This window comes from Cupressus sempervirens, chromosome 9 (genome assembly GCF_028749045.1).
Source record: "Cupressus sempervirens isolate cs-2001-9-10 chromosome 9, ASM2874904v1, whole genome shotgun sequence".
In the NCBI taxonomy this organism is placed as follows: Eukaryota; Viridiplantae; Streptophyta; class Pinopsida; order Cupressales; family Cupressaceae; genus Cupressus; species Cupressus sempervirens.
This window is the reverse complement of record NC_143126.1, coordinates 273,399,121-273,471,209: the sequence shown is the minus strand read 5'-3', so window position 1 is coordinate 273,471,209 and position 72,089 is coordinate 273,399,121. Positions and strand designations below refer to the sequence as shown.

Sequence of the window (72,089 nt, the reverse complement as noted above, 5' to 3'; positions counted from 1 at the left end):
TCAAGGTTCCCTTTAGGTATACAAATCTTCATAAAGAATTGGTACCCAAGGAATTACCTTTTATTAACATTGATTTTTGTGTTAACAAGAGGATATATCACATAGCTCCATCATCATTACATAGTTTGCACATATTTTCCATGGATGGCATAAAGGTCAGTTATAAAAAAGTTGTTGAATTGATGGAGTATGTAGGACCTTGTTACAATTACAATAACTAGATGCAGAAAGTTCAATAAAAAAAAAGTATACATAAGTATGTATTGTCAGCAAATTATCTAAAATGGAAAGAAAATTATCAAAGTAAAAGACTTTTGTGTACATTGATGGAAGGCCAAAAGCAATAGGGAACATTGTAGGTTTTATAAATAGTACGTGTCCTAGGTCAACTAATAAGTGACCCAATTGCATTTTTGAGGCGCATGAGGGAAATCATGTTTTTGTATGTGTGATAAAATCAATAAGTTTAGGGGAAGAGATTCCAATAGATTACAATTTGAATCACATAGATACAAAGAAAGATACTATCATGGGACTTGTAAGTACTATATATGTAATATTTAAACTAATTACTTCCAATTATAACTCCAATATACAATATACCATTTTATTAATAATAATATTTGCTAAGTTGACTATTTCTTTTATTACGTTGATGATTTTATATATATTCTTTGTCACAAGGTGACATGGCCAATCCATCAGATGAAAAAGGCAGGGATGTTGCTCCTACCCCTTCTTCAATGCAAGAAAACCTTTTGTATAAAAAATTGTGTAATTTTAATTCTACAAAATGTCATATTATTATGTTATTATCATTAAGGTTTTGGACTTGTTTTGATTGTTTTACTAATGTTTTTGTCATAATTTGATGCGTACGGAAAGGGAAAAGAACATATTACACAAGAGCAATTAGTTGTTAATATGGTAGCGACAATATTATGCAATGTTGATATTGCATATAGTAGTGACCCTATAAGCATGCATAAAAAGAGCGTCAAAAGCATCAATCTAAAAATTATTGCACTTGTCATGGATCCAAATCCAACCAAAGAGAAAGAGGTGACAAGAAATGAATTGTGTCAGAGAGCACATTGTTTGGAAGTAAGCAACAATGAATCTTTTGCTAGGACAATAGTTCAATAAATCTTTATGTTTTACACTAATTTATGGACCATGAACCAAAATATGTATGTTTTGTCACAAATTTTTTTGATATCTTACTGATTTGTTCCACCTGACAAAGGTACCAATGTAGCTCCTAAAAGTATGTTATTTAAATTATCAATCATTAGAAGGGTCAATATTTTTTTCATGATGATTATTGACAGTTTTATATTATTGTTGTCATGGTTTTGCAATCTAAATTTTAAGAAGACAATACATTGCATATATTTATGATTATTTTTTAGGTCCTAATGATGTGCATACACCTCCTTCCATGATGCCAACCAATGCTTCGAGATTTTCGACTATAGGATTGACAATAAGGAGCATGCAAACATCCACACCTACTGCAACTGGAGCTAGTAAATCCTTGTTTTGCTACATTTTGTTATGTGTTAAATATGATTTGATTTGTTCATTTGATCATAGTATAATATTAATTAACTTTAAGCATTGATAGGTATAGTTTCTCATGATGATAACATAGATACTAGTACTAGTGATGATTTACCAACTTTTCCTAGAGAAACCCATGCTACTTCTAGTAGATCATTGGAGGCATCATTATTGATGGCAAGAAATATACGATTCTTTTAAAATTTCCTAAGCTTTCAAGTACTTTAAAATTATAATTATTTAGAGTGTAATAGTAGTTTACTTATTCATAACTCATTTTTGACTAATGGTCCTGTGATGATTTTGCAAGAAACAATATTTTTTTATGAAGGTTTTTATTAGTTAACATTGAAGATATTTGGGCCCACATTATGTAAAAGGTATGTAGCTTCATATAATTAGTTGCTACATTTGTCTGTTCATCTATTTGTTGTAATATATTCAAGGTACATAGCTTGAACTAATTTTTTTATCTAACAATTTTATTTTTTTTATAAGGTGGAATGACAAAGGCTTTGAATTAAAAGATCAGCTCATAAAATATCTAGAGGATCTCTTTGGTCAAAATATTTTGAACAGAGTCCAAATTCTTAAAAAAGCTTCCAAACATCTAAAGACTGTAAGAGACCAATATATAAGGGCTCTAAATCTCAACCCAAAGTTTGAGCATCTTCCTATGGTTCCAAAGTTGGAGTAGAATGAAATCATTGAAGGTGAAAAAGAGATAAGACTAAGAGATAAAGGAATTAACCCACCACCTGGAAAAAATAGGTATGTGGTAGTATTAATGTGGTTATACACAAATTAGTGAGCTTTATATTTATATAATCTAAAATATTTCTAACATATTTCAAAGTTTACATATATAGACTATAGGACACATCAAAGGCTACATAAGCTAGGAAAGATAAGATTGATCAACACCATCTAGGCTCTAGTGGATATATGAAAATTCATTCATGACTTGTATGTAGCAATAAATGAAATTTCATATCAAATTTTTTATATAAAATTACAAATAAGAAATACATTCAATATTGATGATATTATGTAAAAAATGCAAGGCATTGAATTTAATCTAGCACCCACAGAAGAGGACAAACAAATTGGCTTTAAGCAAGGCTATAAATTAGTGGTTTCCCACCAGCACACAAATTCCAATGGCCAAAGAGATGTAGAAGATTCTGGTGCATCGATACACACATAGGTAAATAGGCACAATGAATAATAACAGAAATTGAGAAATTCATGAGAAATAATACATTTGATGTTAATTTCTAACAATTATAATAATGCACATGATATTTCACTATAGCTTTCTACTCCCAACATAGATCCTACTCATGATGGCAAAGGCATATATCCTACACATGATGAAGGCCTTGATGTGCATTACAATGATAGAGGTACATATTTAATTTCTATTAAAAATTAATTATGTAACTATTAATAAAATTTAACATTTAAATTGCAATTGATATAACCTTTATGTGATAATTCTTGAGTATGCAGAATGACATAGTGACAGAGTCAAGAGCAATGTTAGTGTTGAGCATGTTGAGGTTGGAGTTAAAAAAATGTGATAGTAGATGATGTGGTACTATCAAGTAAAGAAAAACCCCTGTTATATTCTTTAGATTAATGAAATACTTATAAAATTTAAAAAAATATTTACAATTAAACCCATTTATTTCTTATTAAGGGGTGCATCAGACTTGTCCTCAAAAGAAGAAGAGGAAGCCTCATGTCATAATATTAGAACTACAAGAGCCACATGAGAATTCCAAAGATAGTCACAATGTGCCTATTAGCCTTTATCTTTGACAAAAGAAAAAAAAAGAATGAATTTTAAAAACCTTGTTTGGTTATAAATGTGTTGACGATTTTTTTAATGAATTTCTTATTAATGAATTTTATGTCATGTTTTTGAATATTGAATTGTGATAACAATGATTGACTGTTTCTTATTAATGAATTTTATGTCATGTTATTGAATATTGAAATCTGATAACAATGATTGACATGTTCATGAATTATAGATGAATATTTATACATATTATTGAATTATATGTCATGTTAATGAATATTATGTGAATATAATGATTGATGTATTGACAAATTATTGATGAATGTTTATACATATTAATTAATTGTCATGTCGTGTTAATGAATGTTATGCGATTATAATGATTTAGTGATATAGTTCTTATGTGAATGAATGAAATATTTAATTAGTTGTTAATGGGGAAGTTAGAGTGATTATAAGGGGAAGAAGGAAAATGAGCTTCCACCTTCATGAGGTTGGCCTTGTTAAGTAGAGAATATGAAAGGATTCTTAAAACCAAGTGAAGCTCAAACTAAACCTATCAAAACTAAACACCAATAAATGGTCCCATCATAGAGTTGATGGAGAACTTTACCATAGCCACTAAAAAATTTCATTTCTTCCATGATGATGTAGACACATCTAATTGACTCCTTTGGTCATCACCAAACTCCACCTAACACACTTTTCTCAACTTTATAATGAGGCCCTTTATAACACCCAAAAATTGCCTTCTTTTCCCAACATGGTTTCTCTATCCTAAATTGCTTAAACTTTCTCCTTTCTCTACAAGGTCTTAGAGGAAGTTCAATAAGGTCTAAAAAAATTGGTTTTGATCTATAATGAACAATTAAAATTGCCCCAAACTCCCTTTCTCTACCCATTTCTAAACTAGTTGGTTACTTCCTAGTAACCCTTTGCAATTAGCCCTCTAAACAAGGTTTTTGGGCTTTAATTTGAAAAGTTTCTTAAAAACCTACCAACCTATTCACCATTCAGAATACCAATTTTGGCATTGCATAGGATTTTAGAGGTTTGAGTTCCCAACTCTGTCCGTATAGCACAAATCCCAAAATGGAGGGTTTCTAAGGGTTTTGAAGCCTTTCTTGGTTGTATGCATCAAACAAATTTATAACACCCTTCAATGGACTGATGGAACATTCCCCTTTATATACAAGGGCCTTATTTCAATTTTCTTTCATTTTCAAAAGAAACCATGCAATTATCTTTCTTCCTATACATTTGGCAGGCACATTTCTTCATTCATCTCTAGTCAGATTGATCATCATCCTGCCTAGGGATTGCTAGAAAAATTCACAAACTAAATATCACTAAAAATAACCTTTTTCATCTTAAAGTAAACTTATTATACCTCATTTCTCCAAATTTTTATGATTTTTGAACCATGGTCATAAGAGTTAGACTGCATTTTCTAAAATTGTCCAATTATGAGGAAAAATTGGCAGGACCTAGCAAATTGAATGGAATATATACAAAACTTAATGGAGGGAAAAAAAATACCTATAGAAGAAAAATGATAAAAATAATATCCAACTCCTATTTACAATAAAATTTCCCATTCAATTACAAAAACACATGAAAAATAAGCGAATACAATATTTTTACTGTCAAAAACTTGGTTTGGTATTTAGTTTGACTCCATCCCATACAACTACCTTTGAAAAGGCTTATATGTGATTTCAAGATGATTAAAAACTTAAGGAAAGTGAAAAATAACTATTATTTCAAACATCCTACCTATTTTCCATAGTCACACAAAGTTGCAACATTACAACTTCTTAATTTTTGCAATTTTTGCGAAGTTGACAATTGCATGACAACTTCTGGCTTCCTTGCCACCAATGGAGGAAAAATGCATGCCTTATGGTGTTTCAAAACTTATTAAACCTCACTCCAAATTTCTTTATTCTTGTGACCATATTTTAGTTTTTTGACCACCTTTAACAACCTTTGACCACTTAGAAATAACCAAGCAACCAAGACAGTGAAAAAATTTTAATCGAGGGTTTTTACTTGCCATATGGGATATGATGATTTTAGTGGAAGTATCCTCTTGTAATATCCTACTCTCTAATAAGCTTGACATAAAATGAAATTTGAAATCTTAATAATGTTCATGAGGCTTGTTGCCCAATTATTAAAATTGTCTCAATTCCTATCTTATCAGTGCTACGGCTATTCTCAGAATATGCCTTGTTTTAACCATTAAAATGGTCATTTCCTCTCTAAGTTTTTGAGAAAGTATGCCCTTCAATATCCCTAGCTCATTCTCAGCTCTACCCAGCACTTTGAATTTTCAAAATCTAGCTTCTGAGCCCCAAGTTATCATAGGTTAATGGAGAGACCCAAACAAATGTGTTTTCAAGTTTATCATTAACCATTAACCTCTCAAAAGGTTAATGATAAGTTTCAAATTATGTATTTTGGAGGAGGTTAATTAACCTCTACAAAATCATGTATTCTCTCTCTCACCATTAATCTCTCAAAAGGTTAATGATAAATTTCAAATTACATATTTTGGAGGAGGTTAATTAATCTCTCCAAAATCATGTATTCTCTCTCTCACCATTAACCTCTTAAAAAGAGGTTGATGTTTGAGTCCTAAATACACTATTTGGCATAATCACTAATCGTTTGGTTATTAAAAGAAGCCAAACACACCCGGAGAGAGAAAAGCTATAATGGTAAAAGGAAAGAAGAAGAGTATGCTACTAGGGCCATATTATGGACTAAAGCTTTGTCTCAAAGATTGCTCATGTTTTGAAGAGAAGGTAGTCATTTTCAAACCTTTGAATGCTCTTTGCCATTAAAACACATGCCACGAACAAAGGCAACAAACAAATAAGAAATGATGATTCTCAAAGCTTTCTCGAGTTTTTGAAGAAGGAGAAAGTTTGTGGATATAATAGCTCTAGTTTTATGGAAATATGAAACTTCATGGATCAAAGAAACAACAACTGTTCAACGAAGTGCTTTGAAAATGTTGACTGCTAAAATAGTTTTCATTCACCTTGGCACATGATATGATGATTATAATTGCTACGACATCAAAGAAAAGAAGTCTTTAATTTGCCACCCTTTCATGACTCATGGCAATAGCAATAAAGACAATCCAGAGATTCCTGACTCCAGCAAAGAAAAAGACAAGGTATAAAACAACGAGAGCTCTTTGGCTAGTCACAATAATCCATCGATGTGTAGTATGACATGTGTATGATAAATATGGGGCTATGACATACATACAAGTCAACCTAGGTGCACTATTTTCTCCACGTGAGTAGGGTGAGGATACTTTGAACAAGAATGAACTTGTAGTTTATTACACAGCCTCACAACACCTTGACCACCCCATTGCCAACCCACCATACTACCTAAGATTTGAAAAAATACTCTCAACCCATAGTGTTCCTATATTTTCAGGCTTGCAATACTTAACACAAATGCATCAGGAATGATATCTTCAGCTCTGTGCACAGAAAGGAGGTTCATTTTCAAATCTATGACATGTAATAGAGAATGTAAGCAATACTTGAGACTACACTTGACTTGTTTGATGTAATGCCTCAACAAGGGAGATTATATGAATGCCAAGTTATCATTCAATATCTAAAAATGTGTGAGTGAGATATGTGATAATTTATCATCATAGAGATATGTCAAAGAGGTAGTCATTATAATTGGTATTACAGTGAACAATATCAATTGGTATCATAAAGAGAGAAGTGTAAACTGCAAAGAGAGCGAATACATTAGATTGCATAGATAAGAATCAAAATGAAACTAAGGATATTAATGAAGAACTAATATATACCTCAAAGGGAGCTGACAATGAAAATCCAAAGAAAGATTTTTCCATTGTATCATAACTAAAGGTGTTTTTATCAATGTCAAAGTGTGAGATTGTTGAAAACTACAATTAGAATAATAGTTATATTATCATTGATGTCAAACCTTACTGGTAATACATTCACTAACAATGTAGAGTGCTATGTCTTATGATTGATGAAGATAATTTGAAAGGGGGATAACAAGGTGGACTAGTAAAGTTATTGAGTAAAAATGAGTAAGTATGGTGGAATTACAATGGGCACTTGATCAGTTAGTATTTGATAAGGTAATGTGTTGTTTGATCATTATATGAAGTGTGGGAGACATGATTAAAACTGAAGCTTGATCAAGTAGCAGATTACTAGCTCAATGAAGAAGTTGAAGTAGAGGATTAATGAACTTAAGTTATACTTGAGCATAATAGTATTAGTCAAGTGATGGTAGTCATTGAGAAAGATAAAGGTAAAGTGAAGTAGTGATTGAGAAAAGAGAAGGTTGAGTAAGAAAGTGTAAGCCAAGTTAGATCAATAGGGATCGAGCTACCTAGTGATGATTAAGCATCAACAAAATAACAATTTGTGAAAGAATCAAGATTCGAGGCTAACATAGTTTAATTTATGGATTGGTCAAAAGGCATAAAAGATAAGGATTGATGAAATAGCATATTTAATGCATGAATTGAGCTTTTAAAGGGATCTAAGTTAGGGATTCAATGAGAAGTTTCTAGAAGTTTCAAGAAAGAAGTAGAAGCACAAAGTGATGGATAGATTCAATAAATTTGATTAATCCCAAAGATTGACAATTATGTTTTCCATCTATTTAGGGAGGAATATGAGATGTTTTATGTTGGTTGTTGGAATAATAAATTTATGAAGAATAGAGTTGTAGAGAAGAGTTATAAGTTGGAATAGTGAGATTGCTTGAAGAGTTTCCAGGTAGATCAGAGATGGAGAATGTGATGAAGTCCAGTTAGGAATGAGCCAAAAGGAGATCTAAACTTGTAAATTGTGTTGTATTTTATGAGATCAACCTAGCTGTTACTGTCTAATGATTGTGGTAGTAAAATCCTTTAATCAAGGTTGACCTAACAGTCACATTGTAAACCCTATAATCAAGGTGACATTTTCATGGAATGTTCTAAAGTCCTCTGACCAGGCCACTCCTAATAGGGTGATTAAATTCTTTAACAAAGTCACACCTAACAATGTGTTTTGTAACCTTTAACAAGTTTGACTCTTAATCGAGCTCACTTTAGAAGAGTGAAAAGTGGTAGCATGTTACTTGGTGGTTTATCCCAAATTGGGTTTCCACATTGAATCCTTGTGTCATATTTATGTGAATGTTTTTGATTAAGTAAAATATGTTTTTTATAGCGGTTCTTGAAACCCACCAATTAACAATAAAATTCTACTAAAATATTAGGTCTAGCAACCAAGCAATAGAAAAAAAAATAGACCAAAACCAACCATTAGACAAAAACCAAAAACACATGGCCAAAAGCTAGGGAGTAAACAAAAAACCAAGAGCAATGATCAAGACACTAATTCTTTACCTTGCTTCACTTTCTTGAGCTCTAGTTCTTCCATGGCCTCAACCTCATTGATCTTTGAATGGCTATCATCCAGGGAGACCTTCTCTTCCTCTTTTCTACTCTCCTTCTTTTTCTTGGGCTCTCTCCCTGCAAAGAAACATCCTCATTAGTTTCCCTAGTTTCCTCTTTGTCCTTTTCCTCCTTCTCCTTTTTACTTTCCTCCATCATTGCATGCAACTAAATCATGTTATCATTAAGACATTTTATTATGGTAAGCTCTGGTTAGCCAAGATATGGAGAGAGCTCTCCATCCCTTCCACTCTTTTTTCAATCTCAGAAACCCTTTCATCCAACTTGCTAATTCTGAGATTCTCATTCCCCCTTCTGACCTTTCTTGCCCTTGTATCCTAAACTTAATCTCTTCAATTTCATGGAAGGTCCATTTAATGGACCATAAATTGTCTACCAAACTATTTCTGGCATTGTTAAGGAGGTTCATCCCCATCTCCCATGTGTTGTTTCTAAGAATCACCAAAGCTAGATCAATGAGCTCTTCCAATTGTATTTTTCCATCCCTTCCCTCCAGAACCTATGGGTGGATATGTTCTCTAACTAGACCCATTTTTGTAGTGCTGGTATGAAAGTCCCTCCATGTAGTTTTCCTACCCTTTTCATTAAGAGTAACAATGATATTAGCCAAACCCTCTTCTTCTTTTCTCTCTTCCCAAGATTCAATAATGCTCTCCTTACCCTTATGGAGAGCCTTCTTAGCATCCTTATCACCTCCTCTTTTCCTTTTGACTGATTTGTGATCCTTCCTACTTACCTGAACCTTATTGGTTCCCTCCTCTCTCACATTGCCCTCCTTATTCGAGTCCATCCCCACTTCCTCATCATTATAATCCTCCTTCAAGTTTCCCTCCTTTCATACTTGTGTGAATGTTGTTTTCATGTTTCATGCTATTTATTATTATATGTTTCTATTATTTCTCATAAAATAAACAAAGATATATGTAATGATATGAATAAGCTAAATTTCTAAAGAATTTCTATATATGCCAAGTGGATTAATGAGTTTGATGAAGTTGTTAAAAGTTGAATTGGTACATTTGGACTCGAGGATAACATATTCACCACCCCCTCTTAGTTATTCTAATCATTCTAACATCTTGACTAACCTCCTTTCTCTTTATCTTTCTCCACATTTGAGTCTAAGTTCTCTTCCTTAATATCTTCCTTTTCCACCTCTTCCTCCTTACCAACATAGTTATTCCTAATCCCCTTCTCCTTTCTTCCTAACCTCATCTTCTCACTGGCTCCCAACCCCAAATCTTCCTCATCATTATCCAACTTTCTATGAGCTATTTTTTTCTTCCTATCTTGATTCTTAGTTAGTCTACCCAACCTCCTACAACCCCCCTCATTGTCCCCTTTAGAGTCAACCAGGTCAATCTCTATAGATTTTTCCACTTAGGCTTTTTAGCACTAATCATGGCATCATTCAAATTACTCTTGTATATTTTAGAATTTCCAAAGGGTATTGAAGATGGGGATGACTAAGGAGTGGGGGCCATAGAACAATCCCCACCCATAATCCTATGAGGATTTTTCAAGTCGTGGATGTCCACTAAAGTAATACGCTGGGGAAGGTAGAGGGAAAGATGAAAATTATATAGGTGAAGGATAATCCCTAGATGGAGGATAGTGAGAATTTTAACCTTCTTTTTTCTATCCTTAGCATTCATAATAGTGGCCTCCAAATCATGAAGAAGGAAAAAGGGAGTATAAACCTATTCATCATGTCTACAATGATTTAGCAAAGGAAAATGATAAAAATAGCACACCCAAAATCTACCCTATAAAGTATGATATTTCATTATCACCAGACATACCTCGTCCCAAGGTTCTAAAAGGTCCTCACAGCTATACCTACCTCTATGTTTCACTATCTCTTTATTTATCTTGAAAAATATTTTTAGGCTCGTCTCATATGAAACCTTAGTAATTTTTTTCCAGTTCCAACCCTCTATGGATAAACTTGTAGCCATGACAATAATTTCTTCACTCACTTAGAAATAGAATCCATTAATGGTGAGTCTCTTATTAGTTTAAGAGTTCACAAATTGCAAGGAATAGTTATCAATGTGTCCCATCATGGCTTCCATGAACGAAATCATACCCCCCTCCTTTAAATACATCCAAGTGCAAGGTTTCCTCACATAATATTTGATGTTTGATGGTTCAATCCTTACCATGTCTCCACCCATTTCAAACCCTTATCTAGAATCCTTTGAAAATGATCCAAATTGAAAATATTGATTAAAAACTTACTGCAATAGCTCAATCTGAGAAATAAATCACACACAAAATGCCTATAGAGCCCAAATTTATAATTCAAGAAACAATATAAGTTGTCATAATTATATCTCAAAGTAGAGGAGAATTTTCCATCCCATTTCGATTAAGGCAACATGTGTGTACTATCTTTCATACAATCAATCATGCATTCAACTTGCCTCTGAAGAAATGCTTTCTAATCCTAGCCAAAATTTTAGTATAGAAGTAATAAATATTTTTTTCTCAAACTTTTTTTGACAAAATATTTAGTGATATTTTTTGTAACCTCTCTAGTAATTATCATAATGGATTTATAACACAAGTCCCAAGTCACATTTGAATCATTTCTCCATTTTATCATTTGTTTTAAATTTAAATTCAAAGTGATATCCCACTTGAGAATTCTTATTGCCATAAGCAACCAATAATGAATCCAAATGCAAAAAGTATCCATCATTCCGTATGTTTACTATTTTGTTTGGACATTAACTAATAAAGATGACATTTTCCTCTTGTTGGGACTAAAAATTGCATGGTCAATTTTGAGTACCATTGAGAAATTCAAGCCCCATAAATGCTTTTAAATGTGTATGTACCTTATTGTACCTTTGAGCCTTATAAGGTGTTTCATGCTTCTAACACTTTCCATTCAGCCTATATACTTGTTCCATGAAGTTAAATTGACATTCCAAGCCATTTTGTGAGGTCCTGTTTTAAGCAATTTTCATTTCTGCATTTTACCCTAAGTGTCAAACAATGACAGGAGGTTGTATTTGTCAGTGAATATCTTGCACCTAGTAATGTGTCATGACTCACCAATTTGGGAGTATCTAGTGTCCATACCTAAGTGCCTATGTTTCAGATTTCAAGTCATTACAAATCCATTTGACTAGGTTTTCAATCCCTCAAAGTTGGTAGTTTACTATTTTCATGTTGATGCACATTGTTCATAATTCTGGGAAGCCCTATTTGACCTGTAATAATTTTGACCCAGTTGACCAAAATGTTGAATTTCCTTTTGCATTGTATTGTAGTGGTCAGAGACATGTTATGTTTCAAGTTTGAGCTTATTATGAATCCATTCGATCAGTTTTCAAATGCGATTCCAAATGCAATTTCTAGCTTTTTACTGGTGTCAGCATTTGCAGATTTGTCAGTACCCTTGTTCATGGCATTATAAATCCTAGTCTATGATTGCCTAGATCAAATGGATTGTACCACTGTATTTTCCTCTAAAAATACTTTAAGTGTGCCAATTTTCAAGTCATGACGAATCTATCTACACACTTTTCTAGGTCCATTCCATTTGCAAAAAATATTTTTTGTCAGTGTTTCTAGTTTGCAAAGTTTGAGTAGCCTACTTTGATCAATTGCCTTTTGCGTCCTGTTACTCTTCATGAGCCCAAATCCTAGATTTACACTCTCCTCATGACAGTGAACGAACACCCTAGTTTTCAACGCCAAATCTGAACCTAGTTTATTGCTTTCTAACATGTTTACTTGCAGGTAATTCTAAGAGGTCAAATTTGATAGCGAATATCTTTTGACCAAGAATTTTTCATGAGACAAGATTCGACAGGGTGCAAGTGTGTGGTACAGAGAATCAATGGGTCATATTTTAGAGCCTGGTTAGAGGTTTGGGTCAATTTTTAAGGCTAGTCAACGAACCTCCTGACATGAAATTCATAGTTTGTAGATCTATGTTAAAATGAGTTTCAATTGACATAGCAATGTTCGATTTTGTTTTTGAATCAATATCAAGTAGTCAATGAGCCAGTTTTAAGATTCAGTTGCCTAGAAAAGAAAAATCTTTTTAGTCGGACCCACTTTTGGGTGTGACTAATCTTATCAGAATGATAGGGTGTTAGGGGAAATGGTGATCAAGATGAAGATGGAGATTGCTTTGGTATTTTAACAAATCCATTTGTGTTCATTGTTGAAGAGACAAAACCTATGAAAATGAGAATTCGTTACATGTTCTTGGAGAGAAGCTACCACTTATTGCGAGGGATGATAATGATTCTTTTTTACCAGAAGACAGATGATTATATTTAAAGAATTAGAAAGGTTGTTTTGAAGGTGATTTGTTTCCCTTGAGTTTTCATAAGAAGCCAACCAAGGATCAGATGGAACTAGACATTGGAAGTGGTTGTTGCAAGTAAAGAATCAAAGTTTTGCACAAATCTAGTGGCCAAAATAAAGCATGTGGGAAATAACCATTGAAAAAATTAATACTGCCAAAATGATATATGGCCAAGAAAAATGCCACGTGGGAGTCATCATTATGTGTACCCAATACATTTTATATCCCAAACTAAATTGGCAATCATGGAGCAAAATTTGTGTAACAAAATCATGTATGATGTCCAACTCCATAGACAAGGAGCCCATAGTTTTTAAGAGGGAAGCAATCTACACTAAGACCTAAGTAGGAATTCCACTGAGCATCATTGAGGAATTTCACTGAGTCAACAGAGCACTCCACACATTAAAGGAAAAGAAGTCATGATTAAAGAAAAGATGCATAGGAACAAAGAATGGTTGAGAATAGATAAGAAAAGACTTGCATAAACAAAAAAGAAAAAAATGTGTGAACAAAGCTGACATTGGGAAGAAAGCCTGTGTGAGCACCAATGAAGGAAGCAGGAAAAGAGCCACAGGTGCCAAATGAAATGGCAAGGTTAAAGGAACCCATATGTTAAAAAGCAAGCATGTTACACCATAAAAGGCCAAAGCAAAGACCAAGCCAGAGATTATAAACAAGGGAGTTTAAAAACACAAAGTCAAAGTTTAGTCTCATGTGAAGAACAAAGGGAGCCTCACGCATTTGAAAGGGCATGTTAGCCACAGTCAAACACGTAGCTGGCTAAGAGCACGACATTAGTAAACTAGTCAAAAACCTAAGAGAATGGGACACCAATGTTTAATAATAGAGACCCCAAGCTAATTAAACAACCCACACATATAAAAAGGGGGCCAAAGCCGCCATGAAGAAATGAAAAAGAGCCAGCGAAAAAGTAAAGAGTCTCTATGTATTGAAAGAAAGGGACATCCATGTTAAATAATGAAAAACGTAACTTTGTAGAGGAATTAGCCCACGTAAAGGGTAGAGATCCCATGGTAAAGGGTGACACCAATCAAAAAGGAGCTATCAGTTACATCCAAAGCCCCAGCACCATAGCCATGAGCAAAAAATGAGAGCAGCCAGCTAGTAGTTGAAGTTGCTGGATACCATGCTTAGTAGCATTACCCAAAATCCATGGTAGATCTCAACCTTGTATAGGGGTGGTGCTATGTTGAAAAAAATTACAGACCTTGGGTTCCATTTGAAGATCCCTTTTGACTCTTATGAGCCAATTCAAGTTACGATCTAGACAGATGAGTTTTGTAGTGCACACACATTGCAGCGATGTCTCTGTGCATTAAAGTTGTAGTGGATATGTTTTGATACCAGGAAGGGGAGATTTTGAAAGGCCAATGTAGTTTATATCTATGGATATAATAAGGATCAATTTCATTTGTTTTAAAAAGAAATGGATTGATAATGATATGTGACTTGGAAAGGATATGTGCTCAGAGCCTTTGCTGATGATCCGTCAGAGAAAGTTGTATGATGTTAGGGGGCTTGTGAGTCGGGTAGCTCTAAAGGATTGCTCGATCTGGTGTGCTCATTCTTCACTCCCTTGCAACTACTTCTAATACTCTCTTACAACGACTAGGAGAAGGCTCCTTCAAAAAGTCATATGAGAAATAGGCTTACCTTTTATCCCACATACCCTGTGTGGTTGAGTTTTTAAATCGTTAAATACTATTCTACACATGCTAGAGCTGTCTAAAAGAAAGAGGCCTTTTGAAAGGCTGCGGCATACGCGGGTGGGTGCCAGTTGTGAAAGCTGGCATGAGACATAAACATAATTTTGACCAAAGATGTAGGTGTGATGATGTGGCAGATTCATGCGGAGATGATACCAGATCATACCACGTGTCAAGATCACGTGGATCGCGCAAGACCGCAGGATTAACATGCTCAAAGTTTAAAAATTATGGAATGTAGGATACTGGCATGTGACAATGGGTCCCTGGCATGATGACATGGTAATCAGGAGTATGATCAGAGGTGAAGTACAGGATCGTGACACATGTCACGATCCAACGGTCAGCACACGCCCGCAAAACCAAAGTGCTCACCGATTAAATATTGCAGGAACACGGGAAGCTGACATGTGTCAATGGGTCCCAATGGCACTGACATGGTGAATGATGCAGATCAAATAGCCAATTAGGAAGTGCTACATGGCATCGTTCAAACCAAGTTTGACCCAAATTCAGAGGGGTAGGGAGAAATTTGAAAAATAATAAAATATTATTTTTTATTGTTTCTCAGCAAAATGCATGTTCAGATTTTTTTTAAATTCAAAAGAGTTATTTTTCTAAAGTTCAAACTTTAGATAATTTTAAATTTTTTGAAAATTTAAAATTTAAAAGCTATGCAGTCACAGCGCTATACCAAGGGGTGATTTTCAAATTGAGATTTGAGGAGTTCCTGGTAAGCTAAATATGCGATGTTATATATCACTAGAATCAGAGGAGAATGAAATTTTTGATTCTAAGATTATTTTTTGCATAGGAAGCAGTCTGTTTGAGCTATAAGAGGTTTTCTCTCAGATTCCCCATTTGCAACTATATTCAGGTAATAAAGTTCAAAACTATTTTATAACATAGAAATGACTTGAATGTGAGTAAAAGACAATGAAAATGCAATCTGGGGTGAATTTGACCACCTTCAAGTTAGTTGAATCAAGGTTTTATCAATATTCATGTGGTAGATCAGATATTCTGGCAAAAAATTGGGTTTTCATCATTAAACAGGAGATATTTGCAAGTTTGTTACAAAATGATGATGAAACCAAATCAGATCAAAATGGTAGAAAGATGAAAGAGGAGATGGAATTCCAAGTGGACACATGTCAGGCATAGATCAGATCTAGGAATTCATCTTCTTCCTATATCTTTCTTTCTTTCATCCATTGAAAGGGTTCCAATTTTTTCACTGTGAGACCATTGTGGGTTGGAAATCTTCAGTCCTTTTGTGAGACCACTTTGTTGGATCTAGATCTATGATTCCACCTTCATTCTTCAGCATTTTCTCTTGTATGAATAGTAGTAAGGAGGATAATACAGATAGTTCTGAGATGTTAGGTGTTTTCATGTTTTGATTTCATGCATTTGGTTGTATTGTTTCAAGGAAATGAATAAAATGAACAAGAATTTCATTAGTTTCATTTTGATATTTGTCTCCTGTTTTAGTGAATTTCCAATGTTTTATGGTCTTTGAACAAAGAGCCTAGGTCATAGTTGCAGTCCCTTAAGGCTATATGTTGTTTCATTGTTGCTTGTAATTCAAGGAATATGTAAATGCTTTAGAGAATTAGCAGGGTTGTAAGTTTATTGAGAAGGATATCATGTAAGAATGAGGTTTAGATTGAGCACAGATGTTTATTTACAAGGTGAATAGATAGATCGTATATCTGAATATATAAATAAGTATCAGATATCCATATGTATGCATTTGATTCATGGATTTTTCCAATGAATCAGGCACTGATAAGCTATAAGATCATTAATTCTTACTACTGCATATCTGAGGGTTTTTTGAATTCAACATTATTAATCAAATGCTTTTCCCCTTTCATGTTGAAGAACTTAAATATCTAACCCTCACTCAGCTTGTGAATTTCCTAGATTTGCAAGTAGCTATTGTAGATTTGTGTCATTACATGAGTTATTAAGAGATATAGGGGTTAAATTTGCTTTGTGAGATTCAGGAATATGTTTTTGCACTGGTACCATATTAATTGGATCTGAGGTCTACCCACCTAGGTTTTGCAGAGCTTGAAGTAGAAGAAGGGTCAAGCCTTATAGTTGGCCCGATGTCTGAAATGATGCATTGAAGATGGGAGTTAGTTGTCCCTAGATGTGTCATATTCTCATCGGGGTAATTGGAAATCGGTAACATTTTCAAACACCAACACCTCCAAGACCTTAATCCTTGGACTTGCAACCCCAATCTAGTCAAAGAGTCCACAACTATGTTTCCTTCCCTGTAGATGTTATGTAGGTTGTATCTCACCAAACTAGATAAAAGAGTCCAAATATATCCAATGATACTAGATATAGACCAACATGGTTCCGTAGTTCCTTTAACAGTTTCCACAATAATCTTAGAATCCTCTTCAATTCATAATTGTTTCCACCCTAGAATGACATCAAGTTACAACCCCTAGCAAAGTGCCATAGCCTTAGCCACATTGTTGGAAGTGTTACCAAGGTTTCTCACAATATCATCAATTGGAAACCAATTGAGTCTCTCACCACTCCCCCACCTGCAACACACCCATTTCTCGCAGCCCCAAAAAATTTCAACTTCAACATTCGTTGTTCGGAGGTGTCCATTTAGTGTTCCATCTTGCATAAGCTTTCAAATTTTCATATGCCTTGAAAGCCTCTGGAATATTCCAATATGAAGCCATTTTTTGATCATCAATTGTAGGGGGTTGGGGGTGTCCTCCACTTACTGCAATCAATATTCTCCTTTAAGAGTTCAAAATAATATTGGCAACCACAATGATGGAGCTTTCTTCCTCCCTAAAAAATCTAGTTATTCATTTCCTTCCACAACTACCAGTAGACATTGGTTGGGGGGGGGGGGGGGTGTGTTGGGCAGGTGGGGGGCTAATTATCCAAATTAATCTAATTAGAGGACAACAAAAAGGGCACTCCCAATTGATAATGAATTATTATAAGTCATTAAAAAAGACCCATTCCATAAGGAACTTTTGGAATAGTAAAGACTATATTTCTAAGGAAAAGAGGTATACAAGAAAAATGTGTAGAATTCTTTCCTCCTCCACCTTATAGAGATAACATCTATTAGGGATCTAAAAGCCTCTTTTCCTAAAATTGTCAACTATTACGATCTTTCCATGGATAATAGTCCACCAAAATAAAATAATTTTAGGAATCAACTTTTAATTCCAAATCTTCCTCTAGTACTAGGGTGTTTGATCATTCTTGAAGATGAGGAGGTAAGCTGACTTAACAGTGAATTTCCCAGTTGTCATTCTATTCAAAACAATTTTATCATCCTTTAGGAACTATTTTATTTTGTAATTTTCCAGCATGTCCGTAAGTTGAACAACTAGAGGTTCAAGGTTACATGGTATTCCATCATGTGAGATTTTTTTTCCATTTTCTATTTTTGGTTATATAATCACTTTCTCCCCATAGTTTAACTTAAGTAAATCCTTGAGATAACCAAACTTACTCATAGCCAAAGGTTTCCCTCCAAGCAAGTTGTCTTCCCAAAATCTCACCTCGTTTCCTCTCCCAATCACCTATCTAAGCCCCTTTCGGCAGAGATTTTTAATTTTTAATTAGGTTATTCCAAATTTTAGAACCTGTGGCCAGTCATTATCCACTAAGAAATACATAAAGGCGGTATTCTTCAGATATTTTCCATTCATGATATCTCCCCATCCTACTTGATACATAGCAAGTCGCCAACCAATTTTGGTAATTAAAACTTTATTTAGGTCATAAATATTTTTAACCTGTAACCCCCCTTTCTCCTTTGGCTTACATATCATATCCCAACTCACTAGGCTTATTTTGTTCCTTTCTTCATTACCTGTCCAAAGAAAATTTCTTTGGAAATTTTCAAGGTTATTAGCTATACTACAGATGATCTTAAATAAGGAGAGAAAGTACATAGGTATTCCTTGAAAAGAAGCAACCAACAATTGGAGTTCACTTGCATTGCATAATACCTTTTTCTTTTATCCTAAAGCTTTTCTTGCATTCTTTCCAAAATGGCATTCCAATATTGATTAGACACTTCCTTCATTGTAAGGGGAAAACCAAGGTAAGTGTCTAGAAGATCAGTAGATTAACATCCCATAATACCAATGATATGCCTTTGTAGATCTAGTTTTGTATTGAAAAAGTACATCTTTCTCTTGCTATAGTTTATATAATGCTTAGTGGTGGAAGCATAGTCATCCAATAGCCTTTCCCAAGCCCTAGTTTCAATAAATGACAAACAACCAAAGAGGAAATTGCAATCCATAAACTCAATGGATAACCTCTAGAGGTAAGGATGTAGTTGCTTTAACCCCTGTAACAGTTTCTCTACTAGCTTGATTGGAAAATGATCTTCCTAGAACCTCTGCCACCATAATGAGTAAGTATGGGGAAATGGGGTTACCCTATCTAAGTCCCCACCCAACACCAAACGATCCTCATGGTACCACTCACAAGGATCCCCATGGGCTACCATGAGGACCTATGATGATAGTTATATTGATGGCATTTATTTTCTTAATGTAAGAATAGATGTAGTATGGACATAACCTCAATGTCATGGAAAGCAATCAAACATGACTACAATCAAGGAAATATCTACATGTAAGTGCATATAGTGGTACAATATGTGGTGATATACTGGTCGATCTTGTGTCTCTAATGAACATTTCAGCATGAACAAGATCACCTAAAGAAAATCAAACTATGATAAATGTTACAAAAGATGTATCATAATAGTGATCAAAATAACGAAACAGAAAAAAAAAAAAGTATTATAAAACTATAAAAGTAAATGCAAGTAACTACATATGGGAAAATTTATCATTGGATATTGTCATCTTTATACTATATTATTTACAGAGGCACATTTTATGATCATATATCATCACCATCATCAAAACATCATGATATTATAGAGAATAGTCTTGACCAAAGTTCAAAACTATGTCACGTCTTTATCTAATGAATTGCTTAAGTGAAATAGTTTTACCTAAAACCACTTGGCACCTATTTGGTACAAAGAGTTTCAAGTGAAACTATTTCATCTAAGACTCCTAGACAAATAAAGTTTAATTTTAAAATTTAAACAAATTAAATTTATATGCCTTATTCTAATTCCAACATTTTTTAGAAGAAGAAGTTCCAATCAAATCTATTTTGCTTGAAATTTTTAAATCAACTTGGAGGCTTAACTATCATCAATTTAGTGTCATACTCCTTTTAAACATTATACACTACCTACAATTCTCTAAGCACAATACTTCCTTATTCATAACAACACTATTATCTCAATTGTAGGCACGCTCAACAATGAACAAGATATAATCTCAAATTTAGAGATACTCAACAACAAAGAAGATGCTATGTCCAACAATTATTTTGGGTAAAATCATTTGTATTGGACGTGATTGTGTCAATTTGGTTAGACTACTAACATGAACTAATCTTAAGCCCCACAAAACATGAAATTCATTCTATTTATCTTATCTTTGATCCTGAATTTAGTTCAAGATTTTAATTTACATAATCTTGTTACAACCTCTTAAGAATTAGCGTCTATATGGAATCAATATCTAGAGCTTAATTGTATCAATTAATTCAATCTCAAATGACTCAATTTCTCCATTTTCTATTATTTAACTTCAACTCCTACTAATTAGAATCTAACTTATATTTTGTTGATAGACTTCCATTAGAAAAAAGTGCACAATTAGAAGAATTGTCTCACACCAAACTCATTTGTAATTGGCTAAAAACATTTAAATACAAGACATTAGATTTTTGTTTTTGTTTTGGTAAAATAGAGTTCTGCTATAATTCTTATTAAAATAACTCGTTCAAAGAACACATGAGAGAAAGAAACAAAAAGAAAACCTTTATTCATTACTTAAAAAACATATAAAATGAAAATTTAAGCATCCCTAAATCACAGAAAGAAAATGATCATACAAAGCTCCCATCTTAGTATAGACCACATTATACCTCAATTTTACTATGGTCAATTCTTTGCAATTTTCCTATGGTGAATTCCTTGCAGCTATCCACAATGCGAAATCTACTAGTTACAAATTGTCCCTTTCAACTCAATTTCTATGTGGGGTTCACGATATGGTTAATGGCATTCAATGACTTAGGTTATGGATACACAAAGACATTAAAAATGTTCGTAATTATTAAAAAGACAAATTTAATGCCTACTGACTGTACTTCCAAACTTCAAACATTATTACTCCAAAGTCTTTATTATGGAGAAGTTCTACAATAGAAATTGGGGAAGCGAGATCGGAAGGAAGAAATTATATTATATCAATGAGTTCAACCCCACTTGTGATCAACTTCAAAAAGCATACATAGGAGCCAACATTTATTGGAGGGCTAAAATTCTTATTGCTCAGCTGAGAACCAACTCTCACCAACTTCGTTGTGAGACTGGGCGTTGGAAGAGGCCAAAAGAAGCTTGGGAAGAGAGAATTTGCAGATTCTACAGTTCTGGGAAAGTGGAAACTGAACAACACTTTATTTTAGAATGTGAGGCCTACAGAGTAGCAGAGATAAATTTGCGTACACTATATGTGATAGTGCTTGGCATAACCTATTCAAAAAAGTGTACATTGAGCAATTGGGTGGACTCATCATCATCCTACACAAGAAGCGAACAGTGCTACTAAAGTCTGCTTGAGTTGTCTTGCTGTTCCATAGGCTATTTTTAGCCTTGTGAATGTTAAATTTTTATCTATCTATCTATCTATCTATCTCGAGCTTCACTGCATAACATTTCAAACTTTTTATCCATGCCCACGTGTTACGAGGGATTGCAGAAGCTTGTAAGAACACTTCACTGCTAAACAATCAATCTCCTCTACATATTATACAATGCCATTTTTTATTCATAGATTGTTATAATCCATCTGTTAATCCTGCACAAGATTCAAATGTTGTCGCAGAGTGCAGGCGAGAAGGAGAGCATATTTTTCCCCAAATCATAAAGAATCTAGTAATTTTGCTGCTGCACATTCCCAAATATGGAGACTCCATCATCAGAGGGCATCATTGCAAGGCACAACAATTTACCAGTCGTATCGGCCAAAACCATGTAATTCTTCGGAGGCAGAACAAAATCCGCCCCTTTGAAATGGAAACTCAATTCGAGAAATTGGGCAAGAGGATGCTCAATCGAACGAATCTTATAGCAAAGATCAAGCCCAAATTGTGATCCGTCAGCGGTGGCGAGCTTGATCATGGAATCCAGCTCCATTTTCAGAGCAGTATAAGTGAGGTCGGGCAGAAATGTGATGGTTGTGTAATGCCCCGCCAAGGGATCCAAAAGAATTAACCTAGAGTTTCACTATGTTTGCTAAACATTTAAAAAAAAAAGTAAGAATGTATATCATACACATCAAACACATAGTAGCGGAAGCAATAACATGTAATCATCAACAAACATACATCACAAGTTACATTCCTTAAGGATCCCAAGATGTTGAGTCACATTTAAATTTAATTAATTCTAAGTCTAACAACTACCACATCCACATGAAAGAATAATAAGAAAGTCCAATGTCCATAATATACATTTGTTCTGAATGCCTCTTGGAAATTTAATTTGGAATGCTCAATCATCCACTGTACATGTCACAGGGTATGAAAGGCTTAAAAGAATATACATATGTAAAGATAAAGATACATCATCCTCAAATCCATGATACAAAGTATAGTAGAATAAATGAAACTAATAACATACCTGATACATCCATACATCCATAATGATAAAACATCTATCATAAAATCTAGCCATCCATCCTAATAATCCAAGAACATAGTGAAGGTAAATGCCAATCACGACAACTCTAGCCACGGTGACCACGGAACGGATCTCAATGGTAAGAGTAAAAGCACTACCACCCGACCGCATGGAACCTAAATGGTCCACTCCCACCGCGCTGAGGAGATAGTCTCAAGTCCCAAACAAGGTATCAAAACACAAAACACAAGTACTCTCTAAGTTTGAGAAATCCTAAAAGTACACTAATGCAAAGGTTCCAACATAGATAGACATCTAGACCTAGAGGCACCACAAAGACACGTAGGAAACTTGCTATGCAATCGGGAAAGTGTCATCGCAAAAGTCACGTAGAAGTTACCCGAGCAATCCCTTAGGAATCTCGGGTCCCTAGTGATCCCTGCGGCCACTAGTATCCTCTCGTACTGATGAGGCATACTGCGAAATGCAAGGTCGTAACCAAGCGTTCTCTCTACCCCATCCTAGCCTGTACTAGCACTCAAGGCATGGGAGAGAACATACAATTATCTTATTAGGTTCATTTAAGTCAGTATTTAGGTGAGATGTTTTCACTTGTTAAAACAACTTACAATGGGTTACTCCAGGCAGCCTCTTAGGGCCCTGATCCCCATTGCAAGCCACTTCCCGACACTACACATAGATAACCTACCCTAGGCTCATGAAATCACAAATCAAAGAATCATAATAAAATCACCTCAGTCCTATACAAGCAACTGAAAAACATCATAAAAGATAAGCCACACAAATTACATTACTTCTTCATGAGCAACAGATAAGCATCAAATAATAATCATATGGTCACAACAGTTCTCTATAAGCAACTGAAGGCATCAATGATAAATCACAAAATCCAATGGTTCTCCAATGAGCAACCAGAAAGTATCCCAATAATAAATCACAATATTGATCAAAGACTCCAAAATGGTCAAGTCAACACATGACATCATCAAGAACATAACAAACACTTCAATCCTCTCAAGCGACCGAAAAGCAATCCAAGTATAACTGATCGATGACTCAAAAATGGTTATCAAATATAACTGATCGAGACTCAAAAATGGTTATCCAATATAACTGATCGATGACTCAAAAATGGTTATCCAATATAACTGATCGATGACTCAAAAATGGTTAAGTCAGGTATCTTATATACATACACTTCAGCTTCATACCAGGAAACTAGAAAGCAATAACAAACAGTAAATACAATCATGTCATAGAGCACTCCTTCACATTACCAGGTCAGATTAAAAAAGATCGAGACCAAATCATCATAACATCACATTCACAACCCTGAGCCTCTGGTAACAACCTAAACTGGTCAACATTAGAACAATCCCCAAAACTCCAAAAGCACAGATAGAACAATAAAACAATACAGTTCATATCTTGGATTTGATTTCAAATATACACTAGGGTTAAAAGTAAAGTTTCAGTTTGCGTTTCAAAGTATGTTTCAAGTAAGAAGATTCTCTTATTAACCTATAGTTAACCCATATATTTGTTGAATGAAAATAAGGATTTATTCCCATAATTCTCGAAATCAATTTTCTAAAAGATAAATATACTTAACATTATTAAATGTTATTTATCAATTATTAATTAATTAATCAACAATCATTAACAATTTTCTTTAAAACAATATATATATATATATATATATATATATATATATATATATATATATATATATATATTGTTAATTAACTTAATTAATTAACAACTAAAATTTATAGTTTAATCCTCTTAAAAATTATTATAAAACTTATTATTAAAATAATAAAAAAAGTTATTATAATAAAAATTATTAATAAAATTATAATTAATATTTAAAATTTATATAAAGTAATTTCAAAGTTTATATTATTAAAACTTATAACAAAATCGAATTATATATAACAAAGGCATATAATAAAGTTTTATAAAACCAAAAATTACTAGCAATTTAATAAATCACTATCTGTGCAGGGTACTACAGCGTAGGGTACTGCTACATCAACAGTACCTGCTGTCGCAGCAGTACTGTTGCCGCAACAGTACATATTGCGATACGCAAGTGGCAGGGGGTGTGGGTCAACGACCCCCCCCATATAACACATATTTTATTTTTGTTTTAATTTAATTTAATTTTATTATTATTATTATTTTTTTTAAAAACAAACTTTTAACTTATATTAAATTCACTCATTTAAAATATAATTTTGTTTATTAATCAATTTCTTTCCATTAAATGTTAATATTATTATTAATATATATATGTATATATATATTTTAATTTAATTAATTAATTAATTAATTTTTAGAAACATTTACAATTATAATCTGATAGAGAAAATAATTCCAACCCTATGAATTTTCTTTTTAATCTCAAAACTCTCCCCAATTAATTCTATCTCTACTCCATTTTAATTCAATTCTAAATCCCGATTTAATTTTGTTGAAGGATGTTCCTAAACAATTTTTTTCAATCTAGATTTACAAATGAAAACGAATAGCAAAAGATCCAGAACGAAGAAATGATACACTCAAGAAGACAAGATTCTTACAATCACGAAGTAGACAGAACATATTAAATTTCTTAAATCATTTAGGGGTCAAAACACCAGACCCTACCTGAACCTGATGCTAATACGCAATCCCCAAAATCTATAAGAGAACTCGCTCCTCTTCAATAACTTTCTTCTGAAAATCTTTCCTAGAATTCTCCTTTTGAAATTTGCTTCCAAAAACTCTCTCCAAAATTCCTGTCTCCAAAATTCACGGTCCAAATTCGTGTCCCCCAAAAATGAACCCCAAAGTTGTGATAAGGACTTTTCTCCTCAAATCTGGGCACTAATTGTGCGTTCACCCGAGAGGACTCTTTGCTCAACTGAGTTAACTCCAAAATTAACTTTTATTAATCTTTTATTTTATTTTGCATTCATCTTTTCATGCACATTAAGTTGAATTATTAAACAACTTTATTTAATATTCCACTTGACTTCTATTTTTAATCTTTATTACTTTTAAACCCATGCGCACTTTATGAAATTAAAATAACATTATAATTTCCTCTTATTTTATCTTTTTAATTAATTTTTTTATTTTCAACACATGCTCGCATCATGCAATCTTACAACTTTTAATAATTAATATATTTTCACTTTTTACTTTATTTTAGAAACTTTAATTGATAAAATATTTAATTAACTTAAATAACAATAATATTTAGCATTTATGAACTCTAAATATATTATTATTAAATTAAATAAATATTATAATGTTCTAAATTATCCTTAAACTTTTATCTCCAAATTTAATTCTTTTTATTTAATTAATTTCTCAATTAATTAAATATAATCAAATATTAAAATATCATAATAATCTTCTATTAAATTAAATCATTAATTAATCATTTTAATTAATTTCTTTTATATTTAAACTCATGCTTAGATCATGCGATCTAGAAACCTTTAATAATTTAATATCTTTTCCACTTTTAATTTATTTAAGAAACTTTAATTGATAAAATATTTATTAATTCAATTAATAATAATATTTAGCATTTATTTAAAAATGAACTCTAAATATATATTATTATTAAATTAAATAAATATTATCACATTCTAAAATTATACTTAAAATTTTTATTTCCAAATTTAATTCTTTTTATTTAATTAATTTCTCAATTAATTAAATATAATTAAATATTAAAATATCATAATAATTTTCTATTAAATTAAATTATTAATTAATCCTTTTAATTAAACTTAATTAATAGAAAATACATCAAGGACTCATAAAGAAAAATATGAAAACCCATCATAGAAAAATACATACTAAATCAAACAAAAGGGTTATAATCACGAAATAACATCATTTGATGCATTCAGAGGGTACTTAACTCAGATACTTGCCCTAATTATTAATTAGGACAATTGGCTAAAGGGTTTAGGATTTGGACTTAAGAGTTTATCTCCCCTCTCTTACCATTGAGATAATGCGATAGGGTACGCTCATCCTGGCAATTCAAGGAAGTCGATACCCGGTACCTGCAACCTGCATAAAATCCACGCATGTACAGACACAATATTCTAAGCTAAACAGACAATGGCAAGAAGTGGTGCATCGTGTAGATCCTGACTAGCAGGTGACTACGACTCCCTTCCTTAACCACATCAGAAACACCATACATAAAGAAAACAAACACACACACACCATACACATGCAGTATGGGGTAAGTATCCATAAGAAAGCACATGTGATAATAAACCATCTAACTAATCATCATCGATAATTGAAAACATTGAATAATCATCATACATGCATGAAATATAGAGTAGCAAGTCATCTCATCATATAATAAATTGAGTGTAAAACAACATCTGATAATCTGAAAGTAATGCTACTAAACATCAAGTATAAAACTGGCCTAAAAGAGTTTGGCAATTAAAATAAAATGTGAACTAGGGGTAGGCACTACAGGTTGTTCCAGAGTCTATGATGAATCCACCCGTTCCATCCAATTTAACGTCGAAAAACCCTTTACGAATCCCAAGCAATCTCTTCTCCATGCTGATCCCCTCTAGAGAAAGATAGAAGTAAGATGAATCTCCCCTGTGGTCGATCTGAAATGGTGTGGATTTCACAGCCCGACCTTTCAATTGGGCCGAATTGCCAAAGAAAATGGTGCTGGATTTGGCAGGGGAATTTCTGAGACGGTATGAGAATTTGTGGGCGAGAGATTTGCCAAGCTGAGTGATTAATGACATTGGCCCTCTTCCCAAACCAACAATTCTGCTTGCTTGATCAAATCCTGTGCCCTCATTTTCATGGCTGCACCTGAATGCAACTCGCACTTTTGAAGCTCCGCCTTTCGATTTTGGGGGAATGAAAGTGAGAATCTCAGAGGAGAGGATTTCAGCAGTGGAGGAGAAATTGCCATACGTATAAATGTACTAGCAGGACTTTGATGTGCAGGAGAAATCGGGAAGAGCTTGGGAGGAGAAGAGGGAGTGAGAACAGGGGAGCTTTTTGTAATTTTTCCTGCAAGGTCACCAGTCAAAGGAAGAAAAAACCAGTGGCAGTTCAAAACATTTCAAGCCAAGAAGAAGATGGCATTTGGAATCGGATTGAAGGCTTCCTGCACTGTTTGCATACTCATAGCCATTGGTTCTTGCACATCTGCAACAAATTCTTTCGAACTGAAGTACAATGGCGTAGAAGAAGAAGAAGATACAAATGGGTTCAAAGTAGAACTTGTGCACGTCGATTCTCAACTGAACACCACATGGCTGCAACGAGCCGTAGAGCAAAGCAAGCAGAGGCTGCAGAGCTTTAATGGCAGACACATTGGAAAAACCAAGTTGACGGATTTGGGAGCAGCTGTGAACAGGGGAAATGGGGAATTCATGATGAAACTGGCAATTGGAACTCCAAGCATAGCTATGGCGGCCATTGTGGACATGGGAAGCGATTTGACATGGACTCAATGCAAGCCCTGCTCAGATTGCTTTGCACAATCCACACCCATTTTCAATCCTGCTATATCTGACGTTGATTGAGTTCTAGCTACTTGGAAGTGATAAGTATGGACCCATTTATAGGAGTTGGACCGACTTTGTGAGTTATGATGAAATTGGTATTGTAGTAAACTCTAGTAAGTTGTTACAAGTAGTATAAGGGACATCAGAGATTTATCTATCATAGTAAGGTGATCATTGTAATACAAGGAATCTCATTCAGCAAAATAGTGTTGCAGATCAGAGATCAACCACTAGTTCATCCTAATAGGTGCATTAGTCAAATCCTTTAACAGGGTAGACTCAACAGTCTTTTGCTAAATCTCTTAACCGAGTACATACTTCATTATGTGTTTGTAAATCCTTTAACAAGGTGGATTTCACAGTCCTTATTGCTCCTAATAGGGTTGATCACTAGAAGTGGTCAATTGCAAGCCTTAACAAGTTAACTTTATATTGTAGTACTAAAGCTTGTGGATATAATCCTCACCCTAGTTTTACTCTCTATTTGAAAGGTTTCTGGGTCACCATATCTTGTGTCAAAATATTATGAATGTTTTGTTTCTTTCATTCTTTCATGCATGCAATTAGATTAGAATATCATATGAAGGATTAATTGGAGAAGTAAGATAAAATTTTATTAGTTCCTGATTCACCCCTCCCCTCTCAGTAACAATTTCTACCTTATATTTCCAATAATTGGTAGCAAAGCTTCTAGTTCTCACATCAGGAATATAACATCTTGAGAAAATATCGAAGGCAATGGAGGTGTACATACTAGATAAGACTATTGAGAATGATAAGTTGGATATGGAATTGGCTATAGGACAACTCAAGAAAGCAAATGATCAACTCTCTCAATCATTAAAAAGAAGGAAAGATCTTGCAGTAGAAATGAATGAAAATCTCTACATTGAAGGAAGTATTAAAGACTTGTGTCCAAAAAGAAATTCAAATAAAGCTGATGCAACAATCAAAGACCTATTGGAGAAGAACTGTATTCTTTATGAAGAAGTTAAAAAGTTGAAAAGAGAGCAAGAAATCCAATCTGTCAGATTATGTGAAGTCATGGAAGAAAAAGACAAAGCCAAAGAAGGGATAGAAGAAAAGGATAGTGACATTCAACAGTTATCCCTTCAGCAAGCATACTTTAGTGATCAATTCAATGACACAAATCAAGAGCTTATCAATCTAAGAATAGAGAATGAAAGACTACAGAATGATCTCAGCATTGAAAAGCAAACCAATGAAAGAATGATGAAATCTCAGGAAAGTATGAATCAATTGAATGAACAAAGTCAGTATAGACACAAAGGAAAAGATGGATCGGGATATACAAAAGAAGGTGAATCATCTCAACAAGGAGCTCAAAAGAACAAAATGCCTACCTACAATCATTGTGGTAAGATAAATCATATATCAAACAAATGCTAGAGAAATGGTAAAAAAAAATTCAATAGAAAGTGTTATAGTTGCAATAAGCATGATCATAGAGAAAGTGAATGGACAGAGAAACCTAAGTCTGAAGGAAAGTGTCACAATTGCAAGAAACAAGGATACAAATATTTAGAGTCCAAAACCAAGAAATGGAACCCAACAGAAAAAATTGTGAAAGCAATATTTGGATGGGATTACAACACATGGTGTAGATGACACTATTGTTGTGAGTTTGGGCACATAGGAGAAAACTATGTGAAACATCACATGAGGAAAAGAGATACTATAAAGAGGTGTTTTATTTGTACAGAACTTGGTCATCTTAACAAGAACTATATGAACACAGGTAGAATTGAAAATGAAAAGAAAGCCAAAATTGACAACATCAGAAAACAAATGAGGTAGCAATGGGTACCAAAAACTCTAGAGAATACAAGCCAAAGTTCTGAAGTTATTAACACCCAAGTCAATGAGTTGGGTTGCTCAATCATTTCAACTTAGTTCCCTATGGAGATCACTGAAACTATGATTCAAAATAATTATCTAACATCAATTCTAGCCAGTAAGAAAAAAGATCCATTCATCATCCAAGATATTTAGGGATCACCCACCATGATGGAAAGTAGTAGAACTTACCAAGCAAAGGTCAGGTTGCAAGACCTTACCGAGCAAGGTTAGGATATACTAAAAGAATTCAATATAGATGTTGAATTGTTGATGACTTTACCGAGTTTTGAAGTTCTCTAAGATGGTAGTTCCTACCGAGTTGAAGATTTCTTTTGAGCATTAATGACCAAACCAAGTGGAGGACAACCTATCACTGAGTATAAAGCATTAATGGTGATCAAAAAGAAGAAATTTGTTAAAAGGAAGAAATCAATTGTATTATTTCATCATGAATTTTATAGAGCACAGAGAAAAGAACAAATTCAGAGCCCCCGAGTGATTTGAGCATTTGTTTTTGAAGATTTCTCCCAAACCCTACCAAGCAATGACACCATCAAGCGACAAAATTAGGAAAGATTATGAAATATTGGTATGTGGAGTTGACTACAAGGCACCTACTTTCAAGTTGACTCTAATGATAGCAAAGATGCTTGACCCATCTGGTGCATAGTCTCAAATTTTGCCCAAGGTATTACTCATCCATGATGTTTGTTCCTTTTAACGCTATTCTATTCAAGAACTTGAAACCCTAGAGATAAATGAGGCATTGAAAGAATTATGTGTGGATAGTGTATTAAAACCCAAGCATCAACATTTGGAAACTAAGGGTTTGACACATATTTCACATATGCCAAGGGACTTTCAAGTCAGATAGATTAGACTTATCCTAAGCCATGTTCACAATGGGAAATTATGGTTGGACTAACCCATTCAAATTACAAAGAAAATGATTCACAAAATCATTGGACTACTAATGCTAAGTAAAGAAAAGACAACCAAAACCCTAGGTCAGGTAGAACTAACCAAGAGGACTCTTGCCAAGTGGGATGGAAGAGACACAAAACTTAATGGTGTGTCAGGCATGGAATTGAAGTTTGGCATACATGTGATTGCTCACAAAATTTATAGCTCTAGTCAGTTGAATAGCGTGTCATGTGAAGCTGTTGACCTTGCATACAAGGTGGTAAAGAATAATCTATGCTTCGACCTTACCAAGTTGTCATTGAACTAATTCAACAAGAACATAGAGAGCATCATAGTGTCAAAGAACAATCCATATAATTTTGGTTCCCTTTTGACATTTCTATTCTTCTTTATTGAAATTTTTTTCCCTTCCAAAGGTTCTGTAGTATGGAGGAAGGATGTTCTAGTTTTATATCAAATTAATGAACACATAGTAGAAATGGGTGAGAATTTTAACAACATCATGGATAATAATATTGAAACATTCAAAGAAAAGGTACAAAATAGGTTTAGGATACCTAGGAAGCTTGTGGAAGACTATGAGAAAGATATATATTTCATGGTTGATTGTGACAAAGTTTATATTCAAGCAGTCTAACCTAGAGTGGCATGGGTTAAGCCTCTAGAGTATGAGGTTAACATTGATAAAACTAAGGATATCATTGAAGATATATTAAATGAGCCTGTGGATCCTAAAGCCACCTATTTCAGAATATATGATGAAGCAAAGACAATAATTGAGCTTGAAATCAGGCTACCTCAAGTAATAAATAGAGGAAGAAAGAATATAGAAAAGATAATCAAGAATGAAAAATCATCAAGCTCTCCTCTCATGGTGATAGAAGGAAAAAGAGATGATGTTGAAGATAAAGATGTAGAGAATGAAGCAGAGGAATCTAAATCTGAGAAGGAAGAGCCTCCCAAGAAGAAGGGGAAGGTCATTATAACTAGACTTGCCAAATCCTCCACTGCTGTATTTACAAGAAGTGCAGACAAATCCAAGAAGAAGTTGAAGTTAGGTGAAGATGAAGCTGAGAAGATTATCTTCAAAAGATCTACACCTACACTTCAATAAAGATTGAAGAGGATGGAACAAGGAATTAACATGAAATGTTTTATGTCTCTCAAGTATGAGACAAGGAATGAAGAAGAGAAAGGGCAGATTGAGAATACTCTTGTGACAAAATTGGGAAAATGGAAGTACTCACCAAATGAGCTTTCACAAAAAGTTCTTGATGGACTTCTGAAGGTAGTTAAACCTAGATGGGAAAATGAAAAGAAGACTATTAAGGACATCTTTGAAAAAAATTTGAGACAACTTGTGCCAAATCTTAGTGAGAAAGAAGTAAAAGAATCCTTGAAGCAAAATGAGAAAAAGGTCACTCTCAAGTTAAACACATGTATGATATTGCTTTAGGATATTGAATTTATGGTGAAGACAATACTACCACATGGAAGAACATCTATGGGCTGCAAAAAACTAGTGACTTTGTTATGCATGTTGATGACAAAGATGGTGAAGATGTGGATGAAGAAGTATAAATAAAAGATGATGAGATAGATGATGTCAATCTTGATGATGATGAGGAATAACATAAAGCTACTAGAAGAAACCTTCCAGATATACATAGTATTGAAGAATATGATGCAGAAAGATTGTAGCTTAGATTATGACTTCATTTCCTCACTCTCTAAGCACAACCTTAGTGCAATCAAGCTTAGAGAAAGCTTCTACTGAATTGGTTGTCGATACTGCTGTTACACCAAGCACACAACCAATCTCTGCATCTATTATGTCGAGTGTTACATTGACTGAAGTGCCCATCACTTCATTTTTCAAGCAAAAATTTCCTCCATCTTTAGGCTTAACCGACCAACAAAAAATAATTCTTTTTGTTAGTGCCATTTCTACATTTATTGCTATTCCATCTATTTCTAAAATTGTTTCTATATCAAGTGTACCCATAGCTAGTGTAATGAAAATTGAGAATCAATCTCAACTAAGCACTAAAGTCTTAAATAAGGGTAAAAAAATTATTTCTACCATTACAAAGGTTAAGAGTAAGGAAGAAGATGAAGAAATTGATCTAGATAAGGACATTGTTATTCCAAATTGGGATATCTCTCTCCTCACTCCTAATCAAATGGATACCCTAGGAGAACTATTAAGGAAGAGAGTTAAGAAACATAATCTTAAAGAAGAAAAGAAGAAGAAAAATCAAGTCCTTGAGGACATAAAGATCATATTCATTGATGCTCTGAGTATTGAGGTTGATAGCACACAACCTATTCTTGATCAACTAATTGAAATTAAACACAAATTCAATGAAGATCTGAATGGACAAGAAAATTTACCACAAAGAATTGAAAGGAAATTTGAGAACAAAGTGTTGGAGCAAGTTGCATAAAAAATTGCAATAGATCAAGTAGAACGATCTAACATTCTTGCTTCTCTAGTAACATCTATAAGTAATATTGTTTCTTTATTTGTCAAACTGAATGAGACATCTATCTTTACAAAGGAGATCAAGGATAAATTGTCTAAGATAGATGAAGATATGAAGGAAAGTACACACTAGCTATCACTTGACCCAAGTTATAGTTCTGCACATTACACAAAGATCAGATATGTGACAAATTTGAAGGCATAATTATTGAAGGAAGAAGCCAGAATTAGGGCCACACTTGCAAAAATTTAGGGCATGATTCTTCCAAATATGGATGCATTGCAAAAACACATTGCACATGCAAAGACTCTCATCCATGATAATAAATTCTCCATGGATGACCACATGATGGAATTATCACTAGAAGTTTAGATAGCCTTGCATGCAAGGTTTTACAAGAAAATTAGGACAAGACTATAATACTAATTTTGAAGGTACATTCTAATTTCTTGTCACCTTTTGGTATTAACATATAGATTTTATACACCTTTGGCATTTATGTCAAAAAGGGGGAGAAGAATATTTTATTATTACATAAAAGGGAAGAACATATTGAAGATATTGAAAAAGGGAGAAAAGATTACTATACTCTACATATATGTATATAGGAGAGATATATGTATGGGGGAGTAGTATAGTAATATGTAGATGCGTGTATAGTTAAACAAAAAATATCTTTACAAAAGCAATTTTGAAAAATTAGAAAAATAGAGTATGCTACTGAGCTATAGCATTAGGGTGTCAAAACTGAGTTAAAGACTTAGAATGATGATAAAGTTATTGACTTATAGTTTTAAATGTTTAGTTTTTTTGGTTTAATAAGTGTTTTTTGTCACTAATGCCTAAGGGGTAGATTGTTGACATTAAGGTCAATTTTTCTATTAGTGACCCAACATTTAATCAAATGGTTACATTTCTAACAAGCTCCATAGTTGCTACTGAGCTTATCATTCATCCAAGAGTGTTAACCAAGTGTCTCAGTTGCTACCGAGTGAAACAAATAGTTTGTAGTTCATGCCGAGTTACACAGTATCTACTGAACATAAAAGATAGTTTTTAGTATAGCCTAAGCATAGGAGTGTCTACTGAGCTATCTAATAGAAGTGATGAAGACTCGAGTGTTAAATGATCTTTGTAGTGTTAACCAAGCTCTACAGTGTCTACCGAGCTTGTAGTTTTAACAGTGTGAATTTAGTATTGACTGAGTCATGCTGTGTCAACCAAGTGATTTAATAGCTACCAAGTTTCTTATTATTCATGGAGTCACATAGTGTTGACCAAGTTCGAGCTACTTGGAAGTGATCAATATAGGTTAAGTTTAAAGTTCAACTAAGTGCCAAAGTTTGACAAGCATTGACAATGTTTTCCCTATATCAGAACATCACTGAGTTTGTCTTTAGAACCCAAGTTATAGCAGTCGGGCTAACTTTGTAAATTATGATGAAATTGATATTGTAGCCAACTCTAGTAAGTTGTTATTTGGATTGGTATGTATGTAATGCATTGTATCATATCCAAATAAGAATGTAAAGAATATTATGAAGTGCACGAGTGCAAATTAAGGAAGGTTGTGAGTAGTATATGGGACAACATAGATTTATCTATTATAGTCAGGTGATTATTGTAATACAAGGAATCTCATTCATAAAATTAGAGTTGCAAATCAGAGATAAACCACTCGTTCATCCTAACAAGTCCATTAGTCAAATCCTTTAACATGGTAGACTTAACAATCTTTTGCTAAATCTCTTAACCAAGTGCATACTTCATTGTATGTTTGTAAATCCTTTAATAAGGTGGACCTTGTAGTACTTATTTCTCCTAACATGTAAGATCACCAAAAGTGGTCAATTATAAGCCTTAACAAGTTAACTTTGTACTACAATACTAAAGGTTGTGGGTATCATTGTCACCCTAGTTTTAATTTCTATTTGGAAGGTTTCTAGGTCACCATATCTTGTGTCAAAGTGTTATGAATGCTTTTTTTCTTTCATTCTTTCATGCATACAATTAGATCATAATATTAAATGAAGGATTAATTGGAGACATAAGATAAAGTTTTATTGGTTCCTGATTCACCCATCCCCTCTCAGTAACCTTTCCTACCTTATATTTCCAACAAGCACCCATAAGATAACATCTAAATTCTTTTACAACTTTAACTAATGCATATGTTTTTTTTCCATTTATCTCATATTTTAGCTAGATTTGCCAAAGAATGCTATGGGTTTCTTGAATCCTTCTTCATTTTTCTACAACAAGACTATTTTAATAGTATGGAAAAAAGAAAATGAGAATATATCCACAAGCTTTGTATAATCAGGGGCTCTCAAAACATGGGCATCTTTAATTTCTTGTTTTATCTTCTGAAAAGTACTTGTTTACTCATCATCCCATTTGATCTTAGAACCCTTCTTGAGCATCTTAGAAATAGATCTACTCACCTCTGCAAAGTTAGTGACAAACTTTCTCAAAAAATTTATTTTCCCAAAGAAATATTGGATGCCCTTTACATTTTTAGGCTTTTGAATCTTGTTAGTGGCTTCCACCCTTTCATGGTTTATTCTTACTCCTTTTCAAATAGGATTCCCTAAAATATTACCTTCTATAACCCTGAAAGCACATTTCCTTAGATTCAAAGAAATACCAAATTCCAAGGCTGTAGAAAACACTGTTTCTAAATGCATGCCATGATCATTTTCCTTTTTTGAGCATGTTGTTAGATCATCTTGATACACTACTAGGAACTTGTCAATAAAATCAAAAAGTCCACATCCATGGCTCTCTAGAAAGTAGCACCAACATTGGTTAAACCAAATGACATCCTACTATACACATATGTTCCCCACACCTTTGTAAATGCAGTTTTATATTGCTCTAATTCTTTTACTGTTACTTGGTTATTTTTAGAGAAACCATCCATCATGGACATCAATTTTTCTCCAATAACTCTTTGCAACATAGCCTTCATGTTAGGAAGGCCATAATTATCCTTTAATGAAGATATATTCAAATTTATGATGTCAATACATAACCTTATATCTCCATTCTTCTTTTTAATAGGAACAAGATTTGATACCCAAGAAGAGTTCCTTATTGGGTTGATCATTCCAACAACCCTTAGCTTCATCAATTCCACTTGAATTTTTGGTGCTAATGTTGGGTTAATAAGCCTTTTCTTTTGCCTAAAAGGTTTGGTACCTTCCTTGAGTGGGATTTCATGCTAAAACAAGTCTTCCCTATAGGCCTTCAAATCATCATAGGACCAGGCAAACACATTCCTATATTTTCTCAACAAATTTATCAAGGCTTTTCTTGTTCTAGGAGATAACCTCTTACTAATGCATACTTTCTTTGGTGCATCCCCAGTTCAAGACTTATCTTCTCTAACTCCTTAGTATCATTCTCTTTAGCATTCAACTCAGTTCTGTCATGACTATCAAAAACTATTTCTAATGCTACCAATCCTTTGAGAATTTTATTTATTTTTAGCTGAACCACTTCTTTCTCCAAGATGGTATCCTTACCTTCTACTATCTCAACCATAATAGTACAATCAATTTCTTGACCCCAAAAATGGTCTTCATAATTTAAGAACCTTAAGATGTCTCTGTCATCCTCGAAAACTTGCCAAAATTTTATGTTGTTAGGGATGGATGGTTTGATTTGTACCTCTACCTTTGATACACAAGAAAATGTGATGTCATTAGGCTTCAAAGAGATGTTGGATAATAGATCAACCATCTTATTGTTACCTCTCTCTACCTAAGATATCCCAAATGCATCAAAATTCTCTATCATGTCCCATACAACATTTATATACTCCCTTAATCATTTATTCTTAGAGACATAGATAGACTTCACTTGAGATACAACTAATTCAGAGTCCCTAATTACATGCAATCATTTAATTTCATTCTTATATGAAATCTCAATCCTAACAACAAAAATTCATACTTTGCAACATTGTTTGTGCATGAGAAACTCAAATTAAAAGAGATTTTATAGGTAACTCCATCAGGGGATATGAGAAGAATACCTACTCTAGATCCATCCTTGTAGCATGCACCATCAAAATACATGGGCCACAAGTCTCCTTGTCTGATTTCAATTCAACTTCTATTGCAATAATTGATTTAGTAGATTCCTTTTTCAAAACTAGGACCTTATCCCTGAATGAGTTAATGTTAGTGTTCACAAAGAATGTCATCTCATCATCAACATTTTATTCAATCATATAAATACTCTTTGTTTCTCTATATATTTTGACTAGCTTATTATCAATTTGAAATGTTGCATGAGACAAATCACATTGTAGGATGCCACCCATTGTTGCACTCCACTTTCTAGATAATAGTATTACATATTGTGGTGGGATGCCTACAACTAAAACACTCATTTTCAATTATTTGCTAGGATAAGTAGAAAATCTATAATGTAGTACATTTTGTTGTCCCTATGACAACCACTTCTCTTTGATCCATAGCACAACATCTGCCTTGAGTAATATCTACCTTCAATCCTAACTTCTCCATAACCTCAAAAGGCATTACTATATTTGATGCACTAGAAGCTATCATATAGTTATTCAATGTCTTTCTACTTACAATAATGCTTAAGAAAAATGGATCTTTATTTCCTAAGAACTAATTTACTAAATCATCCAAATACATGGGTGAGATTTGATACACAACACCCTCCATTTCTACTAGCTCTTTCTTGTCCTTAGATGACTCACTTGAATTACAATTTAGGTCAACATTTTCTCTAACATTCCCAACCTATGTTAAGGCTTTATCCTTATGTTTTGGGATTCTTAATAATTCTAAGAGTGGGACTTTTACAGTAATATGTGATAGCATAGACAACATACCAACATGAGGGATGGGAGGAGTTTTTATTTACATACCTTTTGTCTCTTTGTGTTTATTAGAGATAATATCAACATGATAATTTTTTTGCTCTTTATTTATTTTTTAAGCATCAGATAAATTTCCTTCCTCCTTTTTACCATTCTTATTTTGAGCCTTGGGAACATTTGAGGCATCTTCTTTCTTAGGTTCCAATTTCTTGCTCATATTCTTGATCTTGACATCACATCCATCCTTAGGTTTATTCATTTTATGCTCCTTAGGATATGTTTTCTTAAAATACTTTCCACTTTACCCCCTTCATTCTTGGATATCACACCTCTTGTCTGCACTTGTGAAACCATGTTATTAGTGATCTCATTAATCACCTCCTGAGTAGATCTTCTCAAAACTACTTCATCCTTTAAGGAGGTTATATTTTAGGTTACATCATACACTTTGTCTTCATTTGAAAAAACTTGCTAATGCATAGCATCATAAATTTGTCTTGTGATATTTATATCATTATCAACATCATTAATGTCAAACACATCATCATAATATGATTCTACCATGTTACAACCTATTCCATCAATATTATTTTCCTAATTATGTTGCTCATCATTTGCATTCTAAGAATTATAAAAAGAAATAGCAAAAATACAATGTTCTAATGAGTGAGCTAATTGATATACCATGCACCATTGGGAATGATCTATCATGTTGCCATAAGCTCTTTGCAAAAGATTACGTGTGACTTTCTCATCTATATGTTTTGGAGGGGAAGAATAGATCTACCATCCTTCCATTAGGTATTGTAGGGGTATTTCTACAACCTACTTTGCCTATTATAGTTTCCTTGGAACTAGGGTTTATTTGTGGGAGGGGCTTTGTCATTTCTATTTGTGGGGATTTTTAGATCTTTAATGGCATTAAGGACTTGATCCATCTTGTCTACCTCTTGCTTCTTATTTCCCCTACTTCCAAACAATTTAGGATCATCCCTCATATTTCCCAATATACTAGAGATGCTCATATTATTTTTATATTTATTGTCATCCTAAAGGCATCTCTAAGAGCTCTTGGATCTTTATCTCTTAACAAGTATATGATCTTACCAAATTTTTTTTTGAAATAAGTGGTAAGATATACCTTATCATTGAGTCTCATTACTTGAAACAATTTGTACATCCTTTTTTGAAATCCTGTATTGAATTCAGAGATAGATTCACTTTGGAGCTTCTTTATATTATTGAACCTGTTCAAAATATAACTAGCATTTGTATTATCACCATATTACTCCTATAAACAATTCTCTAACTCTCTCCGTGTGGATATAAATCCCTCAGGAATGATCTCGACCCACTTCCTTGTATCTTCAATTAGTGATTATACAAATAAATTCATAACAACATCCTCATGCTCAACTTCATAATCATTTAGCATGTCTGAAAATATCTCAAATGATCTTCACAAGTAATAACATTATTTCTAGAAAAAATTATCAATTTGTTTCTCAATTCTTGCATAATAGTATTTGGATATCTAGGGATCCCATTAAAACATAGTTGCATATATCCCTCTAATTGGATTGGCCTCCTTTTTAATCCTACATCAGCCTAACCACTAGAGCTAGATGTATTATTTGTATTAATATTTACAACCATCTTAACACCAACATTCACTTTCTGAGAAGATGAAGGAGGAATATTAATTGTAATAGTTTGATTAGTACTAGTATTTGGCATGGAACAAGAAGAGATACCTATTTGAACATTATAGGTGCTATTGATAAAATAAGTTCTCCTTTTCATCTTTGTAGTAGCGGCCACATTCTCAACTCTTTCCAATTCTTTTGTCAAATCTATCCTCTCTTTTCTTTTCTTCTTCAATTCTATATTAGAGATTGACATAGTTGATTGAGAACTTGTTATCCTTATGGGATCATTTATTGTAATACCAATTACTTTATGCTTTCCTTTGTTTTTCTCAATAATGGAGGACTCACTTTTATTATGATTATTTTCAACTAGTATGGTTTTGTAATTTTGCACCTATTTGACAACAGGGCCTCCCTTTTCAAATTATTGGCTACTCAACAAATGCTCTTGCTCCTTTCTTAAGTGAGAAAGATCATCCAATATCACTAGTTTCCAAGTAGCAACAACCTTTTCATTTTTCATTTTTTAGAGAAGCAATGCTTTTGAGTAATTTTCTCTTTCTTCTATCACTATCCTTATTTCTTCCTCCCTTTCTTTCTAAGGATGCCTCTCTATTGCCAATTGCTCAAAAAATGTCATTCTCAACATACTCAAATCATTTGGATGTGGTCTGACCTCTTCATAACTAGAAGTCATAGAACTATAAGACACAAAACTATAGGAGACAAAAATATAAGATACAGATACCCTACAAAGCTTGCTTGTATTCATTTCTTTGAAGATAATACACAACTCATTTATGAAATATGATAGAGATGTATGACTAAAATGAGTATTTCATTAAATTCCAACCTTCTATAAAACAAGCTAGATACACTACAATATTTGGGGTCAAATTATGACGACAATTTGCAATGGTAGTGTAATTTGTGTTGACTTTCATGTTGTTTTTTTGCATTTTTCCCTAACACCATCATAATACTGACTTTGACATTGTAATTGTGATACCCATGTGAGCATAAACAAAAAGAGAAAACACAAAATAAATCATTCCCCATTTGTTTTGATTGTGGAGAGCTACACATAAAATATGTGGAGAGCTCTAAATGAGGGTGGAGAGATGTCAATGTTATCATGCCCTTGTGATGGGTGCATTTCATTAATGTGGCCTTGCTCTGTGATTTCATTGTTGTGCCCTTGTCATCTCTAAATTTTGTTGTTGTGCCCTTATTTTATAATTTTATTACTGTGCCCTTGGTCTGTGATTTCATTTTCATGCCCTTGGTCTACAATTTTGTTGTCATGTTGTGCCCTTGTGATTTGCGTACCCTTGCTCTACAATTTTCTTCAAGGGGAAGACTAGGTACCCATGTAAATGTTCTTTTCTTTTCCTTCTAAACATGTATATCTTTACATTTCCTTCTAAATGTGTACCTCTTTATATATTTAAAGAGATATTTTTTAAGGTTCTTATCACATATTAGCTAACAACAACAAAATTGATCCAACTGCATACATATTCCATAATCCAAATAATAAAACAATAAAGCTCACTCAACCTATGCTAAGTGATTTAGCTCAAGATCCTACACAAAAATAATGTAAGCCACGAATGTTATGAAGTAATGAATCCTACAGTAACTTCTCCCATGTCTCCAAAAAATTTAGCATAGGTTCAAGGTCCCTTGGTTGCTAGGAATTTGTAGCAGCTATTCTCACTACTAGAATAATAACTTTGGTGAAGAGTTGAGTGTAAGGATTTGAATAAGAAAGTTCTACTTTTGTGTATAAATGCCATAATCACAAAAATCATTCCCTTGTAGAAGCCTCTTCCAAAATGACATTTCCTCTAAGCATACAAAGGATGTTTAAGTGGTTCCCAACCTTAAAACACTCTTATAAGTAATAGAAAAGGAAATGCAAATGAAATACATGACAAATTGCACTTGTAGTCTTTATATATATAGACATATCATTTTGAAGGTCCTTATTACATATTAGCACAATAGAAAAGCTGATCCAGCTGTATACATATTCCATAATCTAAATAATAAAATACTAAAATTCACTCAACTTGTGCTAATTGACTTAGCTCAAGATATTGCACAAAAATAATGCAGACCACAAAAATGTGTAGAGTTCACAATAAATTTTACAAAACCATATCATAGTAGATATTTTTAGAAAGAAAAAAGCTGTAACCTAGATAAATTGGTGTAGTTGTTGATTACAAATTCCTATAGAACTATCATCAGATTAGTTACAATAAAATGAACAATTAGATGTTCCCACTTGGCAGGATCAAATACAAATTTTGAAGGTGAGAAATTTACATATGAAAATGCATCACTTGCATCCTAGGCATGAAGTACATTCCCCAACTTATAATGAATGGTTGGATATACAAGCTCCATATGCTGGCCCAAAAATGGAAACCAAGGATGTAACCATGCATGTAATGGCATAGTCTCCATGTGAGGATCCCAAGTATCTATTTTTGCTATTGATATGGGCATCTTATATGATCCAAAAAATTATGAAGTAGTGAATCTCATAGTAACTTCTCCCATGTCTCTAGAAAATGTAGCATAGGTTTAGGGTCCCTTGGCTCACAGGAATTTGTAGTAGCAATGCTCACTGCTAGAAGAATAACTTCAATGAAGAGTTGAGTGAAAGGAGTTGAAAAACAATTTTTTCTTGTGTGTAAATGCCATGATCACAAGGCTCATTCCCTTGTAGAAGCCTCTACCACAATGACATTACCTCAAAACCATGTAAAGGATGTTGAAGTGGTTCCCAACCTTGAAACACTCTTATAAGCAATGATAAAGAAAATGCATTTGCAATACATGAAAAATTGTGCAACTTGTAGTCTTTATATAGACAAAGAGATTTTTTTGAAGGTGCTTATTACATATTAACACAATAGAAAAATTGATCTAGTTGCATACATATTCTAGAATCCAAATAATGAAACAATAAAACTCACTCAACCTATGCTAAGTGACTGAGCTAAAGACCCTCCATTAAAATAATGCAGACCACAAAAAATGGGCAGAGTTCTCACAAAATTTTACAAAAACATATCATAGTAGATATTTTTAGAAAGAAACAAGCCATAGCCTAGTTAAATTGGTCTAGTTGCTGATTAGTTGGGTTGATTAAAAATTCCTATAGAACTATCATTAGTTTAGGTATAATAAAATGAACAATCAGTTGGTCACAACTAGCAAGATCAAATACTTGCATGCCGGTCATGAAGTGCATTCCTCAACTTATAATGAATGGTTAGATATAAAGGTTCCATTCAATGGCCCAATAATGGAAGCCAAGGATGTAACCATGCATGTATTGGAGTCTCTCTATAGGGATACCAAGTATCTATTGCTACTATTAATTTGGGCATTGCTATGTGATCTAGAATGTTATGAAGTATTGAAGCCTGTAGTAAGTTCTCCCATGTCTCTAGAAAACATAGCATAGGTTTAGGGTCCCTTGGCTCCTAGGAATTTATAGCAACTATTCTCACTATTGGAAGAATAGCTTTGGTGAAGAGTTGAGTGTAAGGAGTTCAATAAGAAAATTTATCTTATGTGTATAAATGCCATAATCATGAAGCTCATTCCCTTGCAAAAGCCTCTTCCATAATGACATTTCCTCTAAATCATGCAAAGGATGTTGAAGTGGTTCCCAACCTTGAAACACTCTTGTAAGAAATGGAAAAGAAAATATAAATGCAATACATGACAAATTGCATAACTTGTAGCCTTTATATACACAAAGAGATCTTTTTGAAGTTTCTTATTACATATTAGCACAACAAAAAATTTGATCCAATTGCATACATATTCGAAAACCCAAATAATAAAACCATAAAACTGTTGGAAGCATGAATTCTAATGATATTCCTATGGGGGAATATTATAGATATGTTACTATGATGATATGTTACATTCATGACTGAGTTTTTCATTGATGTCAACATATCAAGTTTCTATGGTATTTGATAGAAGAACAAATTGATAGAAGAACAATGGAAAGATCAAGTTGGTATGGATGACTAGTTGAGTATTATCACTATGTAAGGTTATGGGAGATATGATTGAGTATCTAGTATATGTAGTTAACATCGGATGAAGAAATGATAAGCTTAGAAGATGTTATATAAGTTTTGTTAATGTCTATTCTAAGATAGAGTTTATAGAAACATGTTCTAGTAAACTTGTTATATCTCTTAGTAGAATCATTATTCTAAGAGTCGAGGTTGAGGATGTGTCAAAGAGATATTAGTGATGATGTGGCTAAGTTCACTCATCATAATATTACATGTACAAAAAGTTATTGAAGTTGCAAAATGAAAGATTATTGTTATCACTAAGTGTAATGTGTTCTTAATGTGGTCCTATAATGATTAATATAGAAGGTCTAACAAATGACTTAGAGAATTTTTTTATGGATTTAATATAAAGCAAGGACATTTTCATTTATCATGATATGGATGTGAATGATATTTTTGTAAGCAACACAAGAGTAGAATGTAAAGTTGAGCAGAACAGAGAAAAAGTGAAGGAAACTTCATTGCCAAGATTTCACTGAGTGATCCAAGTATGATATTTGGATTTGAGGTTTGTGACCTAGTCTACAAGGTTTGACAATGTTTGGTTTGGTTGATAGAACAAAGGAAAGAAGAACATAACAATAAATAGCATGTTTGAGCAGTGAGCTCTTCTTGTACTTAAAATTGCATGTTTGGGTAGTGGTCTCTTCTTGCATACATCGTACTGCAACTCCTAGATTAAACCACAAAAAGAATAACAATTACATGAAAATATAAATAATATCAAAAAATAATAGATCACATAAAAAAGAATATAAGACACCAAGATTTAATGTGGTTCACCCCATCCGTAGGCTACGTCCACCAAACAACAAGTCCAATATTATCATGATCCAATGATTACAACCTGATTACAATTTGTAATCCCTTACAACTCAATACCACCACAAGAAAATTTTTTTGCATCACATTTTATAAGACAATCCCTAACCCTAAGCCCTTTTATACAAGTATTTTTGCTTCTTTAGGGTTAAAATTAGTTACAACATGTTGGCCATAAATTGGTGAATATAAACAATAGCCAATTGTCAAATATTAGCTATTAACGAATAGTAGCCCAATTTTTTTACGGGGAAATGCCCCAAACCCCAAAGAATTTATCAAGTATGTACAGTACTTCATTGATTAATCACCACAAACTAACACTCCTAACAAGGCTGGAATCTCCTAATAGAGATTCAAAGTCTCCTAACAAGGACTCTATGTACTAAATGTTGTAATCAATTTCTAACAAGGTCCATCCTCTAACAAGGAATACTTATATTAGTACATCATCTTGTGGGCATCATTCCCACTAGGGTTTTCCCTCTGATCAAGGGTTTCCGTAGTTAACATATTTTGGTGTTATTGTCTATGTGCATCTTACTATGGTTGCTATTTACTTTGGTTGAATAGTTAAGTTTTTTTAAAAGAAGATAACTATTTTAATTGTTGGATAACTAATTCACCCCCCCTCTCAGTTATCTTGGTGGACTATTGTCTCTAATAATTGGCATTAGAGCATTAGGTCCTTGAAGATAAAGTTTAACAACTTTGGGAGATCCATGACAAGCATGTTCAGGAAAGATAGTCTAAAGTTCATGTTGGAAATATTCAAGATATGACAAGTTACTGAGAGGAGAGGGGTGAATAAGTAAATTTAAAATTGTACTTTTAATTTACCACACATCCATCTATACTACTGCATACATTAGTATTGAAAGATAAAACATTCATCACACAAAAGAACACAATATTTTGGTGACCCATAAACCTTCCAAATAGAAAGTAAAACTGGGGTGGGGATGATACCCACAAAACTTTAATATTGCAACATAAATTTGACTTGTTAAGGCTTACATTGACCACTTCTAGTGATCTGTTCTATTAGGATCACAAAGAACTGCTAGGTCCACCTTGTTAGAGGATTTACAAACATACAATGAAGTATGCATCGGTTAGGAGATTTATACAAAGACTATTAGGTCTATCCTATTAAAGGATTTAGAAATTGATTCACCTATTAAGATGAAACAGTGGATCTACTTACAACTGATTGTTGATAAGATCCTTTATGCACTGATCACCTTATGTGATGGATATAACTTTTTTGCCTCTGTATTGACCTTGTTGTATTCCTTGAACTGTTGCTAAAAATCCTTCACAGACACTTCTCAAAATTACTTCACATTAGTTCGCTATTGCTTCATACATACGATATCTTACAATACACCTTACATATATACCTTTCAAATTTACAAAATTGCAAGGTTGGCCAAAATACAAGTGAACAAATACATTACAATGTTGACCCAATAGTAGATAACTCGGGTTCACTGAAGTGACTCGATGACCTTCTGATACATAGCATCTATTGCATTACTCAACATCATCATGCACTTAGTAGAAGTGAAGGCTCAGTCCATAATAATCACTCGATGTAGTTTTGAACTCGGTAACCACTAGTGACTTGGTAGATGTAGTGTCACTTGGTAGATACTACATACTGAGTTTACCTTGGTTCACTCGATAAACACTACTTCTTCCAACACTTAGTTTACACTGAATCTCCATGACACAAAATTCCTACTTGGTAGACACTATGAAGCATGGTAGACATTGAGAAGCTCGGTAGGCATTGCTAGTCTTCACATTGCCTATATTTACTCAGTAGCTTTAGGAATGCTCGGTGTAAACTGCTTAACTGCTAAGCTTACAAGGTAACCACTGAATGCTTGGTATAAACTGTAGACTAAATGATGAGCTCGGTAAGCATTCAAAATCAAATAAGTGTTGTCATTAATGAAAAATACAACATTATGCCAACAATCTCCCCCTTTGGCATTAGTGACAAAAACACTTATGAACCAAAACTTATGTTTACTGACATTCTAATTTTGATTTTTCAAAATTGATCTTTGTAAAGCTATTATATATACATATCTTACATATCTCCCCCATACATATGGCATAATATATATATAGCTTTTATCTATACATATATCAATTTATTTTTATTTTTATTTCTCCACAAGTCTCTTTTACTCCCCTTGTTCTCTTCCCTTGTTCATCTCATACTCCCCCTTTTTGACAATAATGCCAAAGAGTATATACAATAAATTCAAACAGAGACACTAAAATGTGAGATAAATTTGGAGTGTACTTTGAAAATAAGAGACAATGTCTTATCCCAATTATCTTGCATAATTTTACAGGTGGAGAGTTCCACGTAAACTTCTATGGAAAGTTCAATCATATGATCTGCTATAGAAAAATTGCTATCTTGGATCAATGTTTTTGAATAAGCAATATGTTTTTGCATTTGGCCCATGACTGGAAGGATCATATTTTGGATTTCAATCAGTGTAGACCTAATCTTGACTTCTTCACTAAGTAGCTCTGCCTGCATTTCAGACAAAAATTTCACCTTCATGTGATGTGATGAGCTTGAACTATGGTCAAGCTGTAACTTTTGAGCACTAGCCTTCATGTCCACCTCAATCTTATTTAATTTTTCTTTAACATCCTTGGTATACTTGATAACATCACAAAGCTTGCCAAAAAGTAATGTTACATTTGTAAAATATTGCTCAAGGTTGCTCAAAATTGTGAATAATTCTACTTGCTTAATTGCAATGTGCTCAAGCACCTTATTGTCAAATTTCTTTTCTACCTTTTTAATGAGCTTCTCTTCGCCAAAAGTTTCCTCATTGAACTTATTTATTGCCTCTTCTAATTTTAACAAAATGTGTTGAGATGGATACATATCAACACCTATAGCTTTAGTAATTATGTTTTTGGCATTCTTGATTATTGTGAATTCTCTATCCCTTTCTTCTCTTAGCTGCTTCTACCTTACCTTTTGCTGTAAAAGCTAACTGACCAATCTCATTTCATTAGCTGAGGTAGTGTTCAAATCTATCTTGAGAATAATAATTTCTTTATCCAAGTCTATATCTTCATCAATTTCCTTACCAGTAAGTAGAAGTTTTAGAGGACTCTTTGGTTTTACTTTTGTGCTTACTTCCTTGGATTTAGAAACAAAAACAATAGTTGATATAGATGGACTAGTAGAAAAAACTTGAATTGGTCCAACTGGAGGAATACTAAGAGAAGTACCAACTGTATCCAAAATTGATGTACTTCCCAAAAATGATGTATCAATAGGTAATGTACAATCTAGAATATTTACAATTGAAGAACTAATAGAAATTGATGTAGGTAGAGCTATGGTACACAAAATTGTAGAATGAACTGTCAAACTTTCTATACATGAAGTAGAAGATGTTGACACAATTGTGGAATTGACAGCTATGTACATTATTGTGATGGATTTCTTGGGTTTTGATGAAGAGGGCTACAGCTCTATAGATGAAGTAACTAATACTTCCATTGAAGATACCTAGAGCTGTGAGGTGGCAATTAATCCTGCTAAAGCTAACTGCAACCTTGATGATGTTGCTGATTTAGATGGAGAGTGAGGAAGGGAAGCAATGATTTCTACTACAATCTTCATTAGATCATCTTCTTCATCCACTTCCTCCTTGTCTTCCTCTTTAGATTCTTCCCTTTTCTCTTCATCATCAACCCTTAGTGTTTGATAATCTTCAACATCAACAAGAGCACATGGAGTGCTTTCATCTTCTTCATCATCACTATCACCATCATCATCCTTGATCTCAACTAGATCATCACTAGGCTTGTGCAGATGATAGATATTCTTCCACATATTTTTTGAATCTCTTATTACATGCTCAATGTCCTTAATTAGAATCAAACATGTGTGAAATATGATCATCATTTTGCCTTCATTATTCTTCATGGTTGCCTTTACTTCTACCTTAGTGAGATTTGGAAATAGTTTCTTCAAGGATTGTTCATAGAAGTCCTTGGCTGTCTATGTGGCTGACTCCCACCTTGATTTTAGTCTTACTAATAATTATTTTGAGATATGAGGAGCAATATGGTCTAGGGAATACTTCCATTTTCCCATTTTGGTGAGTACTAGCTCCTCAATCTGCATCTTCTCACATTAGTTCTAGTTTCAAACTTTAAAGCCTTGAAGTTTGTGATGCCAAATCCTTCTTCCATCTGTTTTAGCCTTTCTTGGAAGGTAAGTTAGGGCTTGTTGAATACTACTTCACCTTTATCTTTTCCTTTGCCTTGCCTGGTTTAAATAGTTGTGGAGGCCTTTGGAGGTTTAGTAATGATAACCCTCCCTTTCTTCTTTGTTGGCTCCACCTCCTTTTTTGATTCTTGCTCTTCATCGTCTTGTTCTTGATCCTCTTCTTTGTCCTCTTCTTTTCCCTTGGTAAGCACTAAGGGATCGATAGCAGTTTTCATCTTAGCAATCTTCCTCTTACTTTTTTTGATTGCTTGAGGTAGCTTAATTTCCAATTCAATTCTGGCTTTTGCCTCATCATATGTGCCAAAGATTGGTTTCTTGGGATCTACATGCTCATTTACTAGTTCTTCAATGATGTCCCTAGTTTCATCAATATTGACCTCATAAGAGAGAGGTTTCACCCATGCAACTTGGGGCTTGACTTCCTGAATGTATACTCTATCATAGTCTACCATGAAACATACATCATCTTTATAGTCCTCGACAAGTTTAGGAGGAATCCTGAACCTATTGTTCATTCTTTCTTTGAAGTCTTCAAAATAATTATCCATTATACTATCAAAGTTGACACCCATTTCTGCTATAAACTCATTTATCTGATACAAAATGGGAACATCCTTTCTCCATATGACAAAACCTTTGGGTGGAAAGAATTTTTGCACATAAAAGAAGATACATGTCAATAAAGAAGAAAATTTGTAGGGATTTTTCTTTGATGACCTGATGCTATCCATATTCTTGTTTAGTTGCTTCAGTACTAGCTCTAATAGGTCATATTCCAAGTTTTTCTTCACAACTTTGAATGCTAAGTCTACTGCCTCACATGGCACACAATTCAAATGACAGGAACTATAAATATTGTGGGTAATTACATGAATTCAGAACCTCAGCTCCACATTAGTAATGGTGCTAATTTTCAAACTTCTACCATCCCACTTAGCTAGGGTTTTCTTCTGGAGTTCATCTTGACCTAGGATTTTGGTGGATTTAGCTTTTCTTAGAATGGGAAGGCCAATAATCTTGTGAATCATCTTTTAGTGATCAATATAGGCTGCTCCAACCATAATTGACCATTGTGTACATGGCTAAGAATATACCTAATCCATTTTATCTGAAAGCTTCTTGGCAGGTGTGATATGTGTATCAACCCTTTTGTTTCCAAATGCTTGTGCTCAGTTTTCAATGAGCCATCAACATGCATTTTTTCTAAAGAACTATCCATTTCTAGGGTTCCTATCTCTTGAATTGAACACTTAAAATGAGTGCAAATATTCTTAATCAGAAGTACCTTTGGTGGAATTTGTGATTGTGTGCCATTAGGGTCAAGTGCCTCTGCCACTGTTGGAACTAACTTGAAATTTGGTGCTTTCCACTCTACACCCTTGACCAACATCTCTGATCTTCTTTTTTCCTTGCTGCTACTAGTTCTTCTAGATGCCATAACTACTTGGTAAGTGATGGAAATCATTGAACAAATTCCTAATTGTAAATTCGCTCAAAATTGCTTGGAATCACTTGAATTCACCTAGAAATCTCTTTTCTCTGAAGACATGATGAAAAAATGAAGTTGAATTTCATCCTTTTTGATGAAAATTCACCATTAATGCTAGGTACGATACTGGCATAGTGCATTATAGATTTTCATCCATTGACCTAACTTGACAAGAGTATCAACTTCGTAGGCAAACCAAATTACTTTTACTCTTGACCTTGCTCAGTAAGGTCTTTAACCAACTTTCCTCAGTGGAATCTGATGCAACTTGGTTAAAGATAACCTTTCTGTGATCCTGGTTTATCTAGAATACTGATTAGATCATTTTCATTCCTCATATTTCTTGTAATTGCTTATGATTTTCTTGCTGAGTATAACTCCAACACATTCTTAGAAATTTAGTTTGAGGGGATGGCGTCACCCACATCTTGAGTGACTTCACTTCCATGATTTGAGCTTGTATCTTCAATAGATTTAGGAATCCATTGCTACCTCATTTGTTTCCTTATGTTGTTAGCCCTTGCTTCCTTTTCATCTTCAACTTTGCCTATGTTCATGTAGTTTTTAGCTATATGACTAAGTTCAGTGCATGTGTAACACCTTATAGTAGTATCCTTCTTCCTTAAGTGATGCCTTGCACAATTTATACTAGTGTGTTCATATTCTCCATAATAATGACATCTGCACTAGGTATTGTAGTCCCATGCAAATATTAACTTTATGAATTTTTCAGCTGGATTGAATGATTTGGATCTGCATTGAGATGCCTTGTGACCATGCTTTTTGCATTTTTGACATTTGCCTTCAAATTTTGGTTTATCCTTGCATTCGTTAGCTTTGTGACCATTTTGATTGCAGTGGTAGCACTTTCCATTGAATTTTTCTTTTCCATTCCTCCAGCATCTATTTGATGTATGAACAATTTTCCCACAATGATTGCATGAGGATTTTTGATTCCTTTTTGCACCTTGCTTGGAAGATTCACCTTATTCTTCATTGTATCCAAGTCTTACTTTACCTTTTTTCCTTTGACAATTCTGCTTATTTTGTTGATTCAATTGATTCATGTCTTCTTGTGATTTCAACATTCTTTCATTGATTTGTTTTTCAGAATTTAGGTCATTCTTCAATTTTTTAATTATTTTCTTTTCTCATCTTAGTTCTCTCATTATTCTTTCATTAATTTTCCTTTCATAGTTTGGATCACTTCTTATTCTTTCATTTTGTGCTTTGGGAATTCTAATTTCTTCATTTGCTTCAGTGATTTGATCAATGAGGTCTTCATGCTGATTGGATTGATTCTGTTCTTCATTGTTTCTTGCCTCCAAGTCTTTGTTTTCTTTATTTCTTTGTTCCAAAATTTCACATAGCTTGAGTGATTAGATTTCTTGTTCTCTTTTGAGTCTCCTCACTTCTTCTTGCAGAGAGCCATTCTTTGCTAGTAGTTCTTTGATTGCCTCACTAGCTTCATCTGAGCTGCTTGATGGGAAAAATTCTTCAATCTTTTCTTCAACATACTGATGCTCATCCATTTGTCTTGCAAGTTCCTTTCTTCTTTTCAAGGATTGGGAAAGATGATCCTTTGCTTCTTTGATTTGAGCTATGGCCATCTCCAAATCTAGCTTTTCATTCTCAATTGCCTTGTCAAGTCTGAATATTTGTATTTGTCCTTAGATCTTTGCTCAAGCTGCCAAACTTTTATCCTAAGAACCACAAAGCTCTAATACCAATTGTTGGAAATATTCAAGAAATGACAAGTTACTAAGAGGGGAGGGGTGAATTAGTAACTTTAAAACTTTCCTTTTAAATTTACCACACATCCATCTGTACTATTGCATACATTAGTACTAAAAGATAAAACATTCATCACACAAAAGAACACAAAATTTTGGTGACCCAGAAACCTTCCAAATAGAAAGAAAAATTGGGGTGGGTATGATATGCACAAAACCTCAATACTACAACATAAATTTGGCCTGTTAAGGCTTACATTGACCACTTTTGGTGATCTGCCCTATTAGGAGCATGAAGGACTGCTAGGTCTATCTTGTTAGAGGATTTACAAACATACAATGAAGTATGCACTCGGTTAAGAGATTTATGCAAAGACTGCTAAGTCTACCATGTTAAAGGATTTAGAACCTAATTTACCTATTAAGATGAAGCAGTGGATCTAGTTACAACTGATTGCTAATAAGATCCTTTATGCATTGATCACCTTATGTGATGGATATAACTTTTCTACCTCTGTATTGACCTTTCTGTATTCCTTGAACTGTTGCTGAAAATCCTTCGCAGGCACTTATCAAAATTACTTCACATTAGTTCACTATTGCTTCATACATACAATATCTTACAATACACCTTACATATATACCTTTCAAATTTACAAAATTGCAAGGTTGGCCAAAATACAAGTGAACAAATACATTACAAAGTTAGCCCAATAGTAAATAACTCAGGTTCACTGAATTGGCTCAGTGACTTTTTGATACACAATGTCCATTACATTACTCAACATCGTCATGCACTCAGTAGAAGTGAGGGCTTGGTCCATACTAATCAGGCTCGGTCCATACTAATCATTCGATGTAGTTCTAGACTCGGTAACCATTGGTGACTTGGTAGATGTAGTCTCACTCGATAGATACTACAGACTGAGTTTACCTTGCTTCACTCGATAAACACTACTTCCTCCAATGCTTGGTTTACATTGAATCTCCATGACACAAACTTACTACTTGGTAGACACTGTGAAGCAAAATAGACACTGAGAAGCTTCATAGACATTGATAGTCTTCACATTGCGTGTATTTACTTGGTACCTTCAGGAATGCTTAGTGTAAATTTCTTAACTACTAAGCTTACAAGGTAACCACTGAATGCTCAGTATAAACTATAGACTGAGTGATGAGCTCGGTAAGCATTCAGAATTGAATAAGTGTTGTTAGTAATGACAAATACAACATAATGTCAATAGTTTGATGGGGCAAATTATAAAAACTAGAAAGAAAAGATGAAGACACCTCTACTATGTATGGGTCCAGGATATTGGATCTTGAAAAATTAGCAAAAACAATCATTATTGAAAAGAATTTGGAAAATTATATCGAGGATGAAAGAGATCTTTTTATGTGTTACATGAGAGCTAGAGAAGCATTATTGATTGCACTTCCTGAAATTGAATACAATAATGTAAAATCACTTGTTACTTTACATTTGATTTAAAAAGCTTTGGAAACTAGTTTTGAAGGTGATGCACATTCTAAGAAGTTGAGGCTACAAAGTTGGATTTGTGCATTTCAAGATGCTAAAATGATGGAAGATGAATCTATAAGAATATATGTAGGTAGGATATTAGAAATTACTATAGGTATTAAATCTCAATGAGGAACCAAAGAAGATGATGAGGTTATATGGAAGATATTGAAGACTCTAACACCACCATTTAAGTCAGCAATTCAAATGATATTGTTGTTGATATCTTGTACCAAATATTTCACAAAGGAGACATTTCTTGGAAGACTTGAAGAAGTTGAGAATGAGCTTAAATAGTCTAGAGAAAAAACCAAAACTGAAACAAATTTCAATGCCTTGAATATTTGACCTAGTTTATCAAGGAGCGCAAGTGGTAGAGGAGAGTTTGCTAGCAGTAGCAGATCTAATGAGGATAGAAAGATTGTAGAAGGAGTTGCCCTTGTAGTAAGAAGAGAAAAATATGGTAAGAAAATCTTCCAATGTTGGACTTGCAATGAATATGGTCATTATGCATCTAAGTGTCCTAAAAGAGAGAAAAAGTATAAAATAATTTACAAACCTAGAAGAGATAGAGAGTGTTTGTATGAAAATGAAGAAAATGGTTTTGATAAACAAGCAGTAAGTGCTAGTGATGATGAAACTAGATTTGTAGAAATCAAATAAGAAAGCCTAGAGAAAGTAGCTTTGGTATCATAGGTTAAAAATAAATCTGATTGGATAATTGATAGTGGTTGTTCACATCATAGGACTAGTGATATGAACAAGTTTGTTGACTTCAAAAGTTAGGATGGAGGCATTGTCAAAGTTGGAAACAATGTAGCATGCTAAGTTAAAAGTATTGGATCTATAACTCTTGATGGTAAAAATAACACTAAGGCTGTATATTTTGTTGATAGATAAACACATAATCTTTTGAGTGTTGGAAAACTACTAGACAAAGGCTATCAATTGTAGTTCATAGAGAAGACATGCATGATCAAAGATAAAGATAGAAAGGTAATTGGAATAGGAACCATATCCAGAGGTAATGTATCTCTATTCAATCCTATTGAAATGACATGTTTGGTTGCTAAGGTAGATGAGAATTGATTATGACATAATATATTTTGTCATATAAAATTTGATAGTATTGTGAAGACTAGTAGTATGCTTGCAATTAGAGATTTTCCTAAGATTGTAAAGCCTACTAATACAATTTGCGAGGAGTGTATTTTGACAAAGTATAACAAAACTTATTTTCTGTGCAAAAAGTTGACAACTATAGCACAATTGGAGATTGTACACACAGATCTCAGTAGTCCTCAAAGACTAAAGGATTCTATGGTGAAAAGTATTTTATGATACTAGTTGATGACTTCTATAGAATGATCTAGGTTGCATTTCTTAAAGAGAAATTTGAAGCATTTAATAAGTTTAAGATATTCAAGAATAGAGTTGAGAATGAATTTGATATGAAGATTAAATGTTTAAGATTATATAGAGAAGGATAATTTACTTCAAATGAGTTTAACATATTCTATGAATAAAATGGAATAAAAAGACAATTATTAGCTCTGAGAACCCCTAAATAGAGTAGCATTGTAGAGAGAAGGAACAAGTTAGTTACAAAAGAAGAAAGAGCTATGTTAGTTGAGGATGGTGTATACAAGATATTTTGGAGAGAAACTATGAATAAAGCAGTCTACACTCTGAATAGAGTACAAGTTTGGAAAGACACAAACAAGACCCCTTATGAACTATGGTTTGGTCACTCACCTACAGTTAAGTATTTTAGAATTTTTGGTAGTAAGTGTTATATCAAAATAGATGATGATATTGGTAAGCTTGATGCTAGAAGTGATGAAGGTATGTTTCTTGGTTATTCATTAAAAAGAAAGGCTTATAGATGTTATAATCTAAGAACTAAGACTATTATGGAAAGTACAAATGTGAGAAGAGAGAAGAATCGATTACAATTCAAATGATGAAGTTGTTACAAAACCAAGAAATGATGAAGTATTTCTTGAGACTAACAATGATTTGTAGAATAAAGTAGAGAAAAGGCAGGAACAAAGCTCAAAACCTTTACTAGAGCCAAGAGTTGAGATAACAACTCCTACTTTAGGAAAGAATATGATAAAGAATCGCCCATTTGAGCATATCATCAAAAGGAAAGATAAAGGTGTGATGACAAGAAGTAAAGTCAATGAAGAACTATGTTTGATATCTCAAGTTGAACCTAAGAATGCAAATGATGCATGTAAAGATGATTATTGGAAACAAGATATGAAAGAGGAATTGGATCATATACTAAAGAATGAGACATGGGAATTGGTTCCTAGACTAGCAAACAAGAATGTGATAGGAACTAAATGGGTATTCAGGAAAAAGATGAATGAGCAAGGTGAAGTTGTAAGGAACAAGGCAAGGTTGGTATGTAAAGGTTATTCAAAGCAAGATGGAATAGACTGTGATGAGTCCTATGCTCCTATGGCTAGAATAGAAGCAATAAGATTATTCTTAGCCTATTTAGTACAAAAAAAATTCAAAGTCTATTAGATGGATGTCAAGTCATCATTTCTAAATGGAGAGCTTGAGAAGAGGTATACATTGAATAGCCTAAAGGTTGTCCTTTGACAAATGACAAGGACATAGTATGTAGATTAAAGAAAGCATTGTATGGTTGGAAGCAAGCACAAAGAACCTAGTATAGGTTGGACAAGAATTTGACAAAGCTTGGATATAGCAAAGGTATGACAAATAATAATCTATATTGGAAAGATATTTATGATGGTTTGGTGATTTTGGTAATATTTATTGATGATATCATATTTGGAGGAAATGATGAAGAAAGTGAGAAGTTTGTAAATGATATGAAGAATTTGAGATGAGTATGATAGTAAAAATGAAATATTTTCTAGGATTATAGATTGTACAGGATAAAGAAGGAATCTTTATTCTCAAACTAAGTACTTGAACGATTTATTGAAAAAGTTTGGTTTGGAAACATGTAAACCAATTGGAACACCTATGGTATCTGGACACAAGTTATTTGCAAAGGATGAGACACCTACTATTGAGAATAAGAAGTACATATCTATGATTGGAGGTTTGCAATATCTGACTCACATAAGGCTACATATAGAAAATGCAATTGGAATTGTTGTAAGATTCCAAGCTCATCATAGAGAAGCACATTATGTAGTAGTCAAAAGGATATTTAGATATTTGAAAGCAACATCAGAGTTTGGATTGTGGTACAATAGGTCTAATGATTTTACTCTAAGTGCTTATACTAGTGCTAATTAGGTAGGCAATATGGATGACAGAAAGAGCACCAGTTGTAGAGCCTTCTTTCTTGGAGGAAGATTGGTTTCTTGGTTGAGCAAGAAGCAAGATTGTACATCACAAAGTACAATAGAAGTAGAATATGTTGCAATAGAAAAAAATTGTAATCAATTTGTTTGGATGAAGCAAATGCTGAAGTATATAAGGATAGAAGTTAGTGAACCTATTGTCATACACCGTGACAACACAAGCACATTAAATATGTCTAAGAATCTAGTATTGTATTCAAAGACTAATAATATTTCTATTAAGTATCACATGTTGAGAGAGAAAGTTGCAGATAAGGAAATCAGATTGGAGTATGTGATCACTAAAAAGAATATTATAGATATATTCACTAAGCCTCTTCCCAAATAGACTCTTGAGTATTTATGAGGTATGCTAGGGGTTATGCCCCTTCCTACATTAGAGTAGAAGATGTAAGAGTGGATCAGCCCAGTGTAACAGAGCACCATTATTTGTCTAGATTGAATGTTGTTTTTTTCTATATAGGGGAATATATGTGATAGACAGAGTCATCAAGGACTCTCGTTAGATGTGGTTTTAAATAGTGTCTTTGGACACTTGAGCTAGTAAGAATCATTTGTTGCTGAGTTTGATGGTTGCTAAAACCTTTGAAATTGATATCAATAGAGGAGAAGTATGGTATGAAAAACATCATATGAGAAAGCATGGAAGCACATTAAGGTATATCAATGGGGGAGAATGATTGATGAATAGGATTTGAAAAGAAAGATGAAAAGTATTTTGTTGGTATTCATGGAAATAGATGTTTTTCATCTATGTTGCCATCAATTTCAAAGGGGGAGATTATTGGAAGAATGATTTCTAGTGATATTCCTATGGGGAAGTATTGTAGATATGTTACTATCATGATATGTTACATTCATGATCGAGTTTTTCATTGATGTCAACATAGTAGTTTTCTATGGTATCTGATAGAAGAACAGTGAAAAGATCAAGTTGGTACAGATGGATAGTTCAGTATTATCATTATTTGAGGTTATGGGAGATATGTTTGAGTATCTAATATATGCAATTAACATTTGATGAAGAAATGATAAGTCTAGAAGAAGTTATGTAAGTTTTGGTGATATATGTTTAGAGATAGAGTTTATAGAAGCATGTTCTAGTAAAATTGTTATATGCCTTCGTATAATTGTTATTCTAAGAATCAAGGTTGAGGATTTGTAGAAGATATATTGGTGATGATGTGGCTAAGTTCGCTCATCATAATATTGTGTGTACAAAAAGTTATTCAAGTTGCAAGATGTAAGATTAATGTTATCACTAAGTGTAATGTGTTCTTAATGTGGTCCTATAATGATTAATTGAGAAGGTCTAACAACTAACTCAAGGAATTGTTTTATTGACTTAGTATAAAGGAAGGACATTTTCCTTTATCATGATATGGATGTGAATGATATTTTTTGTAAGAAATAAAAAAGTGGAATGCAAAGCTAAGTAGAGTAGAGCATAAGTGAAGGAAACTTTATTGCTGAGGTTTTGCTGAGTGATCTGAGGTTTGATATTTAGATCCAAGTTTTGTGAATTGGACTATAAGGTCTAATAGTGTTTGGTTTGGTTGAAAAAACAAAGGAAATAAGAACATAATAGTAAATTGCATGTTTGAGCACTGAACTCTTCTTGTAGTTGAAATTGCATGTTTGGGTAGTGGCCTCCTCTTGCATACATTGTACTACAACTCCTAAAAGGGTTGAAACAACTCCTAATAAGGTTGGAATCTCCTAATAGGGATTTAGAGTCTCCTAATAGGGACTCTATGTACTAAATGTTGTAATAGACTCGTAATAGGGTCCATCCTTTAACAAGGAATATTTATATTAGTACATCATCTTGTGGGCATAATTCCCACCAGGGTTTTCCCTCTAATGAAGGGTTTCCCTATTTAACATATTTGGTGTAATTATTTATGTGCATCTTATTATGGTTGTAGTTTACTTTGGTTGAATGGTTTTGTTTAAATAAGATAAATGTTTTATTGTTTGATAATTGATTCACCCCCCCCTCTGTTATCTTGGTGGACTATTGTCTCTAACAAAAACTCACTCAACCTATACTAAGTGACTTAGCTCAAGATCCTACATAAAGTAATGCAGACCATGAAAAATGGGTAGGGTTCACAAGAAAAGTATCAAAATACATAACATAGCAGATATTTTTAGAAAGAAACAAGTCATAACCTAGTTAAATTGGTCTATTTTCTAATTAGATGGGTTGATTAGAATTTTTTGTAGAATTGTCATCATATTAGTTACAATAAAAAAAAAATCAACTATTCCCAGCTAGTAGTATCACATATGATTTTTAAAGGTGATAAAATTGAATATGCAAATGCATCATTTGCATGCTAGGCATGAAGTGCATTCCCCAACTTATATTGTATGGTTGGATATAATGACTCCATACACTAACCCAACAATGGAAGCCAAGGATGTAACCATTCATGTATTGATATAGTCTCCATGTGAGGATCCCAAGTATCTATTACTGCTATTAATTTGGGCACCTTATATGATCCAGAATGTTATGATGTAATGAATCCAATAATAACTTCTCTCATGTATCCAAAAAATTTAGCATAGGTTCAAGGTCCCTTGGTGCCTAAGAATTTGTAGCAGCTATTCTCACTATTGGAAGAATAAATTTAGTAAAGAGTTGAGTGAAAGGAGTTGAAGAAGAAAGTTATGCTTCTGTGTAAATACCATAATCACAAGGCTCATTCCCTTGCAAAAGCCTTTGCCACAATGACATTACCTCTAAACCATGCCAATGATTTTGGAGTGGTTTCCAACCTTGAAACACTCTTATAAGCATTAACAAAGTAAATGTAGATGCAATACATGACAAACTAGACAACTTGTAGTCTTTATATTTAGAAAGAGATCTTTTTGAAGGTGTTTATTACATATTATCACAACCAAAAAAAATGATTGTGCTGCATACATATTCTAGGATCCAAATATTAAAACAATAAAACTTACTCAACCTATGCTAAGTGACTTAGCTCAAGATCCTGCAAAAAAATAATACTGACCATGAAAAATGGGCAGAGTTTGCAAGAAATTTTACAAAACATATCATAGTAGATATTTTTGAAAGAAACAAGCCATAAATTAGTTAAATCGGTCTAGTTATCGATTAGCTAGATTGATTACAAATTCATGTAGAACTATCATCAGATTAGGTATAATAAAATGAGAAATCAACTGTTCCCAGCTAGTATGATCAAATATAGTTTTTGAAGGTGATAAAATTTCATATGTAGATGTATCACTTGCATGCTAGGCATGAAGTGCATTCCCCAAATTATAATGAATGGTTGGACATAAATGCTCCATATGCTATTCCAATACTAGAAGCCAAGGATGTAACCATGTATGTATTGACATAGTTTCCCTATGAGGATCCCAAGTATCTATTACTACTATTAATTTGGGCATCCTATATGATCCAAAATATTATGAAATACTGAATCCAGTAGTAACTTCTCCCATGTCTCTAGAAAATGTAGCATAGGCTCAGGATCCCTTGGCTCATAGGAATTTGTAGCATCTATTCTCACTATTGGAAGAATAACTTTAGTAAAGAGTTGAGTGTAAGGAGTTGAATAATCAAGTTATGCTTTTGTGTATAAATGCCATAATCATGAGGCTCATTCCCTTGAAAAAGCCTCTACCACAATAAGATTTCTTGTAAACTATGCAAAGGATGTTGAAGTGGTTCCCAACATTGAAACACTATTCTAAGAAATGATAAAGAAAATGAAAATGCATTACATGACAAATTCCAAGGTGATCAAATGCTATTTCAAAAAAAGATGAAGTTTTGACACAATAATGATTCATGTTTAACACCATTCACCCACACATGGATAAACCAATAGATGGATAAGTTGAATGAAAAAAGAATTCCATTGAAATATGAACTCATGAAAGATGTAGAAGAACCAAATGAACTCTAACATAGGTGTTTGATCCTTGATAGCTTTCATTTCAACATTCAAGTTTTCAAGATTGGTCAACACCCTCACTTGTGGATCTCTCATGTCAAGCACTTTCTATAATGTTTCAACACCATGTTTTTGCTTCTAAACTAATAGTTCTTCAGATGCATTTTATTGTAAAATATTAATTTTGTTGAATAATTGTAAACTCTTAGAAAATGTATTCTTGTTTTCTATTACCATTGATAGGCTTCCCTTGAACAAAATCAAAATGAAGAGGCATAAACACACCAAATTTTACTTTCAAAACCATATGTGTAGATATAAACATTAAGTACAACATGCCCAATATTCTTGCAGATATACACATTAATTACACTAGTATTTTCTTTCAAAACCATATGTGCAGATATAAACATTAAGTACAACATGTCTAATATTTTTGCAAATATGCAATTAATTACACCAAATGTTTCTTTCAACATACGTGTAGATATAAACATTAAGCAAAACATGTCCAATATTTTTATAGATATATACATTAATTACACCAAATTTTTCTTTCAAAACCATATGCATAGATATAAACATTAAGTACAACATGTCCAATATTTTTGCAGATATACACAACCAACTCAATAAGTGTACAAGAAATCAAAGGGAATCTAATCAAAATAGGGTACCAATGAATAGGTATTTGTTAGATTTATCTTTCAAGATCAAGGAAAATGTAGGAATGGAAGAAGAAAGTGAGACATTTAGTATGTCTAAATCAAGGAGATTTACTCAAGGTAAAAATATCAAAAATAAATTCAATAAGTGCTTGAAATTTTTTCTTGCTCAAGGGGGGTCATGTTCTTATGATGATGAGAATGATGGCAACTCTGATATTCCCTTTAGGTACAAATATCTATAGAAATAATGGGCCCCCAATGAACTTCCTCCAATAAATACTGATTTTATGTTGGAGAGAGGATATATCGCATAGCACCATCCTCATTACATGTTTTGAGGCTATTTTCCATGGATGGCATAAAGGTCTCTTACAAAAGGGTTGTTGAATTGATGGGTATGTCAGACCTGGCTATGATTACAGTATTTGGATGTAGATTGTTGGATATAAAAAAAGTATGTCTAGGTATGCACTCACAACAAATTATATACAACAAAAGTTATTGAACAAAGTAAAATAGTATCTATATACACTGATAGAAGGCCAAAATCGTCAGGGAATATTGAAGGTTTTATAAATAGTACATGACCTACGTCAACTAAGAAGTGATCCAATTGATATTTGAGACATATGAAGGAAATCATGTATTTGTATGTGTGATAAAATCAATATGTGTATGCAAAGAACTTCTTATTGATTACAATTTGAATCACATAGACACAAAGAAGGCCACTATCATGGGTAAGGTGGTACATATTATGAACATATAAAATCAACTCCAATCAATGAATCCAACATACCATTAAATTTGTATATTTTTTTTGCTAACTTAGAATAATAACTCATGTGTTTTAACATGTCTCAATGATTTTTTTTTTGAAATGTAGGGCTATAGTATGGATTAACAACCATTAGATATGCACAGCGATGATGGTTCTTCTTCCCGACAGGTAAAAATCATTATTGTTGTACAAATTGGATACAAGAAATATATTAATGCATATTTTTATTATGTTTTATTCTTCAATAGTATTTTGGATTGATTTTAAATATAGAGCTAATAATATTTCTCTCACAAATGAGTGTTAACTGGGGAAAGGGAAAGGAAAAAGTAGTCCACAAGGAAAAGGAGCTGCACAAGGATGAGGCGCCACATGTTGAACTGGATGAATTTATTATTGATTTTAACTCAGCCCCTAATCCTTTAGCTCCATTGAAAAAGTTGATTCTTAATATAGGAAGAAGGATATCACAATTGGCATCAACTCAACCTTAGACTCTTGCATTACAAAACATGAAGGATAGATTGATGAACCTAGTTCAGACATATACAATAAGTATTAATGTAGTTTTTAATTATAACAAAAAATCAATAATGCTTTTTATAGTATAGTCTTTTATTTATGTCATTAAATAAAATGCATGTGTTTTTTTACAGAGAATGTTGAGGATGTACATGGATGATCCCCCAAAGGATGATACTTCAAGTGGTTCAAGTACATTGCATGTTATATCCTACACATTATATGTTTATTGTGCTCTAACAATCTCATTTTTAGCTCCTACCATTGATCCTTTATTCACTACACTACTTTGTGTAAGGAACATAACCAAAGAAGTACTATTGACTACAAATTCAATAACACACAACTTGAGGAAAGATGTAGTGACACCACATATTGGTAAGTAGATTCTCATTTTCTCTCACATTTTTCATGTGTTTATTTCACTTGAACTATTATTTCTTTGGGAGAATTTTGTAATATTGGATTCAGTTGCAATCTCCAAATGGTAATGCCTTGACGTCAACCACAACCTCCCAAGTAGTAATATTAGTATACACATCTAGCTTGGTGGCTTCTCTAACAAAATTTAATTGGTTTAGACATTTGTTTCATTTTTCATCCAATATGGCTTGAACCTCCAATTTTTTTTTTTTAATGTCTGCTTCAATCTTATACATAATATCAATCATATCATATACTATATAAATTCCATTTTCACCATTGCAATAGGTAATAAATCTCTCATGATTTAAAATATTATCAAAGGAATTAGATCATTCTTTCCATTCTCTTAGGTTATTCTCATCATCAACAATATTTGGAATAAATCTAGGCGTTCCTTCAACAATGGTCTTACTATTTTATTTATCATTTGTATCTTTCCCGGAAAGAAACCATTTAACTCCTTCACCATACTTATCATCTTCCTCGTGGGAATGCTAACCTCTTTTGGTAACTCTTTATTTTGTGTCAATATTAGAATAATCCTATCAAAGAATGGTATGTATAGGCTCCACTTGGTAAACAATGGAGAAAGTAAAGACAATTCTTCTAAGCCTTGGTACTATGCATGTTGTAATGGAATGTAACTGCTGTGGAAATTTTGTGAAATATCATTTCACATATTTATTTCATATGAAAGCATGTTCTCCATCATCCTTCCATCTTCTTATCTATTTCCACTTCTTCCTCATTTATTTGATGATATGCACCCATGTCTACCATAGCACACTAGTACATTAGGCCTCCATTTTTAACCAACACTTTTGATGACAAGCCAACTTGGCTTGTTAAATTCTTTTTTTAATTATAAGATATGATCCCAACAACATCAAAATTTTTACAACAGTTAAGTTTATCATCAAAATTTTGATGATAGTTAAGTTTCTCGTCAAAATTTTGACATTGCTGGGATCATATATTAAAAAAAGAAAAGTGAAATAGTTCATTTTGTTTTCACATGATAGATTGCAGGTAGGAGTTTGAGTAAGGAGAAACCACAACAAGAGGTAACCCTTATCATGTTTGAGGGTCAATTGTATGCTTGCTTTTCATTCCTTGTTTGATTTAACTCTGTATGTGAATTAAGTCACCCTTATCACATTTGAGGAGCACAAATTGTGGCACCAATCTTCTCAGGATAACTTCCAAACTCATTTCCTCTCCTCGTCTTTATTTTGGGATGTTAATACTTCTATGGTCCTCTAACCTTGAGCTAGATGCCATGTAAACATGTACATGCACAATGTATGTACACCAAAAAAAAATATGCATGCCCTAGTGTACAACCCTCTACCCCTTCTCTTCATTCTCGAATTAGGCCAGGGATCATATTAAAATATACATGCACAACACAAATTGTATGTGCAATGAAATCCTGATGAACATTGTAACCCTTATTGCATTTGAACAACGCAAATTTTTGCATCAATCTTCTTGGGATGACTTCCTATCAGTACTAATTTACACAACTCATGGCACATATATCTAGTTTTAATATTCAAATTGATTTCATATTTATGTATTTTTTATAATTTCTTTGGTTTTATCTAGCCAAAATACATATATTCTCAAATCTGAAATGTTATTATATTATTTATAATATGTTTTTAGTAGAAAATATTCATATAAATAGATAAACACAATGCTTTAGTACTATGAAAATAAATTTATGAAGGAAAAAACTAGGCCAACAAGAAACCACCATGTAGGATAGAAGCTTGTGTATTAAAGACAATTTTTTTAACTTGACCCTTTGCATTGGGTAGGAGGGTTGTACCATCAAACACAATCAATAGTTGTTGAAAGTAGCTCAAAGGGAAAAATCAAATCTAGAACATTTAAAGTAAACCTTTTCTCAATGCATGTATTTGTGGATTGATCTATTGCTAGAGATTTGTCTACTATTGGTTTGATAGTGTTAAAGTGTGCCATCTATTACTAGTTTTTCTATTGCTAGTGTTTCATCTTTTGTTTGTTCATTTATTGTAGGTGTGTTGCATATTGTTTGTTCATTTTTTTCTAGTGCACCATTTACTTTTGTATTTGATATAACAACTATTACTAGTGCACCACCTTTCCTTGATGGTTTACATGCTATTGTTTTCCCCTTATTGACATGGTCAAAATCACTTACCCAAACATTTGTGGTGGAGGATCCTCTTAAGCATTTTGTTAGATATCCCCATTGAAAATATCTTGCTTGTTTTCTCTCCACTCCCCTTTTCAATAGGTGGTCTACACATCCATGTACATGGACCTCCTATTGTGGTTTGAGGGAGGAGGTTTTAAGATGCAAGGAATATAATTTTATCTCATAGTCTTTTTTTCTACAAATTTGACAGAGGTGGTGATTTCTAGACATTTTAGAAATGATAGTCCATTATATCTAAATAAATACAACTTTGTGCTAAGTTTTTCTTTTTGTCATTTTATACCTTGTTTTATATTAGAATATTGTTCTTGACATTAATTCATGGTTTTGCGGTCATCTCTCTACCCTTTGTTGAATCCCTTGGATCTTTTCTTTTAACCCCCTTATTGAATCTCTCACTTTTTTTCTAGTTTGATTCAACTTCATAATCTACCTCTTCATTTTTGGTGTGAATTCTACTATGCAGGCATTGGTAACTCTAGCATTTGTTTCATCAACATATATTGTGCTAGTACATGTTTATCACATCTACTTTCAATCTCATCAAGGTAGAAATATATTTTTCCAAGTATCCCCCATTTAGTGCAAGTGATTCTTTGTTATATGATATTTAGCACCTTTTGATTAACCATGTCTTAAATCTTTAATATCTTTCTGTCATTGGAAGAAAGCTCTTCATGAACATCTTGTAGTGGATATGGTTTGTTCATTGAAATATACACATATATTTTTGGCAAAACATTATATTTATATTACCAAATTTATATAATTTTACCCTAAGATTCCTATTTGTAATAACAACTCAACTACTTATTGGAGAAGTTGTACTTTTTTCAACTTTCTTGTAATCAAGGCATAATTCTCTCTTCTAATAAATTTAGAACTTTGGGGTTTCTTTTAACTAAAAGAAGAAGATGAAAATACCCAAAGTTTACTAAGAATGTGAAGATTAAAAATTCAATTTTTTTAATTTGTTAGAATAATAGGTTAATTTTCTAATTCATTAAAGAGTTTTCTATATTTTACTAGACATAGTTAAATATAGGTCATGTTGTGTCATGTATAAATGACCCAAGTGACACCTATCACTATAAAATTTAATCCTTGGCTATGGTTTTTGGTTTAGGGTTCTGGTAAGAGCACAAAGATGGGGGACCAAAAATTTGCCACTCTACTTTTTGGTCCCTGAAGAAGGTTATCGAATATACCCAATATGGAGTATTGCATATGGTTTGGCATGTTGAGACCTAGTCTTGAGCATACCAAGCCTCACACCCACCTCCCCACCCAACTAAAGTTAAATGCAATCTTACAGAAATAATATTTAAATATGACATTCAAATAACTAGTTTGGATCATTAATTTGAAGAATTTTTAGTGTATATGTTCCCATCTAATTCCTTATGATGGATATTTTTCAAGTTTTTAGAAAACATAATAGAATAGTTAGAATGAATAAAGTAAAAAAACCACCAAAATGTTTGAATGATATCCATCAAGTTTGTTCACCAAACAAATGTTGGAACAAAAAATCCATGACAAATGTGATGTGTGCAATATACCTATCAACCCAAAAAATGTGTCCTTCTATTACCACAAAATGTATAACTATATACTAGTAAATACACAGTTCAAATAAAATAGCTACTATCATGAATCAAATATTTTAAGAATTAAATCAGGGAGTTAAGAATTTCTTATCCTCCTATTAGGATTAGAAGTTTTATTGTATTATCGATGGAACCACCATTCCGCACCCACTATTGAGTACTCTTCTCTATATGATACATTTTGAACCATAAATGAAACAATGGATTCCTATTTCTTCAAGTACCTCAACCTTTCTTTAGGGTCCCAGAAAGATTATGTACACCCCCAAAACCAAAACACTTTGGATAATATCTAATAAATAATTTTATCCATGTACAAGTCTACTTGTGTATGAATGTAGAAGGCTTAATGTGTGATGTTTAAGTTGTCAGAATGACCAATGTCATATTTAGGCCTTTCACTATCCCTTATTTTGGCCTATTTGGATGACATATTTTTCTTTGGAATAATATGGGATGAACATTTCAAACACTTAGAGAAAATATCCCTAAACATTGCAATAACAAAAACTTAGGTAATAGAGATAAGTTCCTATTTGGTGTCGAAAACATTTAATATAGTTATAATGAAGGGACTTTTGAGGGTCATATCTTTTAACTAATTTTTTCTATTGAGTCAAAATTTGATAAGGTGATATATCATGATTTCTGAAATACTAGATATCAAGTGTGGCTCACCAACTTGAAAAACACTCATATAAATATTCATCATAAAAATGTAAGCATTGATTTTTTTAATACTTCTTTAACTTAAGCTTTTGATTGCAAAAAGTATTACAATGTTGTACAATTTTTGTGTTAGAAATAGATAATAGTGAGGGGCTGTCAATTAGTATTCTACAAATTTTTTCTCACAATTGAATATTGTTAATTACTTTATAACTTAAATATGAAAGTAAACCAACAATGTTGAATACTAAATATAACTATACACATAGATAAATCATAACACAATTATTTGTTAACTAGGGAAACCCTAGCCAAGGGAAAACTTTTGTGGGGATGATACCATTAAGATGATTCACTAAACAAAAGGATCCTATTAAGGATATTGACCCTATTAGGAGTCTATGAATTACATATAGTGTCTTGAGTCCTTGTTAGAGGAATATTCCTTGTTAGAAGCCTCAACCCCTTAGGAGTTGCTTCTACCTTGTTAGAAATTGGTAGATCACATACAATGTATGCAAGAAGAGCCCACTACCCTAACATGCATTTATATAATAAAACTCTTCACAAGAGTAGATATACATACAATACTTTCTGTCCTCTATAATTTACACTTTCTATGATCATACATCAAATTGTGCATCACATAAGACTCATATAGATTTTAAGCTATCCATTCAATAATACACATATCATGCAACTTCCATATCTAGCACACTTATTTGTGCAAGATAAGATCTAGACTTATACTACACAAATTAACAATTCTCTACTTAGTCAGCCTTCATGTCTTCACATGCTTGATATTATATAAAATAACTTATGGATTAATATCCATAAAGCTGTATCATCATGAATTAGTGACTATTTTGTTACCAAAATAATTCCTTAAGTCATACAACTCAATTCTCTTCTATGTTCTATTTTGCTCTATCAAATACCTATATTGGTATTTCCACTATAACTTGTGCCATACTATACATACACATTTGCGCACTTAACCACATCATCATGAAATTTTCATAAAGCTATCCTCAACTATGCATAAGATTATTTGAAGTGTGCCATCCTTACATATCATATATGTCTCTAAGCTATTGCAAACTGTCTAACACTTAGATAATTTTATAACTCTAAATGCATAAATGAAATGCTGAATATATGTTTCATAAATGACAACACTCAAAATATCTTATTGACCATATTTTCAAAAATTTCCCCCTTTTGCATTGATGGAAACATTTTGGAAAATTGGCTAAGTCCCAAAATGATGTCATACATTAAAAAAAAAGTAAAAGTAAGTACACAAAATTACCTTCAAAATATAACAATTTTATTCATGTTTTGATGGTTCATTGTATTCCTTATCACTCTTTACATTGATACATAAGTATACTCCCCCTTACATATAAATTAAAATCATACAATTTTCCTTATTAATACTTCCCCTTTGACATCAATGGCAAAGGTGTCAAAAATTGTATACAATTTTTTTTGTGTCCTGTTGCTAATCAACTTGATATCTTGGAAAAACAATCTGCATATGTAAGTTTCAGTCTTTTCACTTCCTTTATCTATTTCTCCTTTACTATATTAGAGATATTTATTAGTGTGCATAGTGAATAATATGCCACTTAAACTACAGTCAAATCAGTATAGACAATCTTATCATAAGAAGCCTTTGCTGCAAGACATTCCTCTAGTTGCCTCTATAAAATGCTGGTCTTTGGTGACATGATTTCTCTAAGAGTAGAGATCCTTTTTTCTACCCTTTCCTTATTAGACTCCAAACCTTTGATCATATTATGGATCTTCTCCACTTCTACTCCATAGTCCTCAATACTAGATTTAGGGAGCTATAATTTTGCAGTGAGTATGTCAAGATCACTCATCTTACCCTTTATCTAACTCACAAAGTCTATTATGTATTTGTATGAAAATGAGCACTGTCTATAAAACTGCTTACTTTCATCAATGTGTATCCTTAACTCCTTGATGCTTACATCAAGTGCCTTCAAGTCATTTCTCATATTTGTGCACACTGTATCAAAAAGTACTACATCATGCTTGGCTAATGCTTGCGTTGAAGCTACCTCAGATAATGTTGTGAATTCCTCATCAAAGGTCTTCACCATTCATTGGCCTTTGACTATAACTTTGGATTAGCTATAGTTGTAGCAACTATCTTTTGCATCCATTCCAACACTTCAACTAGAGTCTTCTCCAAAGACTTAACCTATTTTTTCTTTTGGAGCAACTCTCTCAAAGAACTCATTAGTCCCTTCCAATGATCATCATCAGATTGTACTACTACTTTTGTTGCTATTGCTACTAGAGTTACTGCTGAAATGGGTGTAGTTTCTTTTAGTTCAACACTCTTCTTCTCTTCCTTAGCCTTCTTCCTTTCTTCTTCTAGTTTCTTAGCTTCTCTCTTTGACAAATTTCCTCCTTTCCTCTTCCCCTTGTTTCTTCTTCATTTCCTCTTCTATCCTCTTTTCCTCTACTAACCTTTTCACTTCTTTCTTCTTCTCTTCTTCTCTTCTTCTTTCTTCTTCTCTTCTCGATGAAGGGTGTTCCCTTTAAAAATCATAATAGAAACAAGGAAACAACAACCAATGCGAGAACAAAATATGGACTTCTTATTTGTCTTGCAAATGCAAAATTACAAAATTCTCAAGTACAATATGCTAACCCACATGGGTGCCTTCATTACAATAATCTACAAGAAAAGTTGTGAACTATCACCAATAGCTATCTTAGACAATGTTCAAGCCTTTATTAAATAGGAAATTTTATGCCACTCGAGAAGGTTCTAGATATTGAAACTTAATACCTTGGGCCGACAGACCCTAACAATACATATAGAGAGCCAAATACATCTTTGACAATTATTTTAGATATTTTAGGTAGCCCAACTTTGAAAGGTCATAATTCATGAACTATTGCTCCAATTGGCTATTCTAACCACATTTTAGAAACACTAGCTCCTGATCTATAGGCTCAAAACTACACTACTACCTTTCTGTCAAGTTTTTAGACCTCATCCAGGCACTCTAAGGCCTCCAATGGTGAGCCTAAAGATTTTTCTACAAATTTTTCCATAAAAAATCTGCAATAACTTCTCCAATACTTATGCTTGAGTAATGAGAATTTTTATGGTAGGCTTGCAACTCTAAATTGAACATTCCTATAGAAGATGAGAAAATTCTGAGCTCATATGAAAAAATTACTAAAAATAGCAAGTTCCCATAAATGGTAACCACCCTGTCTACTAGTCCTTATTAAAATAGAAAAGACTAAAATACAAATGTTTTTGGTGTGATGAAAGATTGCTCTTACACTCAGGATGCTCCCACATCAGACACCTGGGGTAATTTGAGAAGTGACTCTACCATGTCTTAGGTGTTTAGAGGAAAACCAAGATGGTTAACCTCCTTCTTTGCTAGCCATGATGAATCCTCTATTGGTATCCCTTTTCATTTGAATATGTATTCCTTATAAGTTCTGTTCCTTGTACTTTTTCCAACATGACTATCTAGTATCTCCTCAATCTCCTTTGTAGCCAAACTAGTTGCTGTAATATTCCATTGTGCTTCTACAACTTCATCTCCATCACGTCCTTCATGGTACTTTGTCAAATCTAAAATTTTAAATATTGGTGAAATATTCAATTTAGTAGGAAACTCCACTTCATAAGCATTTTTAGAATCATGCCTTTTCACTATCTTGCAAGGGCCAAATGTCTTCATCTTTGGCTTATTATATGTACCCACTAGAAAGTGTTCCTTTCTCAAATGAACCATAATGTCATCTCCAATTTAAAATTCCATATACCTCCTTTTCAAATCTTCCTTAGCCTT

General features: G+C 33.1%; 1 pseudogene; it reads right to left on the bottom strand.

Moving 5' to 3' along the window:
• Positions 1-21,894: 21,894 nt before the first annotated feature.
• LOC149538510 (aspartic proteinase nepenthesin-1-like) lies at positions 21,895-27,782 on the bottom strand (annotated as a pseudogene).
• Between the last annotated feature and the right edge of the window lie 44,307 nt (positions 27,783-72,089).